Source organism: Dipodomys merriami, unplaced genomic scaffold, assembly GCF_024711535.1.
Source record: "Dipodomys merriami isolate MVZ:Mamm:240054 unplaced genomic scaffold, mDipMer1.0.p SCAF_138, whole genome shotgun sequence".
Taxonomy (NCBI): domain Eukaryota; kingdom Metazoa; phylum Chordata; class Mammalia; order Rodentia; family Heteromyidae; genus Dipodomys; species Dipodomys merriami.
The window spans coordinates 529,210-601,020 of NW_027202693.1; the positions used below are offsets into that span (position 1 = coordinate 529,210).

General features: G+C 46.0%; 1 protein-coding gene across 1 annotated transcript; it reads left to right on the forward strand.

Moving 5' to 3' along the window:
• The first annotated feature begins 281 nt into the window (after nucleotides 1-281).
• On the forward strand, nucleotides 282-17,918 carry LOC138825581 (pancreatic secretory granule membrane major glycoprotein GP2-like). Its single transcript, XM_070020234.1, has 12 exons — nucleotides 282-398; nucleotides 688-762; nucleotides 1,437-1,569; nucleotides 4,111-4,551; nucleotides 4,913-5,023; nucleotides 5,698-5,909; nucleotides 6,548-6,696; nucleotides 8,140-8,385; nucleotides 9,764-9,926; nucleotides 12,282-12,366; nucleotides 14,253-14,297; nucleotides 17,465-17,918. The coding sequence occupies exons 3-12, from the start codon at nucleotides 1,497-1,499 to the stop codon at nucleotides 17,521-17,523; spliced, it is 1,584 nt and encodes a 527-aa protein (XP_069876335.1). The 5' UTR covers nucleotides 282-398; nucleotides 688-762; nucleotides 1,437-1,496; the 3' UTR covers nucleotides 17,524-17,918.
• Nucleotides 17,919-71,811: the final 53,893 nt, after the last annotated feature.

The window sequence follows — 71,811 nt, forward strand, 5'->3', positions numbered from 1 at the left end:
ATTTGCCCCAATCAAATATACATGGACTTACCACAAGGGTTTATTATAAGGATTAGATTTGTGAAAAGGAATGGCTGAAAATCGACACTGTCCCATGAATTCAACGGTCTGTATATATTGCGATTGTTTATGGAGAAGCATTTGCATGAAGGAGAATCTTCTGGAAGCATTTACATGGGGTGGGATGGATTTGGGCAGGGGAGGGGTGGGGGTAGGGCCCTTCTTTCGCCACCTTTTGTGGTAAATTGCTTATCTTTCCTGGGAATCTAACCTGAGTCCGACCATAGCACCAATCACGAGTGGCCACATGGGTGGAAAATTCCCATAAAAAGCCCACAGCAGGCTGTATTCTCACAGCTCACAGGACAGAGAGGAAAGTTCTGGGTTCTTACCCCAAGGTAAGTCCTATTCTGAGCTACTGTGAGCTTCTTCTTCCTCCTTGGGAGATGACTCTCCTTACCTCCCTGGATCCGGGAGGACTGTGTGTTTCTGGAAAACAGAACAGAACCCAGGGAGGAGTGTGGGGCTTGGCCACAGTCGAGCACTTCTGGAATCATTGTCTGACTGGACTCAGCCTGGTTTCACACACCTGCTCTCCTCTGGGGTGGGGAGACATCTCTAGGAAGTATGGTCCCTGTGGTCCCCCATCCCAGCTCTCTCCTGCCATGTCTGCCATGTCCCTTCCAGAAACAGATCGTCTGAAGTCCTGACACCCTTCTAGAACATTCTACAGCTTTGCTTGCTGTCAACGTCATCCCCTTGGTAAGTCCCCTATTCCTGTAATTGATCCACCTCATTGAAGGAAGTCATATCTGCTCTGAAGCAATGGATCCCTTCAGGAAGGAAGCCCTTGGCTCCATTTTTGAGAACAGGGGTATGTGGGCTTAAGCAAACAACTTTGTGTTTTGCTAGTCTTAGGACTTGAACTCAGGGCCTGGGCTCTGTCCCTGAGCTTCTTTGTGTTCAAGGCTAGCGTTCTACCACTTGAGCCACAGTGCCACTTGCGGGCTTTTTTTGAGTAGTTCATTGAAGATAAGAATCTCACAAACTTTCCTGCCCAGCTGGCTTTGAACCTTGATCCTCAGATGTCAGCCTCCTGAGTAGCTAGGATTACAGGTGTGAGCTATCAGCGCCCAGCCTGAGCAAACTATTTAACCTGCAACAGCTTGCTTACACATAGAAGCCAAGTAGCCTGATAAATCTTGCCTGGATTCATGAACTCTTCAACCTTGGCCTCATTAGAGTGAGGAGGTGAGAAGGTGTGTTCTGTAGGATGGCACTGAGCCTTGCTTGTCGCAAGGTAAGTTAGAAGCTTGGGTGCAAATGGTGCCACAGGGCCAGTGCTGAAGGCTGTGGGTTCTCATCCGACCCTTGCTCTGGAAGGTGAGCACGTGTGCCTCCTGCCCCTGTAGAGCATTTGTTTCCCTCTCGTGCAGCTGCATGGGGAGTGCGCACGCGCTGAAGTGACCTACGGCTCTCACCTTTTGAAAAGAACGATGATAGGCTCAGACCTCCTGTGGCTGGCCTTGGCCTCCTGTGTTCTGACCCTGGCATCTGAAGCGCTCCAAGGCGAGTACTAGTCTCACCTGGCATCTCGGATGCCCACAAAGATGTGGGGAGGGGTGGTGGTGGCGAGGAACAGACAAGGTGTCTCAGGGCAACAGGAGGAGGAGGCAGGTCCAAGGCAAAGATTCAGAGCTGGAGATCAAGGAGAACTTGGAAAGCAGAAAGGGAACCTGGCATCAGGCACTCTGAGTTCAGTTAGAAATTCCCCGGGAAAGCAGGGGAAGCCAGTTTCCATGGTTGCCTGTGCCTGTGTCTGGTAGGGTCCCAGGCTGGAGATGCTGAGGAGGTCAAGCATCCAGGCCACTTGGTTTGGGCGAGTATTCTCTCCAACTCTGCATCGCAGTGCTGATCGGCAGAGTGGAAAAGCTTTATCTGTCTCTCCAGTATCTCTCAGCACTCTATGAACTGGGCAGCTTAGAAACCTGACAAAGAAAGGATTTAGACCAAAGAGAGAGCACATGTGAGCCCTGTGTGTATGGGGGGAGGGAGGCTTTGGAAGAACTCGGCTCCCAGCCTCCCATGAGAAGATACAGAGGTGTTTTGGATGCGATCCAAGACTAACAAAGACAGCCATTGGTTACCTTAAACCAAACATATTTTCCTTTGGTTTCCTTAAACCAAACAGCTGGGAAAATCGCCTTCTGAGAGGCCTCTGTGACGTGTCATAAGAATGTGATCCCACGGACCTTCTTTGTCCATTCAAGGCATCAGAATCAAACCACATAATCAGAACTAGAGTCAACTGGCTTAACTTGGATATGCCCTACTGGGCATTTTATACTAGTCACCCTACTGCATGCATCCCCTAGCAATCTTTAAGGCTTTAGTTCTCAAATGCAGCGTACACATACCAACAGGACTCCAGTCATGACAAGCTCTTTCGATGTGTGTGTGTGTGTGTGTGTGTGTGTGTGTGTGTGTGTGTGTGTGTGCATGCACCCACATACATGCACCACACCTGGGATTTGAACTTAGGATCTGGATGCTGTCCCTGAATTTTTTCACTCAAGGCTGTCAGTCTACAACTTGAGCTATAGCCCTATGTTTGGGCTTTTGGGGGGCTAATTGGAGATAAAGAGTTTCACAGGCTATCCTGCTTGGGCTGGCTTTGTACCTTGATCCTCAGCTCTCAGCCTCCTGAATAGCTAGGGTTACAGGTGCAAGCTGCTGGCACCCAGCTACGTTCACTATTTTTTAATACTTGTTTATTTGTTTTCATACATATGAAATACTATCATTTAGTGCACCATACCTATGTTGTCACTGACATTACTTTAAGATAAAACCAATTTTTAAAGATAGTCTTTGAAAGAAACCTTGTAAGTCAATAAATAGGATAGGCAGACACCCAGGTTTAGAAATGGCACAATCATAGGCATGGGGGGGGGTGTGGGAAACTAGTTCTCAGGGCGCTTTTGCAGGTGAGTCTCAGGAGAGCTCATGACCTGCTAAGGTTCCTGGACAACAGATGAAGAGCTGGATGAAACCCTTGGACCAGCCTGGCCACCCCATTTCATCCCTTGTCTGCCTCTTTATACATCACAGCCCCTAAAGTGCTCAAGGAACCAATCACAGGAGATCAACTATCAGACATGGTCCTAGTCAGTGTTTCTCCACTGCAGATGACTTTGCCTCCCAATAGACATTTGGTAATGTCTGGAGCCAACTTGGGTGTGGGGGTAGGGGCCGCTTCTGGCATCTGGTGGGGTGCTGGATGGTGGCCAGGAAGTCTGGTACATGTTCTATGTTCTGTTGTAAAGATGACTCCACCAGAAAGAAGGTCCCACCAGCACTCCAGCTGCGCAGGGTTGAGACATCTGGAGTTAGAACCGTATTGGTGAATTTGGGGACGTGTCTCAGGTTTCTGGGAATGGGAGGGGTTTAGGATTTCTTCATTTCAGTTTCGGTGCTTCCAAGGCAAGCTCTGGGACAACTTCTCATTTCTACTTTATTTATTCAAATAAAGCTTGAGGGCTTCCCCAGGGGGCTAGCAGGACCCTTTCAGGAATCACATATTGGTCAAACAGAGCAGGAAGGCACCAATGGCTCACGCTTATAATCCTAGCTACTCAGGAGGCCGAGACCTGAATATCCTAATTTGAAGGCAGCCTAGAGCCAAAAAAATCCCATGAGGCTTCTAGAAGCTCTGGTTGACCAGCAAAAGGCCAGAAGTGGAGACTGGTTCAAGTAGCAGAGCACCAGCCTTGAGTGAAAAAGCAAAGCGAGAGTGTGAACACACACACACACACACACACACACACACACACACACACACAGAGAAGTGGGACCGCCTTGCATGGTATCAGGGGCAATGGAGCATTGGACAGGGAAGTGGCCCTGATCTCAGTGCATTTAAATACCATACAAAGTCCTCACAAATGATCTGGTCTCCAGGTGCTGGTGTGTAATAGTGAATATTGTGTCTGTTAGCTTCATTTGGTCCTTGGCACATCTAAAGCAAGAGGAAGGGCAGGGTGTAAAAATCCCAGAGGCCACGAGTCACCTAATAACCTCTTCTCAAGCACACTTCTTTCCATTTCTCAGATTACAGAAAACCCAGAGAAGCCAGTTCCTATAAGGTGGACTTGGTATGTGGAGACCCTGGCACCCCAGACGCCAACCTCTGTTTTGACCCCTGCCAAAATTATACCCTGCTGGATGATCCGACTCGCAGCACGCAGAACACAGAAGAATCGCAGCTGTGTGATCAGGACATGCATGGCTGGTACCGCTTTGTGGGCGAAGGAGGAATCCGGATGCCGGAGACCTGCGTCCCAGTGTTTCGATGCCAGACAGCCGCTCCCATGTGGCTGGACGGGCCCCACCCTGTCCTGGGCGATGGCATTGTCAACCGCACTGCCTGTGCCCACTGGAGCGAAAACTGTTGTTTCTGGCAGTCGGAGGTGCTGGTGAAGGCCTGCCCAGAAGGGTACCATGTGTACCGGTTGGAGGGCACCCCTCAATGCTCTCTGAGATACTGCACAGGTGAGCAACAACAGTGACTGACACCCACTGTAGTAAAGTGAGGATCTGAACCCAGGCACTCTACTCGGGCCTCGATGGGCTTTTGCTATGGTGCTGCACCATCTCACACCATTACCATGGGAACCAGCCAAGCTAAGGTTTGGTGTGTGGTAAGCCTTCTAAAGCCTTCAAAGCTTCACCCCAGATTGGGAATCTGGAAGCCATAATCTGAGTTTAAGGCCTGGCCTTAAACTGAGTTTAAGGTCTTTCACCCCCTTAGAAAAACTCTTGCACTGCAGTGGAATGAGAAGTTTGGACCTGGGCATCTCACCTCCACCCTGCTCTCCATCCTGACCCTCTTCTTTCATCCTTCATCCTCTAGATCCCTCCACCGTGCCGAGCTCATGCGAGAAGGAGTGTCGTCCCGAGGAGGAGTGCCTGGCTCAAGATGGTGTCTGGAGCTGTGTCTGCAGAAAGGATCTCAGTGACTCTGGTGAGCAGCTCTCGGGGCTGCTGGCTCCTCTCTTGAGTGGGCAGAGTAGGGACAGGGGAGTCTTGGAGGGTAGGGGTCTGAGTCAGGGGTGAGGAATAAAGCTGAGGATGGGGGACATCCCACAGGTTCTCCAGTCTACAGTGCCACAAAGCCAGTGGGTTTGCAAAGATGAGAAAAGGTAGGAGCAGAGGAAAGGTAGAGGCCAGCCTCTGGACCACAGCCTCAGGAAATGGTTCAGGGAGGAGCAGGCTGGAACTGATGGGCAACACTGAAATAAAAGACAAGAACTCCACAAGTCTGAGAGTGGTGTTCAAGTATCCACAGAGTCTTCATCTATGACCACTGGAACAGGATGCCCATGAAGAACTCATTGGAGGGACATTGAGGGAATGTATGAATGTATGGATGAATACAACAGTCAAAAACCTGGCTAGGGATGCTGGCTCTGCAGAAGAGCCACCTAGCTTTGATTTTAATACCTCAATGTTCAAGAAGAACATTAGCCAAGCCTGCACACAGGGTGCTTGGGAAATCTTGGAGCAGAACTATGTATAAATTCCTCCTGGGTCTCAGGCTCCTTTTAGTCTCCTGGTGGGTGTGGTGCTTTTTGCCAAAGGGCAAGGAAAATAAGCTGTGTCCTATGTCTCCACTTGATCCAACTCTTGGCTTTGCAGATGTTCACAATTTGCAGCCTCAGCTGGACTGTGGGGCCCAAGAGATCAAGGTGAAGCTGGATAAGTGTTTGCTGGGACCCCTGGGCTTTGGGGAGGAGATCATTGCCTACCTGAAAGATTGGAACTGCAGCAGCGTGATGCAGACAGAGGATGGAAACTGGGTGTCTACCACCAGCCCCGTCCGGGCTAGTGCCTGTGGGAATATTCTGGAGGTAAGGGTTGTTCATGCCACCGTTGCCAGAAGAGCCAGAGGCAGGCTAATGGAACCTATCTTAGTAGCTGTGAGATCATGGGCCAGTTACTTAACCTCTCTGGGTGTACTGGATATGAAGAGTCCAAGACGGATTGACATGGCAGCTCTATCAATGTAAGTTAGGATTATGATGAACTTTACTTAGGGAAGATGTGGGGAGGAACACACAGAGAAGTGATCATGGAGGTCCTTGATTCCTCTCCAGGGTCAGTCATCTATTGTTCTCATTTTTATTCTGGGTTCCTCCTGGTTTTATTCTGGAGAAGTCTCCTTCATCTCTTCCTCCAGAAAGCAGGGTGGGTGCTTTTTTTTCCCCCCTCTGGAAGCATCTTGCATTGGTCAGTCTGGACCATGATCCTCCTATTTATACTTCCTAAGTAGTTGAGATGACAGGTGCACATTGCATGAGAACCAGCTTTGTCTGTTAAGATGGGGCCTTGTGAACTTTTGTTGCCCAGACTCTCTTCAAACTGAGCTCCTTCTGATTTCCACCTCCAGAATAGCTAAGATTATCAGCATTTGACTCTGGAATCAGAGAGATCTGAGTTCAAGATCTACCCACCCATCATTCTTTTTTTTTTTTTTTTAATACCAAAGAGAAATGGAACCCATGCCATTTACAAGAACACCCTCTCCTTGGCCAATGATTTTATCATCAGGGACTTTTTCATCAACATCAACTTCCAGTGTGCCTACCCCTTGGATATGAGGGTCAGCCTCCAAACTGCGCTTCAGCCCATTGTGAGGTATGGCGTTGACCTTGCCCTTTGACCTATACCCCCAACTCCCAGTCACACTCCCAGTACAGTTCCTCCTGTATCTCATTTGAGAATGTCTACTTGTTCCATTATTTATTCCACAAACATTCGTGGATGGTTCATGAAGGACAGTCCATATAAACCAAAGCACGTGTAGAATGCTTTGGGATTAAGATTCTGGAAGTCGTCCTGCAGAAGGAAACATTACTCATAAGAAAACACAGATTGAGTTTGTTCATCTTGAGAGAGAAAGGCATTCAACTGCTAATTATAGTAGTAATGATTTATGAACAAGGTGCATGCTATGTAGGAGAAACACGGTGTGCACTGAGTGAGGGTACCGATGTCCCAGCCTTCATCTGATGGGGTGGGATGATGAAGGTGGGAGGCTGGGGAGATGTTGCAGCAGACTTGAGGTCTAAGTTGAGACCACCTCTGACTGAGTACACAGCACTAGAAGTAGAACTAAGCAACACCTTGGGTAAGATTTGATCTAGGTGGGGCCTTTGTCTATTTCACTCACCAGTGAGCCCCTGTGCCAGGAAGGAGGCCCATGGAAGTCAGGTCTCTAGCATTCCTAGGCTTACCTGGGGAGTTTTCTGAGCTGTCAGAAACCCACAATGCCTGTCCCATTCCCTTACCACCTCCTGGGTATACAGAAAGTCAGGATCAAAAGGGTTAGATCAGTTAGACTGAGTTTAGAGGTTTTCAAATTGTATCCTGTTGGGATCCATAGTTCATAAAGACCAAATGAAAGTCACTCGTCCTGTTCAAATGGACGTGTGTGTGTGTGTATGTGTGTGTGTGTGTGTGTGTGTGTGTGTGTGTGTGTGTGTGTGTATGTGTATGTTGGCTTTTGAACTGAGGGACTGTGTGCTCTTCCTTAGCTTTTTTGCTCAAGGCTAACACTCTACCACTTGAGCCACACCTCCACTTCCAGCTTTTTGGTGGTTGATTGGAGATAAGAATCTCACCAACTTTCCTGCCTGGCCTAGCTTTGAACCACCATCCTTAGATCTCAACCTCCTGAGTAGCTTGGATTAGAGAGACCTGAGCCATTGGTGCCCAGCTTCAAATTTGACTTTTAATTGAAGATGATGTGGTGAAGAGAAGGGATTTGAGGTTGAAAATTGTAAATTCCTAGAATTGGTCCCAATAATAAGATGGTAATGACATGCTCCAACCCCTGGGCTTTGAGTGAGGGATAGATGTGACCTGCCCTGTGGGGGAAAATCAGTGGAAGTCCTAACGACAGACTCATCTGTTTGTCAGGTTTAGCCCCTAGAAACTGGTAAATGCTCTGTGTGCATGGATGGTTGAATTGCTTTAAGGGCAGAGGTGTGCCTTGCTATAAGCATAGGACTTGATTTCTGTTGCTCTTCTTTTGCTCAAAACCTGACGTGTCCCCCTCTTGTACTTTCCCTCTCTCAGTTCCCTGAATGTCAGTGTGGATGGGTCGGGAGAGTTCACAGTCAGGATGGCTCTCTTCCAAGACCAGAACTACATGGTTCCTTACGAAGGGATCAAAGTGGTGCTGCCGGTGGAATCCATGCTATACGTGGGCGCCATCTTGGAGCAAGGTGACACCTCCAGGTTTAACCTGTTGTTGAGGAACTGCTATGCCACTCCTACAGAAGACAAGGATGACCCTGTGAAGTATTTCATCATCCGAAACAGGTGACTCTCTGGCCTTAGCTTTTGACCTTAATAAAATTGGGGGGAGGGAGGGAAATGTTCACATCATCCATGTCTGACAGTTGGTTAAGCTGACTTACCTCATTAAGAAATAAACTGGAATGACATATTATAACCATACCTTTTGATCCAAGAATGTCACAGGAATGGCGCATTAAGGTCAATGTATTCATTCAAGTAAGGTGAACAGGGTTAAGAAATGTCAGTTATTTTCATTTTGATATTCTATTTGGTGGGAGGTGCTACTGGGACTTGAACTCCAGACCTATGCTTGCTACTAGCCGGCACTCAAGCCATTCCACCAGTCTTTTTGTTTGTTTGTTTGCATTTCTCCCTGGTCAGTCTAGATCATGATCTTCGTATTTACACTTCCTGAGTAGTTGAGATGACAGGTGCACATTGCATAAGAACCAGCTTTGTCTGTTAAGATGGGGCCTTGTGAACTTTTGTTGCCCAGACTCTCTTCACACTGAGCTCCTTCTGATTTCTACCTCCAGAGTAGCTAAAATTAGAGGCGTGTACCTGAAAATGCATTGGCATTTTCAGTGTCCTCCACAACTTTGGCAATACAATCAGGTTTCAAATATAGCTCAATTAAGTAATGATGGGCTATTCTACAGGGCATTAGCATTGACCAACATGAAAATGATATGACAAATATTTATGGGACAGATATCACTTTAACACCTTTACTAACAAAAACAAAGGAAAATGCATATTTATAGATCATGCTTAAAATCATAGTAACAGCACTGGATAATATTTATCATGGAGCTTTGCTGTGTGCTGAGCTCTGTGGTAGGTAAGCAATATACACAGAGTCTTATTAAATGCTCACATCAATGCTGCAAGGTGAGTATTCACTTTACAGATAAGAATATTGAGGCTTGAGCTGGGCACCAGTGGCTCATGCCTGTAATCCTAGCTACTCAGGATATTGAGATCTGAGGAGTGCATTTCTGAAGCCAGCCCAGGCAGGAAAGTCTATAAGACTCTTATTGCCAATGAACCACCAGAAAACTGGAAGTAGAGCTGTGGCTCAAGTGGTAAAGCACTTGCCTTGAACACAAAAGCGCAGGGACAATTGCCCAGGCCCTGAGTTCGAGCCCTCAAACTGACACAAAATTAAAAAAGAAACATGGGGGCTCAGTCAGGTTAATCAACCTGCCAGAAACCCCCCTTAGCTAGGTTAGGTTAGCCTGGAACTTCACAGTATTACAGCACGTGGGCTGACAAAATAGACACAGAGGAGTAAAGTCTACTCTACCATGATGACAGGCTACCCAGCAGTGTGGCTCATGAGGGCTCACCAAAGTGATGTTGTTGTGGAAGTTACACCTTCACCTTTCCACCTTCCCAGCTGCCCAAATCAACATGATTCCACTATCAGCGTGGTGGAAAATGGCATTTCCGCGCAAAGCCGGTTCTCCGTCCAGATGTTCATGTTTGCTGGAAATCATGACCTTGTTTACCTGCATTGTGAGGTCCACCTCTGCGATTCCCTCCAAGAACAGTGCCAGCCCGTGAGTATCTCTTTGGACTGGGTTATTCTGAGCCTGGCACGAGGCTTGGTACCCAAGAAGCTCTCCCTCTTCCCACTCCCTCCCCCCGCCTCTCTCTATATATATGGGATTTTAGATGGAGAGAAAGAAGGATGGGTGATGGATGAATGGATGGATAGATAGAAGGAGGTATGTTGGTTGGTTGGGTGGATTCTGGAAGAGATGAGAAGACAGATGGGTGGATGGAACTATGTGAGGGTAGAGGGAGAGGAGGAGGAAGGGTGGATAGATAAATTTTAAACCCTCTTTCCCCCACAACCCATTTATTGAGCGCTTCTTGTGTCTCCAGGAGGTAGATCAGTTTTCTTTGGCACAAGACATTTGTGTATGTGTTGTGTGTGTATTTGTTGTGTGTGTGTGTGTGTGCACGCGCGCGCGCACAAGCCAGTACTGGAACTCAGGGCCTAGGTGCTGACCCTTAGCTTTTTCATTCAAAGTCGGGACTTTACTGCTTGAGCCACAGCTCTGCTTCCAGTTTTTTTTTGGTCATAAATTGGAAATAAGAGTCTCATGGATTTTTCTGCCCAAGCTGACTTTGAACCATGATCCTTAGATCTCAGATCCTCAGAAGCTAGCATTTCAGGCGTGAGCCACTGGCACCGGGCATTTTGCTGAATGATTATAATAACATAAGGTGACCATTCCTGACCCCAGAAAAATCTGAAAATCCCAAAGGGCCTGAAGTTGGAAACTTTTTGAGCCCCAAATGTCTAGCTTTTGATCCCAGCACTCAGGAGGCTGAGCCCGGAGAACCAACAAGTTAGGTTGTCGAGTGAGTTTGAGGTCAGCCTGAGCATAGTGAAAGCCTGTCTCAAAAAATAAAAAGAAGTTTAGGATTTGGGAGCATCGCTGAGGTTTCTGATCTTCAGATTATGCATGATTGATTGAGAATGTCTATGGAGATGTTTCAAAAGCTGAACAATTCTGAAGCCTGAAATACATCTGGCCCCAGATATTTCAGATAAAAGGATGCTTATCCTGGCATTGACTGTTTCAGCATTTATTGTGTGTCAAACATCATGCCCCATCTAATTTAACTCTCTTAGCAGCCCTTTAAGTAGATTTTTTTAATTGACCTTATTGTACAGATAAGGAAACTGAGGCTCGGTGGAAAAAAATTAGACATGAGCTGTGATTGCAGTGCCCAGGCATGTCTCCTTTTAATCCTTAAATCCAGATATGTCTTATTGAATCGTCATAGAGAAGTAAAATCACTTGTCCTCAAATTATACAGTTTATAGAGAATGGAGATGAGATTTAAGCCTGGCTTGACAAGGCAGCAAGAATTCTCACACCTATAATCCTAGCTACTCAGGAAACAGAGACCTGAGGATCATGGTTCAAAGCCAGCTGGGACAGAAAAATCCCTGAAAGGCTCTGATCTCCCAATTGACCAGCAAAAAGCTGGAAATGAAGGCATGGCTCAAGTGGTAGATAGACTATCAGTCTTCAGGGAAAAAAAATTCAAGCAAGAGTGACAGACCTTGAGTTCAAGCTCCAGTACTGGCACAAACAAACAAACAAAAAGAGAGAAGAGGAGAGAAAAGAAAAGGAAATCACAGCATGACTGTGTGCCGCTGTGGTGGATGGGCCCAAATCATAGGCCCAGGGGGCCATGACCTGACAGTTTGCATAGGAACCGTGCATTTCAATCTTTTGAGTCATGCTTTTATTTTAATTTTCCTCTCATTATGTTCCACATTTGTGAAGTTAGCAAAACCTCAGAACACTATAGAGTTTTAAAGAGTCTCATGAAAAGAAGCTCCAAGGGGGTAGGTCACTCTAACTTAACTCTTCACTAGGGAGAAAAATAACATTTGAATAAGGATATTTACATTATGTTTATAAAGATTGCAAAGTGACAATTCTTCAGTGTGTAAAATCTAATTTCTTTTGGGGATCTTGTGCTGGCCAAGCTAATAAGATATTCTTCCTAATAGCATCATTTTTTGGTTCTAATTTAGTCCTAAAACATCTTGTCTTCTATTGCAATAACATTATTTCATATATGAACTCTCTAATATAATTTCTTATTATGTAAGCCAACCCTCTTAGATATAACTGTATTGTACTAAGTAACATGAATATTTAGAGGTTTAGTTCTTCTCTTTTTCATAATTTTTGAAAGGGCTATTCTGGATCTCATCTTCCCTCCAAATATTAGTAATGTCCATTTAGGAATCTACGTCTTTGTGTGTGCATGTTCGTGTGTGTGTGTGTGTGTGTGTGTGTGTGTGTGTGTGTGTGTACTTGAATTGGGTGTATTTCAATCTTGATATGAGAATCTTTGTTTGTTTGTTTTTTTAAATCTCCCAGTTCTGCTCAAGAAGTCAACTCCGGAGTGAAGTGGCGGCCATCGACCTAGCCCGGGTTCTAGACTTGGGACCCATCACTAGGACAGGTATGTGTCTGCATCCTGGTGACTAGCCCAGCTGTCCAAGTGCTAACAGCCACAGATGCCCGAGGCCACCAATGCCAACCACACATGTGTGTGTATGTGTGCGTGTGCACGCATGCACATGCAAGTGCATGTATGCATGTGGGTGTTCAGGTCCTGGCTCTTGAATTCAGGACCTGGGCACTTCCCTTTAGCTTTTTTGCTCAAGGCTGGTGCTCTACCACTTACTTGAGCCTCACTTCCCACTTCTGGCTTTTTGGTGATTAGTTGTTGATCAGAATCTCTCAGGGTTCTCTGCATGGGCTGGCTTTGAACTGTCACCCCTCAGATCTCAGCCTCCTGAGTAGCCAGGATTACAGGCCTGAGCTGCCAGCACCTGGCTACTCAGGGCTTTCTACCCCTAGTCTAGCCACATGTGGTGAATCTATCCCATTATGAAGGAGAATTACATTTCCATTTGTCAGGGACCTCCCTTATGCCAGAGACTAGGCTGAGCTCCACCATTTACCGGCTTAGTTAATCTTCCTACAACTGTGCCCATTTTACAGAAGAGAAATCAAGATTCACTGAGGCAAAAAAGACTCAGCTAAGATTCCCTCCACCTCCACCCTGGGCATGCATGATGAGAGTTTGGATTGAACCTCACTCAGTCTGATTCCAAGCATGGGGCCTTCTAACTGCACCTCCTCCCCGTCCCTATAACTCAGGGCCTGTGGGTGAAGTCTATACTCCAACCCCTGCATAAATACAGCATGATTTTCTGACAAGTGATGGCATTTTTCCAAAATGCAACTACAATCTTTCAGAGATACAACCTAGAGGCCTCTCTCCAGTTGCTTCAGACCATCATCCATCCTTCACATGGGGTCTCGGGATTGTCACGGCTTTGATTTCCATTAGAATGGAGAAGTCCAGACACCCAAAAAGAATGCAATGTTTAATCGTCACAGAACCACGTTATCTTTATGTTTGACATTAGACCAAACCCCTTTCCATGAGCCATAGTCTGGCTCACACAAGAGGTACTGCCACAAGTTGTTCTGCACCTTTATTGACCCCTCAACTGTGGGGTCACAGGATTACTAGGAGAGGATGGGAGTCAGCAAGTTCCTCTTTGAAACTGGACATACTAGGGTAAGCCTAGGTCTTCTCATCAGTCAGATGCTCAAGCAGATACTTGCTTCACAAGGAAGGCTAAATTTAAAAAGCAGGAAAAACTAAGCACTGATGGCTCATGCCTGTAATCCTAACTACTCAGGAGTCTGAGATCTGAGGATCGTGGTTCAAAGCTAACCAGGGCAGGAACGTCCCTGAGACTCTTATCTCCAATGAATTTCAGAAAAAGCCAGAAGTGGAGCTGTGGCTCAAGGGGTAGAATGTTAGCCTTGAACAAAAGGAGTTCAGGGACAGCGACAGGCCTAGAGTTCAAGCTTAGAGTTCAAGCCTAGAGTTTAGGACCAGCAACATAAAAACAAGCAAACAAACAAATAAATAAATCAAATGCATGGAATGCATTTAGGAAGACATCTGTCAAGCTGGACACCAGTGGCTCATGCCTGTAGTCTAAGCTACTCAGGAGGCTGAGATCTGGAGTTAGCCTGGAAGAAAAGTCCACCAAAATAATCAGCAAAAAGCCAGACTGAAGGTGTGAGTAAAATAGTAGAGAGTCAGTCAAGCCAGCAGCCAAGTGATTGTACTGGTACTGGCAAAAAAAAAAAAAGAGTAATACTAACTATCAAATATACAACTATCAAATAACAGAGGTGGCCACCATATGGGTTGCCAGGGGTTGTGATGACCAAGTGCAGGAAATTTTGGAGCAGCCACAACCCCAGTGCTACAGCTGCCCCGCACCATTAGGGGATTCTCACGGTCAATCTCTTTCACAGGTGCCCAGACCCTTGGCGTCATGAGCGGAGCCCCTAGCATGGCAGGTACGTGCCTTTCCTGGAATCCTCCTGGCTCTCTCCTCTTCCTCTTTTCAACCTTCCCAGTTCACACTTAGGTGCCAAGCCCTGTACTAGGGACTGTGGATGCTGAACACAGACTCAAGACTAGCTCTGCAGTTGATCAGAGGGCACAGTCCCCGAACACCAAGAATATATTGCTTGTGCTGTATCAGGCATTGTTCAAGTATTGAATGTACAATGGTAAGATCAGGTGCCTGCCCTCACATAGCTTATGGTTTGCAGTGGGAAACAGAAAATCCAAGTGAACAAGCTAATTTAGAAATAAGACAGCATGATTGAAAATTACCAGTATTAGTAATACTATCTTAAATATTTGTTGAATGCTTATTTCTCTTGTACATAAAATGAAATCTAGAGACAAACAATCCAGGGCTAATGGAATGGCACCATTAAGACTGTGATCCAGGCTTTTTCCAGCACACCCCTTCATCATCTGCAGGATGTGGCCACGATTTTTATGGTCCAAGATGGCAGCCAGAAAGCCAGCCTTCCCATCTAGGCAACAAGACAAAGGAACTTGGAGATTGATGAGCGTTAAGGAACATTCTGGAAACAGCACCTCATACCTCCACTTCCTCCTCCATGACCAGTGCATAGACAGTCACATGGCCAAACCTGGCAACTATGGATGCTGAAAAGTGTTATCATTAGCCTGGATGGCCACGTGCCAGTCAACATTGGATGGTTTTATTATCAGAGTAGGAAGGAGGAGTGAGTATCAGCATGGGTTTAGAAGAAATTCATAAGAAATGATAGTACCCAAATGAAAGAAAAAGTGAACCAGATATTGGCAAACACTAGGGCAATGGAGAGAGCAACAGTTCATTGCCAAAATGAGATATGACTTGATCAAACAAGTGGGAAGCTGATAGTACAGAAAAAGTATCTGCAACACTAACAAACTACATTGGAAAAGGTCCAGAGAAAATTTGATCAGGTCAGTAACATCTGAATAGAGGTGTGTGTGTGTGTATGTGAGTGTGTGTGTGTGTGTGTGTGTGTGTGTGTGTGTGTGTGTGTGTGTGTGTGTGTGTGCCAGGACTGGGGTTTGAACTCAGGACCTGGGCACTGTTCTTTAGCTTGCTTGGTCAAGGTTGTCACTCTTTGATCCTCAGATCTCACCCTCATCAGTAGCCAGGATTGTAGGCATGAGGTTCTGGTACCTAGCTTTGAAGAGTTTTGATAAATGATGTGGTTGAACAGGCAGATAAACAGAAGATAACTATTTGGGACAGAATAGAAAACATGCTTTAAGATTCTATTACCCAACCCAAAAGTTCACTATTAATGAACTCAGACATGAAGAACTTCTTTCCATCTAGCTAGACAGCCATCTAAACATCTCCCAGAGGAATCCAAGACATCCTCTGTATGCAGAATAGCATTCAGACCATGCTCACAAAAAGATAGAGGACAGAGTAAAAACACCTTGAAGTCAGAGACCTTAAATCCCATTTGTGTTACCAGTCCCTCAGGGGACTCTTCCACCAGTGGAGTTTAACCAACTAATTTTTTGGGTGGGTTTTGCTTGGATCCTTCTGGCCACAAGAAGGAAAATCACCCCAAGAGGGAGTCGTGGTCTCTATCATTTGCTATCTCCCTCAATCTCTTCTGAGGTTTCAGAAAAACATCATTGAATATCACCTGGGAGCCTGTAGCTTCTGCAAGTAATCCTAGCTACTCAGGAAGCTAAGATCTAAGGATTGTAGTTCAAAGCCAGTCTGGGCAGGAAAGTCCATGAGACTCTTTTCTCCAATTAACCAGGAATAATGATGATGATGTTGTTATTGTTGTTGTTGTTGTTGATGATGATGATGGTGGTGGTGGTGGTGGTGGTGATAGTGATGTTGGCAGTGGAGCTGTGGCTCAAGTGGTAGCTCCCCAGCGTTGAGTGGAAAAGCTAAGGGACAGAGCCCAGGCCCTGAGTTCAAATTTGGGAGTATGGGAGAGGGTCCACGTGTTTCTCCAAAATCCCTAGTACAACACAATCATCACCCAATGCTGCATTTCTGTATACTGAGTACACTGTGAGATACAAATAAGGCATGACCCCAGCATGATCTTAGAGCCTATTTTTCAAAACCAACACATAGATAGTGCCTACTATAAGCTAGGCACTGTTCTAAACATTTCACATAGCTTTACTCCTTTAAGTTTTACAAACTCTGGCAAAGTAACAGTTTCTGTTAATATTTCTGCTTTGCATATAGGGAAACCAAGGCATGTAAAAGTTTTTCTTGTTGTTGTTACTGCTTGCTTGGTTTAAAAAAAATCTTGTTTGGCACTGACCAGCTTAGTTATAGATCTAAGATTCTAAGGCACTTAGGCCTCAATAGCAGTACATTTTTTTTTTTTTTTTTTTTTTTTTGTCGGTCGTGGGGCTTGAACTCTGGGCCTGGGCGTTGTCCCTCAGCTCTTCAGCTCAAGGCGAGCGCTCTACCACTTGAGCTACAGCGCCACTTCCGGTTTTCTGGTGGTTTATTGGAGATAGGAGTCTCACGGTCTTTCTTGCCCGGGCTGGCTTTGAACCGCGATCCTCAGATCTCAGCCTCCTGAGTAGCTAGGATTACAGGCGTGAGCCACCAGCGCCCGGCTTAGTAGCAGTACTTTTTAACCCAATGTCTTCTGGCTTCTTTAAAGTTGGTCAGTAGAAGTAATACTAGCTGCTGTAACAAAAACCAACAACCACCAAGTCCTCTCTGCTTTTACACATATGATATGATTTACTGGGAGGAGGAGGGGCTGCATTTCCGATGTAGTTGTTGAGAACTCAGGCTCCTGCTCCCTTCTGGTAACTTCTGGAAACGCCTTTATCCCTGGCGTTCTTATTCTGGATGGTGGCTGAGGGAGTAGGCAGGATCAGGCCTCCAAATGTCATCTGTGACTTCTACTCACATTGAATTGGCTAGATGTGGCCTGGAAAGGAGACTGGGGGAAACAAAATTGCCTTCCTGTATGCCTGGTACAACATGGAAAAAAGTGGCTAGTGATTCTACCATATCACTTGCCTTGTAACCCAGAGGGATGTCCTGTCTTTGTCATCTGTGCAGCAGAATGACAACGAACCAAACTCATGTTTGTTGCCAAGTCCCAAAGCCCCACTCCTGACTGTCCTGTCTTTTGTATTTCAGGATTCCTGGCAGCCTGGCCTGGCCTCCTCCTGCCTGTCCTCCTGGTTTGGCTGTTCTGAGAACCCGGCAGGGCATCTGGCCTTGAAGTCTTTGCTTTTCCCTTCCTAGCAATGTCTACCATTCACTTTCAGCAGAGCTGGGTTGCTCACCCATTACAGGGGCAGACTCAAGGCTGGCTTAGGTTTGGGGGAAAAGGAGAGCGTGTTCACTTCCTTTAATGTAGGAGAACGTCTTGTTTTCCTCATTGTGGAAGCTGGTTCTGGACTGGCCGTATCCTCTTCTCATTCATCTGTGGGACTTGGAAAGCAAATCCTGTGGCTCCTGACTTTCCTAGAAATATTGAGTAGGTTGAAAACTCCTAGAAAGATGTGTCCTGTTGTGGTGGGGGTGATCCTTTACACGTGTCTTCCCTCCTGGCTGCTGATGAACCGCATACATTGACCCTTGCATGGCCTCTGTGTCCTCTGATGCGTTTCCATCCTGGTCTCACCAGTCGCCATGGGAACAGCTAAGAGGAGACACTTTGGGAACTCTCAAAGGGAAGACTGGTCCCTTAGCTCCCTGCCTCTGATCCAACACCAGTGATTGGCTTAGAAGTATGCACACTACTACCCTGGGGACCCGGAAGCCAGAGGAATGGCTTGATTTTGATGTAGAGATGTCATGACTCCAGGGAGCAGCTCTTCCTGTAAGAGTGGTGCACTTGCTAATTATATCAAGAGTCTGCTATTATATCAGGAGTCCTGGCCGTCAATGATGCAGAAAAGGATCCTGGTGTGCAGAGCTAGCACAAAGCATGGGGGATGGGTGGTCATCTCCCTGGATGACCTGTGGAGTTGTTTGGGCAGCAATCTCAAAGATGCCACCAACAGTAGACCCCCTCAAGATGGCTTCAGGAAGCATCCAGAAGCAAGGTCAGGATCCCTGGCTGTGGAGCCTTTTTGGTATGCGATCGCTTGGCTATGAGAAATAGAAACTCTTAACAACTGAAGCAAAGGGGAATCAATGATAGGGAGACAGAGCATGAAGATCAAGGATGGGAGAAAACACCCCCAGGCTACAAGACGCACACGTTTGTTTACCTTTCCATCTGTCACTCTTCCGGAACCATTACCTCTACCTCTGCTCATCTCTCGGGAGCTATTTTTCTTTCTTGTTCATCCCTTGATTGAATAGGAACATTCCAGTTGCCCTTCTCTTCTCATTTAAGAACTAGGCACCGTTCGCTCATGCCTGTCATCCTAGCTACTCAGGAAGCTGAGATTTGAGAATTAGCTAGCCTGGACAGGCAAGTCCGTGAGACTCTTAGCTGCCATTAACCACCACCAAAACTAACTAACTAAATAAAGCCAAAAATAAAGCTGTGACTTAAGTGGTAGAGCACTGGCCTTGAGCACAAAAGCTCAGGGACAGTGCCCAGGTCCTGAGTTCAAGCCCCAGAAGAGGCACACACACACACACACACACACACACACACACACACACACACACACACACACACACACACACACACACACACACACACACAGAACCAGCACAGGTTGACATTCAGATTTCCCAGGGGAGAGGGAGGGTGCTCTGGTCCTCTGCTTAGGTCAGGGTGCTTCTCAAGTCTATTTGTTTGAAGCCAGGTGACTGGGGTCAGCTAGTCCAAACACAGATGACAGGGCAGACCCCACAGTCAGGTCTCAAACAAACAGGTCTCCTAAACTGTATTGTCATGTTCTAAAGGAATGAATGAATAGCTGAATGTCAGGAGCAAAGGAGTGTTTCTCACTTGGACAAGTACAGGCCAAGTTCGAATATGAAGCCGGAATGCTGAGCTGGATCTCAGAATGCATTCCCATGCCAGTCTTACAGAAGGCTGAATTCTTGCCCCTTTAGTCTCCAGCTTCTGTGGCTTCAAGATTGGTTGATCCGGGCACTGGTGGCTCATGCCTGTAATCCTAGCTACTCAGGAGGCTGAGATCTGAAGATCGAGGTTCAAAGTCAGCCCAGGCAGGAAAGTCCGTGAGACTCTTCTCTCCAATAAACCACTAGAAAACCAGATGTGGAGCTGTGGCTCAAGTGGTAGAGCGCTTGCCTTGAGCTGAAGAGCTGAGGGACAGCGCCCAAGCCCAGAGTTCAAGCCCCACAATGGACAAAAAGAAAGAAAGAAAGAAAGAAAGAAAGAAAGAAAGAAAGAAAGAAAGAAAGAAAGAAAGAAAGAAAGAAAGAAAAAGGTTGGTTGGGAATCTGAACATGTGTGTGTGTGTGTGTGTGTGTGTGTGTGTGTGTGTGTGTGTGTGTGTGTGTGTTCACTGAAGAAGCTTGTAATAAAACCAGTACATAGGAGGAAAGCAAATGGGAAGATCCTCAAGCAGTTACTGTTTAATGGCAAGAAGGGAGATTTCCTTTTTAAAAATCCAAGCCTAGCAGGCAAAAGGCCCAGAACCACAAAAATAGGACATTTATTTGAAGACCAAGCCAAAGGCCAGATTCTAGGAGCCTCTAATTTTAAGACCCTTACAGGTTGACTGGGTTGGTAGGGGAGGTAGAAGGAGGGTGTCTTGTTTGCATGGATTTTGTGCTGGTGTCTAAACCCGGCTCTAGTTCACTGAGAGGAGCTTCAGTTCTAAAGAGTACAATCTCTGGATCCTGGACCCCAGGTGCCATTGTACAACTTCCCCGCTTCCTTTTGTGCTAAAGAGAATTGCTGCCCAAACAACTCCACAGGCTTGCTAGAGAAATAAAGGAGATGGGGGAGGGTGGAGAGGTGCTGGTGCAGATGATAATTCCAACATTATTACCATCATCCTTACTCATTTCTTCTCCACTAAATGACGAAAGCGTTTCCTCCTACATATGCCTTCCAGGCATATGGGTTCCTTAAAAGAATTACAAGGCAGGAAGGTGTTTAAAGCAGACACAACAGGTTTATTTCAAAGTGACAGGAAAGTACTGAGGCTCTCCTAAGAGAAGGCACCCCAAAGAGGAATCCAATGGTGGCTTTTGCCCTGATTGCTCAATGGCTTGTCTGTGTACCACCTCGGCTCTTTCCATTGGTTGAGTGGGGACCCAAGGCATTATGGGAAGAAGAAGCTCCATGATGAGCTGTATGTGCCCACTATGTGTTATGTCCACGATTTGAAAAATCTCTATCTACCTGAGGCCAAACTCTAAGAGAAAGCCAATCTTAAAAACTGTCATATTGTCAAGGGCTTGTGGATGGGAATTCCTTCTCCCTTCAACACATGGAATTATTCTTTATGAACACTCAGTACGGACCAATCAACCTGTCAAACATTTTAGACTTCCTGATGGATTCTTTAATTCAGTCTTCCTGGAAGCCTTTGGCACAGAAACTGCTATTCTAATTTACAGAGGAGGAAACTGAGGCACGGAGAGGTTTAAAGAACTTCCCCAGCATACAGATGATGCATGCCCATTGTTTATTTAGTCCACGGAAGCCAAGCACTTCTGATTTCTCCCTTTACAGCTGAGGAACTTGATATTCAGAAGGGTGAGGAAATTCACTCAAGGCTGCACCATTAGGAGGTGACAGAATCTACGGATGGAAGTCAGGATCACTTAAAGATGAGAGGCATTCACACGCCTCTCACATGAGCAGTCTAAAAATGTGCCTTAGACTTGTGCCAAGCGTGTGTGTGTGTGTGTGTGTGTGTGTGTGTGTGTGTGAGCATGTGTGTGAGTACATTGTTGTATGTTGTGAGAAACAGAAGCCACATTTTGAGAGGTTGAATAGGGAGTCTTTATTGGAAAGCTGGCAACCACAGGTGCTATCTTGTCATAAAGACCTGCAGCCCCTCCAATACACTTGACACTGTTTTAGAAAACTGAGCCATGAGGGCAGGAGAGGAAAGGAAGAACAGAAACCCAATACCGACAAACCAGATCAACTCCAATGGAGAGCTGAGGCGGGACCCCATGGGGACTGGAGGAGAGCCAGGAGCCAGGAGACACAGGGACGAGGCATGGTGTCTGAGCTGGTCCAGGCTTAAATAGGGTCAACGCCAGGGGGCAGGCTCACAGGCAACTCAAGAGTCTCCCAAGTTCAAGGCACAGGACTGACAAGTCCAGTAACCTATCATCCAAGTTCCTGCCCCTGTCTCTAGGAATTCAGGTATGCCCATCACCTGGGGGTGGAATTTCCCTGCCCCTACCATGAAGACAAGATGATGCCAGTTAAACCCAATACTCTATCACCCACTGTGTGGCCAAGATGGCACCAATTAAACCTAGTCTCCTTATTTCAACACACACCTATATAGGTGTATATTACCTTCCCCTACACATACCTCCTAGTGGTATGGGTTCATTAAAGAATTACAAGGCAGGAAGTTGTTTAAAGCAGACAGAGCAGTTTTTTTTCAAGCTTATGTGTGCTTGTGTGAATATGTGTTCCTGTGCATATACATGTTTGTAAGGTTGGAGGAGGGAGGTGGCAGTCTCTAGTTAACTTCAGTCAAGATGAAAGATACTAAAAGCACACTTACAGGTTGGGGATATACTCAAGCAGTAGAGTATCTTCCTGGCAAGATCAAGGCCTTGAGTTCAAATCCCAGTACTGCCCCAAAAGAAAATCCTATCAAAAAGCATTCTTCAAGCTCAGCGCTTGCGGCTGACACCTGTCACCCTAGCCACTCAGGAGGCTGAGATATGAGGATTGTGGTTCAAAGTTAGCCCAGACAGGAAAGTTCATGAGACTCTCATCTCCAGTTAACCACCACAAACCAGAAGTGGAGCTGTGGCTCAAAATGATAGAGCATTAGCCTTGAGCTAAAAAAAAGCTCAGGAACAGCACCCAGGCCCTGAGTTCAAGCCCTATAGCCCAAAACAAAACAAAACAAAGCATTCTTCACTGGGTGTTCATAGCACACACCTGTAATCCCAGCACTCAGGAGGCTAAAGGCAGCCCGCACTATAGAACAAGTCTTGTCTCAAAAAATAAATAAAAGACAGTAAAAAGAAAATGAAATAAAGGGAAAGAAAGCATAATAAAATGACTCTTCTTGAGCATCCTTGAGATCCTTCCACCCTGAGCGGGAGCTCAGAGAAGTCACTGGACCTGGGAGACGAAGAGAATGTCACAGATGAAATCATTTAGCCCTCTCCTCTGTCCCCAGGGAAACAACACCCAGAGTGCAATGGGCCAGGAGCGAAGAAATTCATATTTCAGTCTGATGCGATGTGAGAGCTCAAACACACCATTTCCCTTCCCCTCGAGTCTTCTGTAAATTAACATAATGATGCCCCAGCTGCTAGACTAGCAGCTCTATGACTCTGTCATCGACAAACTGTGGATGTCAAACTTCCAGCCCTAGTCCAGGCCTCGTTTACCCAGCCTGAGGCAACTTCTAGACAAATTCCCACTAGTCATATTAGCCTCAAACCCCTCCCCCACCCCTGGTTGGTTTAGAAGCCAGGAGAATTACCCCTCTGGTGCTGAAATGCCAGGCAGGGAGGTGGTTTGAAAACTGAGAGCACAGAAAGATGACTCTTTGATGGATTGCTTTGGGCTGGGGTCACCAGCTCCTTGGCTGATCTCTCTTCATCCTTCAGGAACTCAGGGCAACTGAGAGAGACTCCTGGCCTTGGCCAGTGTGACATAACTGTATTGTAGCCATAATGTTCTTGCTAGGGATTTTTTAAAAATTGCTGGTACTTGGAATTGAATGCAAGTCCTTGCACTTGCTAAACAGGTGCTTTATCTCTTGAACAATACTCCCAGTCCTTTTGCTTTTAGGTTTTTCTTTGATAAGATGTCCTTCTTTTGTTTGGGCTGACCTCAGACCAAAATCCTCCTATCGGTATCTCATGAATAACTGAGATTACAGGTGTGTGCGGCCATGCCCAGCACGATACATTGGCATAGAAGACATGGATCATGTACCTAGCTCATGCAGACAGCTAGATGACTTGCACTCCTAATGGTTCTGCCTCCACTTTCTATGTTGGTTTCTTGTACATCCATCTGAGTGAGCACGCACCCCTGTTTCTGATGGTAGAGGCATATATAGTATTAGAAATACTGGCACAGAGTTTTCCATGATGATGGCACGTTGGCCAGATATAATGAGTTGGGCATTCCCAGATACTTTAGTGTCCCAGTAGTCGTGGCTGATTCCAAGGCCTTTGGCTCCTTGAATGCCTCTTCCTCTTGCTGGGCCTTTGCCCTCGTAATCTTTCCAGTGCATCCTCACAAGACAAGCCTTCATGCTGGAGGTCTCCATAGACACGATCCCTCTCTGGCAGGCAGCCCTGTGTCTCTTCTACTCAGCTCTTTACGCACAGTGTCTAACCCATGTTTGGAAAACCTTGTAGCCTTGAACAACTGCTATTGAATATTACTGTTGTGGTGATAGTCTTGAAGTCTTGCAAGCCTCTGTGATTCTGAGAAGTCTTGTTTGCTGACTCTGATCCTGCATGCTTATCTTGATGGGACTCCTAGCCCACTGGCTTCCTTAGTCCTGGCCAGCAGCCAGCCGCTGAGGTCCGGGCTATGCTTGTTCTCTATGGATCGGCCAGTAGAGGGCACTGTGGGAACGCACCCATGGAAGAAAGAAAGAAGGCAGTGGTGTGAATTCTTATGAGAGCCCGGAAGGGATCTTAAAAACCCATCTCGACCCAAAACTTTCATTTTACAGATGAGCAGACAGATACCCAGGCAGAAGATGTGACTTGCCCAAGGTCGTAGAGTTCCTGTGTGCATGGGGAGTGGGGATGACTCTCAATCCCTTGGCGTTCTCCACTCTGTGGAGGAGCGGCCAAGCACTGAAGGAGATGCCTGGCCCTGACTGCAGGGGCCTTGAGCCCCACAGAGAACCCTGCTTGCCCAGACCTAGGCTGCCTGGGTCTTCTCCTTTCCCAGCCCGCCTCCTCCCCCCCCCCCCCCATCCCTGACAGAAAGGCTCTCTACACATGGGAGGTGGGACAAAGAACTTGCTGACTCTTTTTGAGTCCATGATTTTTGAGCCAGTGTTTACTTTCCTTCATCATAGCTCTCAGTTACTGGGAACTTTCTAATTGCCAGGATCGTGTTGGAGGAATTATAGTCATTACCAAGTAGGATTTGGGAATTCACCCATCACTTTTCATTAGGCACGATGTTTCACATCTGTAATCCCAGGTATTTGGAGGTGGAGACCAAGAGGATCACAGTTTGAGGCCAGCTTGGATAAAACGTTATTGAGAGCCCATCTCAATGAACAAATCAGGTATGGTGGTACAAGACTTTGATCGCATAGTGACTCCAATGGCTGGAACTAGGAAAATTGTCGTCCAAAGATGGCCCAGGGCAAAACTCTTGAGACACTATTTGAAAAAATAACCCAAAGCAAACAAGGCTCCAACTGCCTTTTCTAGGATTTCTCAAGCTCAGCGTGACTTTAGAATTGAAGCATCTGGAGCTAGGGGCACACAGCTGGGCAGAGTTGGAAATAAGTCTGTCTCCCAAACCCCAGCTTGCTCCATTGTGGTTAGTTTTCTGCCCGGACAGAAAACTCTGCTCTGACAGGCACGGGAATCCAGCCCATAAATCACCAGTGCACTGCCAACAAGTCTTCAAACTCATGCTGAAGGACCCCAGAGGAGAGACTGATGGGAAAGCTTCTTCCCTTCTGAATGGGTCTGTGCATCTACTTCCCATAGTCTCCTGGGAACTCCCCCTCCCCCCATCTTCAAGTTAAATTCCAAGGCTGTCACTTCCCACTTGTCTTCAAACAAGCTCAGATCCCTGTGGCCCAGAAGAGCCCTCGCTCTTGGCAGCCAGGGTGATAAATGGCATCTTTTTGCTTTCCATCAACACTAAGCAAACAGTTCACACTGTCTCTTCCCCTACTTCTTGGAACTTCCTGCTGCTGTGGCCTGCGCTGGACTGTGATGATTTATAGCCGTCTGTCTGTCTGTCTTCTGACTTGTCCACTTCTAGAAAATGAACCATTATTCCCTTAACACGGGCAATGCAGGAGCTGGAACTTAAAGAAACCATAGAAATGTTGAATGGGCAGATCAATACATGGATGGAGAGGGATGAGTGAATAAATGGGGAGGTGGCTAGGTCCCTATGGGGTAGATGGATAGATGGGTGGGTGGATGACTAAATGGGTAGATGGCTGTATGGTTGGACAAATGGCTGGACAAAGGTAGAAAAAGGGTGAGTGATTGGTATGTGGATGCAAGAATTGAGCTATGAGTAGATTTATAGGTAAAGAATGGATGGATAGATGGATGAGTGGGTGAGTGATTAAATGGATAGAGGGGTAGATGTAGGTAGGCAAAAGGTATATGGATAGGCCAATAGTTGTATAGATGGGTGAATGGGTAGATGGCTAGTTAGATAAAGAATGGATGGATAGATGGGTAGGTGGGTGGTTAAGCGAAGGCTGGGTGGCCAGACAAGGATGGGTAGTGGTATCCTCACCAATGCTATCTGGGCACACTGGCCGTCTTTCATGTCCAAGAATGAGCCTAGCTCTTTGGTGCCTGGGGGGTCTAAGTCTGAACTTGCTGTTCCCGACATGCAATTCAGTTCCTTTAACTCTTTGCATAGCAAACTCCTCCCTCCTTCAACTCTCAGCTTCAATGTAAATCCATAGGGCTTGAACTCAGGACCTGAACTGTGTCCCTTAGATTTTTTTTTTCCCTCAAGGCTGATGTCTGCTCCTTGAGTCATACCTGCCCTTCTGGTTTTATTGCTGGTTAATTAGAGATAAGAGTCCCACCAACTTTCCTGCTTGGTTTTAAACTATGATCCTCATATCTCAGTCCCTCTGAGTAGCTAAGATTAGAGGTGTGTGCTACCAATGCCTTGCCCCTACCTTTCTTAAAGCACTTACAGAACAGTTTAAATAATACTTACCCATATATGTTATGGCATTTTGGTGAACAATCACAGCCTTATCTGTTAATGGCTGTCTACCCAGTGAATCTGAAAACTCAAAAATGGCAGGGAGAGGAGGGACCATTTCTGAGTTACTTACCACTGTATCATTAGTGCTTAGCAGGTAGTTAATGCTGTATATTTTCATAGGTGACCCAATAAATGGATAAATGATCATAGGAAACATTCATCGGGCAGAGCACCCTTGGGGTACCGATGAGGACAATAGCCAGGCCGCTTTCCTTTCGAATCATCGAAACTCATCATGAAGCTCAACTTCATTTTACATTTGGAGCCCAAGACTAGAAAACAGGTAGCAGGGCATCATAATTGCAGAAGCCCTTCTCTTCTTTATCCTTAGAAGGAGAACCCAGATTTTGATGCTGGTGGCCATATGCCCAGGTTGGAAAATGAAATGAATGTAGCTCAGAGGTAGAATGCCTATTTAGCAATACACAAAGCCCTGGGTTTGATCCTCAGCAACACACACACACACACACACACACACACACACACACACACACACACACACACACACACACACACACACACACACACACACACACACACACACACACCCCAAGGAATACATGGACAAATAAAAGTACACTTCCTAGCCTCACTTTCAGAGAGGAATGGTCACGTGACCCAACTATGGCCAATGAGATGTGGGCAGGAGTTGTTGGGTGTAGCTTCTTGAAAATCTTTTTCAGAGAGGGTCTAACTCTGCAGGCTTGCCCTTTGCTTTTTGCCCCTCTCTTTTCCTGGAATATAAGCATGAAGGGGAGTGATGTGTGTGTGTGTTGGGGGGGCTCATTGTGGGCCTATGAGGCCATCTTAATGATGGAAGGCAATCATGGATGTTTAAGAGAGAAGAGCATCCATCTACGAGTCTGGAATATTAACTGCCATCTAGGGCCTCCCACACTAGATCTAGTTCAATTAAGACAAAAAATCCTCCCTATTTTCAACAAATCCAAATAGGATTTTCCCTTCTATCCATCACAGACAGGGTCACTAACAAGCTAGCAGTGGCATGGCTAAGATTTGAAGCTAGAGATGCCATACTGAGCAACATTTTCATGGGGATGGTAGCTAAGCCAGAGAATCTGCCACAATGGCATGGTTAACGAAGTTAAGGGGTTGTGACAGAAATGTAGATACCATCCTCTGAGTGATGGTGACAGGGCACCTGGGAGCGTGTTAGGGGGACACATTCTCAAGTCCCGCACACACCTCCTGAGTGAGGAACTCAGAGATAGAGGCTGAATCTCTGCATTTTCCCCAAGCTTTCCAGAGGAGTCTGTTGAAAGTTGAGTCAATGAAACCTGGGAGCAGGAACAAGATGGTTTGGGTCCTGGTTTTTAGAAGCACACTCATGAAATGCTTGTAGGGAAATATGCATCCAAGCTTGGCACTGGATGAAGAAGACAGGGACACAAAACCAGCAATCTGAGTGGCCCTCATGTGACATCTACCTTGTCTGTCTTGGTGTGTCTGATTTTCTTCTAATAATGCCTTCGTCTCCATCTTAGTGGCCCCGAGAGAGGGAAAGAGAGGGTCATGGAGTTAGAACTCCCTTCTTATTATGTGAGCTTTGAGCCTGGGTCTTGAGTTGTCATGGAGATTAAATGAGTTCATCCTTTAAAACACCTAGGCCCAGCGCTTCATTGTCCTGCATCCACGCCAGCATCATCTGAGGAGTTTATATAGAGAAAAAAAATATTTACCCAGCACTCAGTTACCCCAGACCAATTAAATAAGGATCCCCAGAGATGCAGTTCAACCTTCAGATAAAAACAGCTTGAACCCAGATCTCTACAGGTCTTTCTCACATACTGCCAAGTCAGCCGGCCCCTGGCCTAAAGCTGTGAAAAGCCCATGGAAAGTGGATGTTGACTATTTCTATACACACACACACACACACACACACACACACACACACACACACACACACACACACACACACACACACACACACACACACACACACACACACACCAGCCTGGCTCAGGCCTCTACTTCAGCTCCATCTTTGCCTCAAATGACCTGCCCTCTTCCAGACAGCCTGGCAAACAGACACTCATCCAAGATTCTGCAAGAGGCTCACCACCTTCCTAAAACCCTTCACCAAACAGAAACGACCATTTCTCCCTCTGGACCCAAGCATAAGGGAGCAGACAACAAAAATCCATGCTTAGTCTGTCTGCCCTGCACATCATGCTGGCTTGTGTGACGTTTTCTTATTTTATTTCTCATTGTAAACACTCTGTAAGGTAGAGACCATGGAAAGCCCCCTGGGATAGGTGAGGAGGGAGGGATCATTTGCATTCAAATCTCCAGAGTCCTGAATCTGCTCCCTGAACCCCTCTGCCCTAGCCGCATGCCTGTCTCCCATCTCCTCCTCCTCCCAGTTTTCAAGAATACAGATCATATGATTGATTCACCATTCTACGTCTAACACCTGGTGTAGATTAGAGATGTAATGATGATTTGATGAATTGACTGCCTTACTACCTACTGTGTGCCTGCCTACTGTGTGTCAGGGCAGCTGTTTCCTGCTGTCCCATTACTGTAGGTCCAGAGCTCAAACCTGAGGCCAAAATCTGGGATCCAAGATTCCTAGTGGCCTTGGCCAAAACTAGATGAAATCTCAAAGTATTCTCATTTTCTTTCTTTTTGAGCAGAAAATGAGAGTCAGAAGTTCCTTGCCACAGGAGACGTCGTTACTCAGTAGCAGAACAGAGACAAGAACCCTAGGCCTGAACAGCTCTGTCTCTCCAGTTTCTCTCAGGAAAACAAGACGACTTAATGAGCTACACACACACACACACACACACACACACACACACACACACACACACACACACACACACACACACACACACATCAGGCACATGCTTGCCTAGAAGCAACTGTGGCCGGAGGAGCAGGGAACGGAGGGCTTCCTTGCAAGGAGAAAGCTACCTTGAGCATCCAGACTCAGGTAGATTCCTTCTGCTCTGCTCTGTGATAACTGGCTGGAGGTAGGGGGGCAAGGGGAGGGTGATGCAGGCTGGATGCTGGCACAGAGTATTCTGTGAGTAGGAGATGGGACATGGTCAAGTATTGAGAACTGAGTGAAGTGCTGTGGGGAGGGGGAAGCTGATGGAGAGGAGGGGGCATATTAGGATGGGGTGAGAACCACTGTCAAGAACAGAAGGCACAGTGTCTTTGACTATGGGGTGGGGGCATGGACAGGGAACCAGGGGCCTGGGGAAGGCCTCGTGGTACCCAGTTGATCTCTCTCCATGGGGAGCCGTTGCCATGACAACACAAGAGCGCTAGATCGATGCTTGATGTTGGATGGAGCTCTCAGTCACTGCCAGCTCACCCCTCCCTTCTCTCCTCAAAGTGGAGTGAAAAAGTTGTGGTTCCTGTGTGTGTGGGGGTGTCACTTCTCACTCCTCAGAGTCCCTCCCCATGCAGAAGTCTCCATGTCCCAGTGCTGAAGGATGCTATGTCCTGCCCAAGAGTTGTAGGAGGATAATATATGATCCTTCACTCCACATTCCAGAAGCACTGGGAAGAGGAAGAGCAGTTCTTCCAAGGAAACTTGTGGCTGTTGCTGCTAAGGCTCAAGGTGTAGGAGCCAAGTGTCACCTCCCTTCTGATTGCAAAACGGTCCAGAGTTTGGTCAGTCATGAGACTTGAACTCAGGGCCTGGGGCATTGTCCTTGAGCTTTATTCACTCAAAGCTAGTGCTCTACCACTTTGAGCCACAGCTCCACTCCTGGGTTTTCTGGTTATTAATTGGAGAAAAGAGTCTCATGGACTTTCCTGCCCCAGCTGGCTTCAAACCACAATCCTCAGATCTCAACCTCTGGAGTAGCTAGGATTACACGTAGGAGCCACCAGCACTGCCAGCCAGAGTCCTTTTCAAGTTTGGTCTTCAACCACAGCAGGGAAGAAATTTCCCTCCCAGGCTCCTTCCAGCTGGTAAATGAACAATTCCCGCCTCACCCCATCCTTGGTCACTCTGGACTGCTGCCTGCCATGTGATGCTGTAGAGTCTCTTTCTTCTTTAGCAGGTCACACTAGCCAGTCATTATGGTCCAAAATCCCTCTCAAAGGGCATTTCTTTGAGCTTCTTTCAGGGCGGAGATAAAGAAGCAAATACCTCAAGGTAAGATAATGTGTTGACAACTCAACTTAGTGGCAGGCTAGGGGCTCTTGAGCATGCTGGTCCGGGGAGGGACTGGTCTCCGCCATCAGCTGGCTCTGTAATGCAGCCAAGTGCTGACTTCCCAGTCTTATTCCCTCCTCTGAAAGCAGGCCTGGGGGACCTGTTAGTGTGAGGGTGCTGTGAGCATTTGACAAGGAAATAAAAACTAAAGTACATCTGAAAGCAGGACTCACTCGGCACCAGTGCCTCATGCCTGTCATTCTCGCCACTCTGGAGGCTGAGATCTGAGGATCACAGGTTGAAGCCAGCCCAGGAAGCAAAATCCCTAAGACTCTTATCTCCAATGAATCACCAAAAGCCCTGGAAGTGGAGCTGTGGCTCAAGTGGTAGTGTGCCAGCTTTGAGTGCAAAAGCTAAGGGACAGAGCCTGGATCCTGAGTTCAAAGTCCCAGGACTGGCATACACACACACACATACACACACACACACACACACACACACACACACAGAGGCATGCACACACAAAAAGCAGAGGTCACAGTGTAAATACTTTAAGCTCTCATTAGTCATATCTGCATGTATCAGCACTAGCAGGGAGGAATGCTTTATGGAGATGCGGAGACCCCCCTGAACCCCAACTAGGAGCCAGGCTTTCTACCAGCATCCACTGTGGGCTCCTCACCAGCCCTGAGTGTCATAGCACCCCTTATTTTGTGCCAGTTCTGGCACACTCTCTGAGCCTCTCTCTCTCTCTCTCTCTCTCTCTCTCTCTCTCTCTCTCTCTCTCTCTCTCTCTCTCTCAAGATTAGTGCTCTACCACATGAGTCACAGCTCCGTTTCTATCACCTCATTTTCAAGATGAAGAAACTGAGTCTCATAGATGCTCATTTACAGACTACCAAGGTTTCTCTGAAGGCCAGGAATGGAGTTGGAATTTGAACTCAGGATCTCTCTGATTCTCAGATCCCTCATTGATTATAACTGCAGAACACAGTTTTCCGTCTGAGTAGAACCAGGCTTGGGGAGCTAGGGGTGTGTATGTGGGGACAGGCTCTGCTGACATAGAGATAGATGTAAGAGGTTTTTGTTTTTGGTTTTTTTGTCAAGGCAGGCGGTGGGGAGTAGGTTGGTGAGGGACTGACAATTGATTTTATCCATGTTGGCTGTGTGGGTCCCAGCAGGAGACTTTCTCAATGAGCCTAAGTTCAAAGGGATGCATGATTAGCTAGGAACTGTTTGTTATTGATTTCAGCAAAAGGAAGAAGGGAAGGGAGGAAGGACGAGTGTAATGAACAGGAGTGGCAGGATTTCTCCAAGCGGCCCACCCAGACAATTAGAGACACTGCCTGTCTTACTCGGCCCCTTCCAACTTTCCTCTGGGTCTGATCTCCTTGGGCTGCAGAGTTCAGCAGGGAGGGAACCATCTCAGAGCAAAGCAGGACACTGTCACGGAGACTGGGGCTTTTCAGAGACGAGAAGGGAGCGATCTTCAAGCAGAATATCCTCCATAGGTACCCAGGAGAGGAAACTCAGGAGTTACCATCAAACTTCCAGGATGGATCTATTGCCACGTGTGGGAGGTGATGGGTGGACACTGATTCCGGTTGAGGTGGGGTGGGGTGGGGGAGGAGGAAGGCAACTTGGGGAACAGGGCTTGCATTGAGAGGAAGACCAAGAAGAAGGTAGTAGGGCTGCCCAGTAGTGGCATTGTTGCTGCCAGTCTGCTGCTGTCTGTTTGGGTTTGAGAATGAATGTAGTTTTGTTTTGTTTTTAATAAGCAGCTGCTTTGATCTTACTCTGGGGAAACGTGTCAAGAAAATATCCATCCTGGTTCAGCTCCTGGTCTAACCTCCTGTTAGCTGTTCATCTGTCCAGGGAGTGTCTCCCTCTGAAACATAGGTGCAGGAGAGGGGGCTTTGTTTTTGAGAACTGTAGGGATTAAATGAGATGATGTGTGAGCAGAAGCTTAAAATCACCACAGGCCAGCGATCAGCGTTGCCTGGGGATGATTGGAAATGTAACATCTTGCCAGCTATGATAGTGCTAGATAATCTTAGCATTTGGGAGGCTAAGGTAGGATCTGGAGTTTGAGACCAGCCTGGACTACATGGTGAGATTCTGTTTCAAATAATAATAATAATAACCAAAGAAAGAAAAGGAAAAGAAGAAAGAGAAAGGAAGGGAGGGAAGAAGGGAAAGAGGGAGGGAGAGAAGGAAGGAAAGATGAAAGAAGGAAGGAAGGAAGGAAGGAAGGAGGGAAGGAAGGAGGGAGGGAGGGAAAGAAGGCAGGCAGGCAACATCTTTGGCCCCCTGTGAACCTACAGAATCAGAATCAGAATTGTAGGACTGGGCCAAGCAACCTGTTTTACACTTTTACACACACACACACACACACACACACACACACACACACACACACACACACACACACACACACACACACACACACACACACACACACCCTGCCATGCACTGGCAGGCAGATCTAGAAACCTGCTAAGAAACGAAGCAGGTCTCTAAGGATGTGTTTGTCAAGATAGGGCAAGCAGAGGGGAGGGGTTGAGGCTGCATCTTCCTGGAAAGTCAATTTGCCAGAAGATGTTTTAAAAAGGCGGGGCGGGGGGGGGAGAGTTAAATTATCTCACCAGTGAGTAATAGAAAGCCATGACAAATGAAAACACACACATATATTATGGTACAGAAAACCACCTGCTATTATCCTGAGGAGATAAGAGAGAAGCCACAATGACATTTCATCCTTGCGGTGGGGAGATTTGCACTCAGGCCCTTGGACCCCAGGTCTCTCTCCTCTCCTCCTCCCCCCACCCCCCACCCCCCGCCAGACAACCTAGTGTGAAATACCAACATGGATTGGTGGATGACTCCTCAGTGGATTGACTGAGCAGGAAGATAGTGTGAGTCGAGCATAAGTCCAGCCTCTTACAATATTCCAGGAACAAAAATAGGCACAGTTTCTGCTCTTGTGAATCCATGGCGGGTTGGAAGGGGGCAGGTGGTATGGGTGGAATGGAACATGAACCCAACTACCCCACAAACAGATTCAGAATCATAAGCTATGATAAGTGTTCTGAAGGGAAAAGTCAAAGCAAGGTCTAAGAGGAGATGACAGGAGACTAAATCCTCAGGGAGGGCACAAGTGATTTCTCAAGAGCGGGCTATCTAAATGCATGGGCATAGCACAGTGCCAAGATGACCACAAGCAGCCTGCTTGGTTTGCACTCACCTTTGGAAGTACATTTCTCCTGGCTCTGTTCACCTTTGGCCTTTTCTGAGGTTCTAGGTCCAGCTTAGCCCCTCCCTCCAGGAAGCATTGACCCCCCCCCAACCTCTGACCTTTTCAGTCTCTGAATTCCCATGATGCATTTTCCCAGAATCTACTAGAATGGCCAGCTCTTGCTTTCTGTCATCTGGATCTCATCCACATGATTCTATCATATCCATGCAAACCCAACACTAGAGCTGACTTAATCTTGTTTCCTCCATTCTTATTTGTAGGAGTTTACTGGAAGGGAAATTTTTTTAATTCAGCATCACTGTAGGAAATATAGAAACAGACAAAGCCGTAAGTCAAAGGTAACTATTAAAATGAGCCATTCTCCCATGGTCCTCCAGGAAGACTGGCAAATGGTAGAGGGATGGAAAGCCATATGAAGGCCAAGACATTCTCCCAACCCCACGGAGAGACTCAAGCAAACATCCAAGGGGAAGATGGCCCACTTTCTGCTTCGTTATTTGTCTGAGTTGCTTCTGAAATATGTGTGAGCAGAACTGAGCAATTGTCACCGTCAGGGTGAAGCATCCAGAAAAGAGATTTCCCCTATAGGGAGAAATGTTTTGCTCAATTTTCCAGGCCCCCCTCTGAGACTTCCGGGACTTTGACAAATGATGACAAGTATGCGACCCACTGTGGCACACAGCTTTCCACTACGTGGTGCTAGCTTGTATACTACATTTGATTTTTGCTTTCAAAAAACAATCGGATTTAACAGCAGAGTCACTCAGAACAAAGCCCTCTCCCATACCCGTTAGCGCAGACAGCAGGTGTTCATATAGTTCTTGTATAAGAAGAAACTTGCTCTGACTTGCATCTGTGAACTGTGCTAATGCTCTGCCTGTGTTTCTTTGTCATAGTGTCAACACAAAAGCTACGCCCCCCTGCACCCTTCTCCCCCTCTCCCCCCCCCCCCCGCCCCAGGGGGCAGAGGTAGCTCTGTTTGGCTTTTACAATGATGTCAAGGTCTTCCCAATGAACTCCCCCCAAGTCTGGAAATCTGTAGCCCAGCATGCTTGGATGGTCCTGGAAGCAAAGTTGTAGCTCTCGCTAGGCCACCCGGTGGTGCTTGGCAGTGCACCACACTGCTGGGCTGCGATATGCAGGAGCTTAAGGGGACAGAATGCATCTCCACTTGGCAACATCATTGCTCTACAATGGACTTAGCCAAGCATCATCCCAGAGCAAGTGGAAGGGCACCTGTTCAGCAAAACCACCCCCAGCCACCATGTCAACCTGCCCCTTTCCCAGAGAGAAGCACCATTACTGATATCTTGTATGTCCTTCTAGAGAAAGCCTATTTCATAGACAAGTAAACACACACACACACACACACACACACACACCACTGTTAAAAAAGCATACCAGGCAAAATGCTCTGTCAATCACTCTGTGTGTGTGTGTGTGTGTGTGTGTGTGTGTGTGTACACGCCAGTTCCTGGGTCTTGAACTCAGAGCCTGGGTGATATCCCTGTGTCTTTTTGCTCAAGGTTATTGCTCTATCACTGGAGCCACAGCCCCACTTCTGACTTTTTCTGAGTAGTTTATTGGAGATAAGAGTCACAGACTACCTCACCTGGTCTGGCTTCAAACTGTGATCCTCAGATCTCAGCCTCCTGAGTAGCTAGGATGACAGGAGTAAGACACTAGCATCCGGCTTGGCTTCAGTTTTATTTTCCTCTTTCCATTGGTCAAAAATGTGTCTCTTCTCCCATGATCAAGTTCATCAAAGCCAGAAGTAGAGGTGTGGCTCAAGTGCCGGCTTTCAGTGAAAAAGTAAAGGGAAAATCTGAGGCCTGAGTTCAAGCCCCAATACTGGCACCAAGAAGCAAACTAACAAGCTAAGGGCCAGTGGATGAGCTACTCTGGAGGCTGTGATTTGAGGATCATGGTTCAAAGCCAGGCTAGGCAGGAGAGTCCATGAGACTATTACCTCCAATTAACCACACACACACAAAAATCTAGAAGAGTAGTTGTGGTTCAAGTGGTAGAATACTAGCTTTGAAGAAAAAAAGCTCAGAGATAGCACCTAGGCCCTGAGTTCCAGTCCTGGGACAGGCGCACACACACACACACACACAGACTAAACAACAACAGAAAGAAAAAAAAAGCCCACAGCTAACAAAACAACTTAAAGCTGCTAATTCTGGCTCCCCCATCGGTGGTCCTCTACCTATTAGATGTCTGGAACCAACATTAGTTGTCTGGAAACCCCGGCCTCAGAGCCCTCGATCTCAGCTCCTGCTAAGCTGGGCCTGGATTCAGGTTTCCAATCTTTATTACCATGAGGAGCGACATGACTCAGAGGCTGTTTGAGCTCCTGCCGCATCTGTGAGAAGCTTGAAGACTTTTATCTCCTGCGTTGCCCCAGGAACTGCTTGGCTCTCGTTTGAATGCCTTCACCCTGGGAGGAGGTGACCTCCAGGTGAGAATCTCCAGGGATGGCCTGCCTCCGCCCTGCCCCTCTGCCTCCCCCAGGAGGAAAATGAGCGGCTGTTCTCAGAAGTCTTTTGTAGCATGAAATTGATATTGGTCCTGGGAGATAATTTTGGCTTCTCAAGTCAATCCCTGATGCCCTCAATTGAACAATGTCCTTTGGGGAGAAAAAAAATAAATAAAAATAAAATACAGCAAAACCAAGTGGACAAAATTGAGAGCATCTTAGATTTGGGCGTAAATATTCCTTTCTGCAAAGAAGAAGGACATAGAGAAGGTGACCAGCCAAGTGGGCAGGTTTTTCCTCTAGGAGTTTTTAATTTGGATATAATGGGGAATCTGAACTGAGAAAAGGGAAACTGAGGCTGCTTTACAGGTGTGATGGAGAGGGAGGAGACAGACCCAGTATCCAGGCAAATGAGTTGATTGACATAAACTGAGGGTGGAAAAAGGAATATCACCTCAGCTCTGGGGGCTCAAGGACTGACTCTGTCCATCTTGTGTGTCGCCATAACAGCATACCTGATGCTGGGTGAGGTATAAAGAAAAGAGGTTTATTTAGCTCATGGGCTTGAGGTCTCACCCCTGCAGAGATGGTGGGGGGAGAGCACGTGCAGGGATAGAGAAGCCTCTGTCTGGTTTGGGCACAGCACACAATGTGGCTTTGCTCAGGACGGGTGGTGGGCATGCAGCACTGCCTTTACCCCATGGTTGAGATGACTTAGGGTTCATATACCAGCCTTCTCTCTTTCCTTAAGCACATGACCTCAACTGTCTGCACCTTGGTTTTCTCATCTGCCTAATGGATATATTCACTGAGGCTGCTTGCCATGTTTTCGAATGAATGTTCATACCTAGAGAGTAATTACATGGGTAGAGAGACTGCATTTGTTACTGGTTACATGCCATTTGTGGTCGTTGACGTTTTGCTTGTTGTTTTGGATTACAGCTTGGGAAACCCCAGTCTTGATTTCTAATTACTATGGTCCAAGGGGCCCCAACAAAAGCTGATGAGAAATGGCCACTGGGGAGAAATGTGGAGCAAATCTATCATGGAGGGACCATTTTGTGAGCTCCTGGGTGAAGGATCTTGGGTGAGCAAGGGTGAGTGGATGGCGTCTATTAGACAGAACTTCTTTATGCTCTCAGCTTTGAGGAGTTAGAAAATATGAGCTCCTCTAATCAGTTTGGTATTAGCATAGGCAAAGGGGGATGGAATGGTCCCAGTAAGTTTATAGTGGCAAACACAGTTACCCATGCTCCATGGATTCAAATCTCAGGCCAGCCACTTGGTGTTTTGAGCAAGTTAAGTTTCTCTTGGTCTATTTCCTCACTGACAAAATAGGAGTCAAAACAGCAGTGAACTCGTGGTTCCCACCTATAATCCTAGCCAGTCAAGAGCTGAGATCTGTGGATTGCAGGTCAAAGCCAGTCCTGGCAGGAAAGCCTGAAACTCTTGTCTCCAACTGACCACCAAAAAGTTGGAAATGGAGCTGTAGCTCGAGTGGTAGGGTGCTAACCTTGAGCAAAAATTAAGGGACAGTGCCCAGACCCTGAGTTTAAAGCCTCAGGACACACACACACACACACACACACACACACACACACACACACACAGCAGTGTGTATTTTATAAAAAAATCTTTGCTGAGCTTTAGAGAACGATCGAATAGAGCAGTAGGATAATACAATGTTCGATAAACATTAACAAGCGTCATTTTCTCATGTAATGCAAAGGAGAACAGACCAGCTGTAGACACAATGTCTTCTTATGGAAGGAAACAGCAGAATCTTTCCAACCTGGTGGACAGGAATCCAGCAGAAACCTCTCCACAAACCCCCTCCACCCACAAAAATCTCCTTTCAGCTCCTAGAATCTGCCAGTATTCCTGAACTTTCATGAACTTGCATATTTGATTCCATTTTCTAAGAAGTGTCCCCCCCCCACTCATCTTCCTTGTTCATGAATGTCTAAATAAAACAATCCCATTCTTACTCATCTCCCCAAAAATACCTGTTCTTACCTTCCCTGCTATTTCCCTTCCTGGAATTTGTCACTCCTAATTTGTTGCATCTTTGTTTATTGGAAGCCTTGCCAGCTAGAATTTGCTCTTTTTGTGGACAGGGATCTTATCTTCATTGATCACAGATGGAGAACCAGCAGTCTTCACAGTCCTGGACTAAGAGAAGGCACTTGCCAAAAAACTTCTCAACATGAATGGGCCAGAAGACCCCACAACTCCCATGCATTTGAAGGTGTTGGGGAAGAAACCTCCAATTCTCAGATGAGCCCAGAATTCTGATGTTTAAAGATCAGATGTGAGTACTGGTGGTGGTTCATGCCTATAATCTTAGCTACAGAGGGGACTGAGATCTGAGGATGGAAGTTCAAAGCCAGCCTGGGCGGAAAAGTCTATGAGACTCTTATCTCTAATGAACCTCTCAAAAGCCAAAAGTGAAATCATGGCTCAAGTGGTAGAGCACTACCCTTGAGCACAAAAGCTTAGGGAGAATGCCCAAGCTCTGAGTTCAACCCTCAGGACCAGCATACGTACAGATGCAAACGTACACACACACAAAGCTTGAAGAAACTGCTGATTAAGATCCCCCTTCCCCTCTGGCCTGTGCTGATTCACTCCGGGCCCCTGGCCAAGTCCTGCTTTGATGGCCACTGTTGCTGACCAGCAGAGAAAGTGAAGGATACCTTGAATATAGACATTGCATTAACAACATAGTCAATCCAGAGCTCCTTTCCTGCCTGATTTCTCACAGTGCAGATCAATGAAGAATAGGCAGCGTGGCAAGACCTTGCATCCGTTCTCCCTTAGCAAGCTTGCACATTCATTTCCAATGAGCACGTCGATCCATCTTGAGCCATCCTCCTTCCAAACCAGGGCTGGGTGGGCAAGGAGGCTGATAATAAGCCCAGAATGACCATGATATGAAGAGGATAAGAATCCTCTGTGATCCATGATGAAACTGAGTCCTGAACAACTAAACCAACTTAACTACATTCCCTGACCTGGAAGGAATGTTGTAGAGAGCAGATCAGAGCTCAAATCTTCCTGAAATCAAACCCCGTGCAGTTAGGAGTTCAGAGGGGACACTGAGTCAAGAAACTTTAAGGTGCCAGGTTCAATTGGATGACAGGGATTTTATCCCTCACAATGGGTCCCAGGACAGAAGCCTTGGGTCTGGAGGTAATAAGGGACTGGCTGATTTGAAAGCTACACAGCATCATAGGTACTTGCAGGATTTCAAGCCCATTCTTTGTTCTTTCCCTTGGGGGAAAGGGAACAGAACCTATCAGGCAAACCTAAGCTCTGTCATTGCAATGAGTTGAAAAATCCCCAAGATACAGACCACCAACTTAAAAACTGAATTTTGGTTATATGGAAATTTATTAGTAAAAGGAAACTTGTCAATAGCCAATTATAACCAGCCGAGACTACTCCTAGGTATCGAGAACCCAGAAGAAGCCCTAAATAGCAACAAGCGGAGGTTTTATATCCCCAAGTGGGAGGGGGGTGTCATGTTAATGGACTCTTTCCAACTCTCCTATGTTTTGCAAGCCAAGCAAAATACAGAAGCAGAATACAGAAGCTAAGTATCTGGTTGTCAGAAAAAAAAATGTAGGCTCCAGGCCCACCACTCAGAATAGAAATCGGCTGCCCACAAACTACCTGCTGTCCTAAGTTCTTCTTTTTAGGGGCTTTTGTCAGTTGGTCTAACAGTTTCTTTGCCATGGCTTCCTAGCATCATCCCAGCCCCTGCCCTGGCTTTTTAGCATTATCATGGCTCCTCTTATGCTGCTGAGTGCCTCATTTGATTTACCTTATTTCACCAGAACCGTCAGCTACCATGATAAAATGAAGTCAATGTCACCAAAATGGCATCTCCTAGCTTCTAATCAGGAGCAAACAGGGCATAGTGTGGGCTAAAGTATCAGATACAGCAGAGAGAGGAGGCTGACGCTTTTAAGCTCAAAAATCCTAGAGAGTTCCCCCCCCCCACCCCAGTTGGCTGGGGCTAAAATTCACATTGAAATCCCCAATGTGTCATACAATCTGCCTCATGTAGCGGTACACATTTACCAAATGTATTACTGATTTTTTTTCATTAAAAAAATTAAATTGTCTCATAATGATCTATCTTAATCCGATACTGTTCCCACCCCCAAGAAGAAGCTTCCCTGAAAGCTTATCTCTGCAAATCACCATTCAGGTGCTTGTACTGTAAAAATTAAGCAGTATAGTGATGAATTAGGAGCACCTACTATGTGCTGTGTGTCTTGCAATGCCTATGCAAATCATATGCTTCAGGATACAAATTGGCTGGTGAAACAAAGAACTCCTGAATCACGGCGATTGATCGAATTTTATTCCTCTTATTTCAAGAGTCTAGGTAGGAATAAGCTGCCCAAGTTTGGAATAAGGGCTTTATGGTGTAATAAATCTCAGGTTCCTCCCATCTTACTGGTGTAATTCTATATCCCAGCCCTCTGTGAAAGGAATGGAAACATACGAAGTTCTGGATGACAGCCCTATACATTCCCATTAGCTGGATCTTAGTCACATGATTATATCCAGCTGGAAGGGAGCCTGGGAAATGTAGTTTTATTCTACTTAGCATGAACCTAGTCAGAAAGCAGAGGTTCTGTTTGCTATAGAAAAAGTTGCTCATGGACATAGAACCACCACCAGTAGTACAAGACATATAAATTGATTCTAAATGAAACTAAGAGGATTTTTGTTGTCATTATTGTTTTAATCTATAGTAAGAATGGATTGAAAATAACACCCTCCTGTTTTACCTGAGAGTTCTTTGGAGTTATGAAATAAGCATTCATTTAAATAGGCCCAGACCTCCACTGGATCCTTTCTCCCATCCTCTCTTCTGCCACAGTGCTGAGTAATTATCCTTCAGAATCTACAATGGCTCCAAACTCTGATTAACTGCTTTTCTGTTTTTAAAACTCCAGGCTGGCTATGGCATCAACCAGGACAGTGATTGACTGAAATGGACATTATCCGGCTCTTACTTGGTGGCTATTACCTAAGTATTTTGATCTGGGTGAGAAGGATAACAGGATTGATTTTTCTCTGTTCCACTCACCAACAGCCTCACTTGCAAGATCTGGGATCTTTATGGCTTTCCATAACTTCCCAGGGTTCAGGGTATTTTTTTTTGGCTTGGCACTTTGCAATTCAGTCAGTGTTTTATCCACTCTGAGGTTAAGTTTTGTCCCTTGCTCCAGGTTCAATGGGACGTTTTGCCTGAGCTTGATAAACCCCATCTTGTATCTAATCATGTCCCTCCTTACCCTGATACGTTTTAGAGGGAGGGTAAGAGAGGAAGAGAGAAATAGAATGTTAGAGATCTCCGTGTTCCATACTCCTGGCTAGCCCTGGCCAGTCTGAGACACCTGTGCCATTGGAAGCCTTCGCAGCCTCGGCCTGACCTTTGCATGGCAAATTCCTATGTAAGGCTTCATGCATATGCATTGCATTTCACACATGTGCTTACAACCGTGGGACAGCAGTCTTGTGTGCACAGATCCTGTTCAAAAATCTGCCAAAGTCACTATCTCTAATTTCCCTACTATCATGACCATGAACTCCTCCCACACTCCCAAACCTTAGAAAACTGAATTTTTAGCCATGTTGAATTTTTAGTATATTGTTTCCTTTGGTAGTGTAGTTTCTCTCTTAAATGCCTTGCTTTGCCATTTTGCTGTGTGTGTGTGTGTGTGTGTGTGTGTGTGTGTGTGTGTGTTCATTCAATTTTTTGCTGGAGATGCCAAGAATCTGGGATCTTCACCTCCATGACCATCCATCAGTAATACTAAGAGCTGACACTGATACTACTGCAGCACACCTTAGCTCACCCTAACTGATACTACATCCAGTTCCAGAACCTCTCAGGTTAAGATTATTTGGAAATCTTGAGGAGATGATTTTGGCTGGATGATCTGGAAGACTGGGCAAGGATAAAACCTGAACATTGCAGTTGCTTGTGTGTGTGTGTGTGTGTGTGTGTGTGTGTGTGTGTGTGTGTGTGTGTGTGTGTGTGTGTGTGTGTGTGTGCCAATCCTGGGGCTTGAACTCAGGGTTCTGTCTCTGAGATCTTTTGTTCAATGCTACCACTTGAGCTATACATAGTTCCACTTCTGGCCTTTTGCTGGTTAACTGGAGATAGGAGTCTTTCTGGGCTGGCTTTGAATTGTGATCCTCAGATCTCTCAGCCTCCTGAGTCGCTAGGGTCACAGGTATGAGCCACCATGCTTGCTCAGCTTGCAGTTGCTTTTAATATCCCAGATTTCCCACTGGTCATCCATTTAGAATACGTGGTGGCAAAGCTATGGAATAAGAGTAAGAATAACCCAGTAGGAAAAGATCCAGATCCCTTTGAACTTGACCCTAAGCTTCCCTTCCATCCACAGATCTCCAATTGCTCCCCCAGCCACTCTGAGTTCAATATTTTGATGAACGAATGCACAGATGGTGTGATTCAAGAGCTCTCTTAGCTCTCCATGGGGAAGTGGCCACACCAGGAGTCTCTGAAAACACGCCCCCTTCTCCCCCCCTATCATATTTAAGAAGTCATGATATCTTTGAGAAGGTATGTGATCTCTGCACTCACCTGGATGGAATGATGTGTGGGTAGAGAATTTAATATCTCTGCCTAACTCTGAGTAAGCAGAGAGCCTATAATATGTCTCCTAAGACTGGCTCTAAGATGTAATCATGGTTACCTTTCAAACATAAGTCCATAGGTATTCTTGGCAGCTCAGAGTACGGATCCTGAAGGTGGAACCTACCAGGTATAGCCTGTTTAGCAACCCTGCGCCATTTCTCTAACAAGATGAGCACCAACCATCCATTAAAGGAACCCAAGTCAGCTGGTGGCCACCACCTCCCTCCCCCGCAGCCCCCTCCCTCCCACACTTATGTCTGCACAAAAAGCAAAGCTTTCCATGTCGTCTCCTCAAACACATTTGACATAATCCATATTTTCCACTTTAAATATTTATAGCAAACTTGGAGAGAAAACATTCCCTTTTACCAGCGGCCTTCTAATTTCATTTAACAGTGAAGGTCAGAACAACGAACACTCTGCAGAGAAATTTGCCTCCTGATGTTCAGCCCAACCAAAAGACAGAAAACTAAGCATCCTATTGCTCGTTAGGAAACAGAGTCACAAGGGTATTAGAATAAAGAAAGAGCAGAAAAACGACCTCAACAAACCAGATCAACTTGAATGGAAAGTTGAGGAGGGACGCCATGGGGACTTGGAGAGAGTCAGGAGACAGGGTAGGGGGGGAGCGTGATGGGGGAAGGGGTGGAGAGGGACTGAAGTAGGGCCCAAGGTGAGGGCGGAGTTGAAGGTAGCTGGAGACCTGCAAGGAGTTTGGGGATGTGGCGGTTGTGGTTATGGCCTGAAATGGAGGAGGAACTCTGGTGCCTGACACTTGAGGGGAAGGGTTGGAGAAGGGAAGAGAGAGGCTTCCAGTGGTCTTACAACTGAGTTTACCAGTCAGTATAGGCCTAGGTCAAGACCTAGCCCCTCCCCCCCCCCCCCGCCCCCAACCATGCCAGTGAGGCAGCCAGAGCTGAGGCTCCGTATTGTGTTCTGGTCCTAGTAAGCAGGAGGGACCTACTGCACTGGCATCCCTCTTCAACTTCCCACTAAAGTTGAGCTGGTCTGCCGAGGTTGTTCCCTGCTCTTTCTTTATACTATATCCTCGTGACTCAGTTTCCTAACATTACTCAAGTGTATCCTTTATGCCTCTCTCCACCTCCAAGCATCTGAATGCCTCCTTGTGAGCAGAGCGGGGAGAAAAATTACTTCCTCACAGATTTGGCCTTCTGATTATTAAAAAAAATCCATAAATCCCATCCGGGCACTGGTGGTTCACGCCTGTCATCCCAGCTACTCAGGAGGCTGAGATCTGAGGATCTTGGCTCAAAGCCAGCTGGGATAGGAAAGCCCATGAGACTCTTATCTCCAGTTAACTACCAAAAATCCAGAAGTGGCATTGTGGCTCAAGTGGTAGAGCACTAGCCTTGAGGGAAAAAAAAGCTCAGAGACAGTGGCCAGGTCCTGAGTTCAAAACCTAGGACTGGCACACACACACAAAAAAAACCCTAAACTATACTAAACTAAATAAACAGCCAAGTCCTCTGCAACAACCTCAGAATATATATCCAAACTGTTTAGGAGACAATAGAGGTATGGAAGAGAAGGAGGGAACAAATGAGGAAGGAAGGAAGGAAGGAAGGAAGGAAGGAGAGAGGGAGGGAAGGAAGGAAGGAAGGCAGACTTAAGGACAAGTGCTCATCCGTTACTGTTTCTTTCTTATAAACTTCTTGATGTAGAATTGCTAGTTCAAAGGATGTAAGTCCTTTAAATTTATTTTCTTGGTGTGTGTGTAGAGGGGAGTGCTGGTTCTGCCACTTGAACTCAGGGCCCTGTGCTTTTACTAAGGCAGCTGACACACTACCACTTGACTCATACCATCAGTCTACCATTTTGCTGGTTAACTGGAGATAAGATTCAGAAAGGATGACAATGTCCCATTTGTTAGGAAATGGAAAGGCTTGAAAAAAAATTATATTAAGTGAAGTAAGCCAGACCCAAAGAAACATAGGTCCCATAGTTTCCCTTATTTGCAATAACTAGTACATGTCTAGGGCAAGCAGAAAAGATAAAAAAAAACTATGTACATATGACCATATAAGATGCTGTTAAGCAAACTGAACCCCAAGATAAGGATACAAGTGGTTTTATCTTTCTTGCTGTTGTTTTTAATGTATTTATAACATACTATGTGATTTTTTTTTTGGTTTCTTTTGTATGTTCTTCTCCCATGGTATAACCTGTTTTCACTGTATTTGATTCCCATGCCCTGCAGCTTGTATATACATTTTTCTAATTTGGGGAGGGGAAGGGAAATAACAAAATGCTGAAATAAGGGTACCGGTTGACCCATTGTAACAATGAGATGTACAAGACACTAGATTGAAAACGATCTTTATAACTTTGGGGGGAGATGAGGGCAGAGGTGGGGAGGTGATGGGTGGTAGGGGAAAAACAAAGGAGGAGGTAACGATGCTTGATGGGAAATGTACTCATTATCTTACTCATGAAACTGTAACCCCTCTGTACAGTATTCATATATATATATATATATATATATATATATATATATATATATATATATATTCTTGGATATTTATGCCCAGGCTGGATTTCAACCTCTATCTTCATATCTCAGTTTCCTGAGTAGGATTTACAGGTGTAAGCCAATTCCTTAAAAGTTTTTTGATTCATATTACCCAAAACAAAGACAGGCTCCATTTGTTTTTGCAAGCAATGCATGACCGTGTCTATTTCCGTACAACCTTACCAAGTATGAGCACTGGCAACCTTTAAAATTTGACAATCTGATACCAGGGGAGAAAAGAACCAACAGTTATCACATTGCTGTTTCAGTTGAATACATCTCACTAATATTAAGTTTAAATGTTTATTAAACATATTTTTCTTTTGTAAATGTGCACATTTAGATATCTTGCTCATTTTTCCCCCGTTGGGGTTATTTGATATGCTGACATTTTAGAATGCAAATACCCTTCTTGATGCACCTGTGTCCTTTAAATTTTGCTTTCTTTAGCTGTGCAGATTTTAATTTTACATGATAAAATCCATCAATGTTTTCCTCTGGTGATTTCAAGTTTCCAAAGGCCTTCTTCTCGCATCAAAGAATAGAACCTGCACCCACATGTTTTGATGACATTTTGTATTTGATTTTTGTGGGGTTTTGTTGTTGTTGTTGTTGTTTTTATCGTATTGGTTCTGATCCTGGGGCTTGAGTTCAGGACCTGGACACTGTCCCTGAGCATTTCTTGCTCAAGACTAGCACTCTACCACTTGAGCCACAACTCTACTTCCAGCTTTTTGCTGATTAATTGGAGATAAGAGTCTCCAGGCTGGCTTCAGACTGTGATCCTTAGATCTCAGCCTCCTAAGTAGCCAGGGTTACGGGTGTGAACCACCAGCACCTGGATGATATGTTCTAACCTATTGGGTTTTGTTTATGTTGTACTTGAAATTGTGTTTGAAGACAATTATTTGGCAACTGACGCCATCTCATTGCACATTACAGCTCTTTTGATTGTATTACAAATAGGCACAAATTATACAAACTCACCAGGAAATTCCATGGCTACAGGAACAGCTATACAGCTCAGAAACATGACCAAGGATAATTCTATAAGTCATATTTTTTTCACGTATTCCGTAACACTTCGATATTTTGGGGTCTTTGCAGACCAGAAAAGAGATCAACTCTTCCAGAGCTAGCTAATTCCCAGAGTTCCTAAACAGCTGCCAGCAGTTTTTTCCCACAGGAATCAGCCAACCAGAGTCAGGATCTGCAAACACCTTCTCTTAACAGGCTCACACTTCGGGCCTGCATTTCCTTGTCCTAATCACCGTAGCATGGATAATTCAGGTAGCCAATCTAAGCCTGCCTCACCCACTCCTTCCTGTGATAAAGCTCTTGCCCAGGCTCCCCTTGCTTTTCCCATTTCCTGATTGCTTCTAGAGCTTTCTCAGGTAGCTCAAAACAGCAGGGAGCTTCCCTCTTCCTCTTGGGGACTGTGGATAACAAAATCTTTTCCACAGCTGTCCTGTCCTGGCGTACTGGTCTCTTAGAAGAGATCTAACTAAGCATACTACTTGCATCTTGAATACAGCTGTTTTAAGGGAACATCTGGAATAGGTGGGAATCCGACAGTCCTGGGCTGTGGAAGTCAGGCCACCATGAAGGTTGAACTGCTTGGCTCCTTTGCTGTGTGACTCTGGACAAGTGTCTTAACTTCTCGGATGCTCCCTCTCTCCCTGTGAGTCAGAGATGGTGAAAATAGAATGGCTTGTTGAAGTTCACCAGGTGGTGGGTGGTTGAGATCTGAATCCATGACAGCCTGCACTCCAGGCTAGGGCCCCTGACACTAGCCCATACTATCTTACATGTGGGAAGGTCTCATAGGAGCCCAGCTCCCATGTGGAACCTGCTACTATTATTCAAGTCCAAGTCTAAGATGGAGAAAGAAAAGAACAAAGGCTGAGGGTTCCTTCCACCTACCAGTCCCATTAATTCAGGGTCCTGGAGAGTTGGAGTCGTATTAACTGAGTCAGGGCTACTCTGAAGCCGCACCATGCTTCATTTACATACCCAGGGCATCATGGGACATGCCAGCAGCCATCCTGAACAGGCAAATGAGCCACAGGAGACTCTCACCTGGGTTAAAATCCTGCTGGGAGCTAAGGGCACAGCTTACAGGTCTACAGTCTAGCACAAGCTTAGCATGCGTGAGACCTTGGCTTCCGGCCCAGCACCATGGGTGGTGAGGACACCTGCTCTGCCATTCCTGAGCTCTTCCAGGCATCGTGAGCAGGAATAAGCCATGCAGTTTCTTCTTTCCATCCACCTGCCACTCACTAATAGTTGGCTTTCTGCCATGCCTTAAACATACCTGGTACGATTCGTTTGCTACACATTAGAAAAACACATCATCACGAATTCATGTAAACCTCACCAGGGGCCTGTGGGAAGTGACAGTCATTCTCAGAGATCAGGAACCTGATTCTTCCTCAAGGTCAGGCATCTAAGAAGTGGTAGACTTAGGATCTGAACCCAAGTCTCTGTCTTGATTTTAATCACCTGCCTCACTTTGTTTGACATGGTTGGTGCTCATTTGCATCTTGGCTTTGGCTGGTTCTAACTGGGTAGTTCTTGGTGGTCTTTCTTGTGGTCTTCTTCGTTCAACAAGAGATCATTAATGAATATTTATAGCAGTGCAGGTGGCATGTTGATATGTAATCTTTATTTTAATCAGGTTGCTCTCCTGCTTGGTGGGATGGCCGTTGGTGTATCCCAGGATGCACTGGGTATGAAAAGTGCACTTTGACCTTGGAGAAGCCTCATTCTAATGCATAAGAACTTAGGTTCCACTTGAGGTATTATTATCCAATAAGGTCCCAACAATGAATTCCGCAGATGAAATGCCCCTATCCATCTTTCTTCTGTAAAATAACTCAGCAGAAACACACATGTGTACTCAGGAGTGGCAGAAAGCACAGCTGGGCAGATGCAGGTTGTCTTACAATCTATAATGAAGTATTCCATTTCCTTTCATATAGAATTTATTTTTAAAATATTTTAAGTAATTGTGCAAAAGGGTTTCAATTCAATTTGTCAGTTTATTCATTACATTTTATGTGCATGTATGTGTGCATGCATGCATGCATGCATGCGTGTGTGTGTGTTTGTGTGTGTGTGTGTGTGTGTGTGTGTGTGTACTAGTCCTTGGGCTTGACCTCAAGGTTTAGGCACTGTCCCTGCACTTTTGTGCTCAAGGTTAGTGCTCTACCACTTGAGCCACAGCTCCATTCCTGGCTTTTTTTGGGGTGGTTAATTGGAGATAAGAGTCTTGTGAATTTTCCTGCCCTGGCTGGTTTTGAACCACAGTCCTCAGATCTCAGCTTCCTGAGTAGCTAGGCTTACAGGCGTGAGCCACCCGCACTGGGCTTGCAATGTATCTTGAGCAGTGTCAGCCCTTCTGTCCTTCTCCCCATCTCTCCCAACCCCCTTCCCCACCTCTCAAGCCACCCGGTTCCATTTTCACCTATGTACACAAAATACGATGACTATGTCCACTCATCCTTACTCTCTCCATTTACCTAACCCCTCCCCCATGTGACCTCACCCCTCCCAACACACGTTCCAGCTTCTTGGTATTCATTCTGTTAACCTGTGAGTTTGTTGTTCAAAGAACTTGCACCATTGCCTGCCTCCCTCCATCCCCACCTCCTCCCCCATAACCCTCCCCTCCCCAGTCATGCACAGACCAAATTTTAGCTAATATGTTTGTTCCATACTCTCATTTAGGCCAGCATGGGTTTCACCAGGCGGGTATGCGGGTGGGGGGGGGGGTTGGCGCTGGTTCAGCCCTTTTACTACAACAGTTATTCTCATAGCGAGGTAATGCCACCCCTGGCGGTCTACTCATCCTCTCGAGAAGGCCCTGAGGTCCAGAGAGTCCTTCTAGGTCCAGCTATATGCTGGAATGACATGGTGCACACCCCAGGTCCTCAGCCTGCTGCCCCTGTGGAGGCTGGAGGGACAGTACTGGCGGGGGTGGGTGCGGGGTGCCGTCAGGAATTGAAAATCCCTCTGCTGAAATGTTATGCATTAGTGTGAAGAAAACATCTGTCCAGGAAGCCAAGGACCCCAAAGCCTCTAGTTTATATGTGACCTCAGGGAGTCCTTAGTCACCGCTGTCACTGCCAGAAAATCACATCAAAAAAAATAAAAAGGACAGAGCTTTCTGTTAAGGACGCCAGGTCCAGAGCCTGCAGAGCATATGGTGGAACCGATTAAGAGGGCAAGAGGGACTTCCTGTGCCAAGGCGCCAGTCTCATTTGCATGGATTAACACCTAAGGCTGAAGTCATTTCCTCTTAGTCAAAGCTGAGGAGCTTGGAGACCAGAGCAGGGCATCACCAGGGCAAGGAGTCCAGACGAGGGGTGAGTTTTGGATGGTGACTTTGCTGCTCTGGGGATTTCTGATGAGCAAAACTCAAATCGTTATGACAATCCCAGGGAGAAAGTGGCTTGGAACTGATTGTGGTGGTTTTCTGGAACAGACTCCCAAAGACTGGTTTCTTAATGGTGAGATAATTTGTGTACAGCAGGCATCTCAGCGCCTCACCCCCACCCCTCCTGTCATCAGGACAAGTGCTTTCCCATCATCAGATTCCTCACACCCAGCTGGGTGGGTGCCGGTGGCTCACACTTGTAATCCTAGCTACTCAGGAGGCTGAGATCTGAGGACCACGGTTCGAAGCCAGCCTGGGCAGGAAAGTCCATGAGACTCTTATGTCCAATAAAGTACTCAGAATAAGACCAAAGTGGTGCTATGTCTCAAGTGGTAGAGTGCTAGCCTTGAGCCAAAGAGGCTGAGGGGCAGTGTCTAGACCCAGAGTTCAATCCCCAGGACTGGAAAGAAAGAAAGAAAGAAAGAAAGAAAGAAAGAAAGAAAGAAAGAAAGAAAGAAAGAAAGAAAGAAAGAAAGAAAGAAAGAAAGAAAGAAAGAAAGAAAGAAAGAAAGAAAGAAAGAAAGAAGAAAGAAAGAAAGAAAGAAAGAGAAAGAGAGAAAAGAAAGAAAGAGAAAGAGAGAAAGAAAAAATAGAAAGGAAGAGAGGAGGAGAAAGAAAGGAAGGAAGAAAGAAAGAGAAAAAATGAAGGCAGAGAGGGAGAAGGAAGGAATGAAGGGAGAAAGAAATAAAGAAAAAGAAAGGAAGGAAGAAAGGAAGAAAGGGGAAAAGAAAAAGAAAAAGAGAAGAGAAGAGAAAGAAGAAAAGAGTGGATCCTAGCCTGAGATCTGAGGATCTCAAAGTTCAAAGCCAGCATGGAAAAACCCATAGGACTCTTAAGTCCCATTAGCCACCAAAAAAGCTAGAAGTGAAAATAAGAGTAGCTCAAGTGGTAACACATCAGCCTTGGGCAAAAAAGCTAAGGAACAGTACCCAGGCCCTGAGTTCAAGCCGTAGTACTCCCCCCTCCCCGAACTGCGGAAGTTATCTGCCAGGTTGTTGCACATTTGCTGGACATCCAATTTCTTCCTCCATTCTCACAGCAACCCCATGACATATGTGTGAACCGTTCGTTCATGTTGTAGCTCCTACTTCTTTGGTTGATCTTGCAGAGGCTGATTAAGAAGTTACTAACAGAGGGTTGGAAATGTGGTTTAATGGTAGAGCGCTTACCTAGCATGCATGAGGCCCTGGGTTTGATTCCACAGTGCCATATAAACAAATTATAATAACAAAATCATCATCGTTTTTAAAAAGTTAACTGTATAAAAAGAAAAAAGAAGAATTGGCACGGATAGCTCAACTCAACCTCTGGCAGACAACTGGTTGCCAACTCACCGACCTTCACAACCACTTGGGGAGATCATACTGAGGATGAAGAGGGTGGAAATGGTAACATTCCTATTCACAGATGAAGAAACTGAGGCCAGGGTGGGGTTATATGAGGTCTCACACTGACAATCGGAAAAGTCAGACTCAAAAGATTTAGTTCAGATAAGGATCCAGTCCTTATTTCATGCCATCCTGCTGGCCCGTTTGTATAAATAAAGTTTGACTAGAACTCTGCTAGGCACATTTGTTATGGTCTGTGGTGGTTGTTGTTTTGTTTTGTTTTTGTTGGTCCTGAGTCTTGAGCTCAAGGCCTGGGTGCTGTCCCTGAGCCTCTTTTTGCTCAAGGCTAGAGTGCTACCACTTGGGCCACAGCGCCACTGAAGTGTTTTATTTTTATTTTGAGTAGTTTATTGGAGATAAGAGTCTCATGGACTTTCCTGCTTGGGCTGGCTTTGAACTGCAATCCTCAGATCTCAGCCTCCTGAGTAGCTAGGATGACAGGCAGAAGCCACTAGTACCAAGCTGTGCTTTTTGTTTGTTTGTTTCTTTGTTTATGCCTGCTATAACAGGCTAGTTGTTGGAACCGATTCCATATGACTCTCAAAATCCAAACTATTCACTGAGAAAATGTCTACTGACCCAAGGTCCAGCTCCAGAGCCCAAGCTCTGAAAAAGACAAAATCACCTCCTCCAGGTACCTTGAAAAGCTCAGGTTGAAAACACTGCAATCCTGACACGTGGCCTCCGTGGCACATGGAGCCCTCCATCTATATGTGCCCTGTAGTCCTCATGAGGCCCCTTGAGTTCTTACAAGAGGTTTCTTCTACCAGGAGCAAGCCTGGCCCCTCCCATCCCCTTGGCTCCTGGTTGGAGATGTACCCATATGCCTCCTCTGGTGCACACCTTCCCCATTGCTATCTGCCATGGCCATTCCCCGTGAGCTCTTCACAAGTGAATGCAGGAGTCCTGAACTTCCCAAACTCAACCTCCTTTTCTTTCTTTCTTTTTTTATTCTTTCATAAGTTGTCTGCATCAGGTATTTCATTATGGCCATGAAAAGCTGGCTAATATATTTAAGGATAACCAAATCTTTCCCGAGAGGTTGTATGGTGAGAGATGATAAAAGATACCCTAAATAAGATACCAGGCAAATGGCAAGTACCCAGAAATCATCAATGGCACAGGCTAGATGAAGACTGTCTCCATCTCTTTTGTATCTCTACATCAGCGCCATCCTCCACCAGCCATGGAGAAATAACACCTGTTATCTTACTGGAGTGCAAAATGGTCCCCATCTCTTTCCCATTTGCAGGTGGTCATCAAAAAATATTCTGTATCAGCTTGGCAGATGCAGGGAGGGTCTACCAAACTCCAGTACAGCCAGCAGCCTCCTGAGTGGGAAAAGAAGAGGAGGAAAAGTAAGAGAGTGAGAATGGGGCGAAAGCCCAGTGCTGGAGGCCTCGCAGCCCCTCCAGCTCTCTTTGGTGCCCCAGTAGCCTCCACCTCCAGGCTGAGCAAAGGCCACTTAGGATCTGTGGGCAGAGCTATCTCAGAATCCCATCAGCCAATTGGTTTCCTGGAATCCTTCCATCGTGGAAAATCTGCATAGGATGAGAAGATCTGGAATCGACCTACACGAGTCATATCCCCAGTACCTCTCACAACTGCTAAGGTGAAAGATGGCCAAACACCTTCCCAGAGGCACCATCAGAGCTAAAGCTTACATGTACTGAATGCAAACCACACAGTGCTCACCAGAACCCAGTGAGGAAGGTCTCTGCTTCCCCTCCCCCAAGACCAGTGCTCTACTGCTTGCACTACACTTCTACTTTCAGCTTCTTGGTGGTTATTTGGAAATAAGAGTCTCCTGGATTTTCCTGCCCAGGCTGGCTTTGAACTGAGATTCTCAGATCTCAGCCCCCTGAGTAGTTAGATTAGAGGTGTGAGTCACCAATGCCCTGTCTCTTACACTCGATTCATATTCTTTGAGGTTGTGAAGACTCCACCTTGGCCTTCATTCAGTCCACATGAGGTAATGAGGGAGCCAAGATCAAGTTCATTATCCTTGAATGAAGGCAGGCATCCGCCAACCTCCCTGCATAGAACGATGCTCACGTAGCCTCAAGGAGACAAAGGATGTACATTGGCCTGATGCCAGTGACTCACGCCTGTACTCCTAGCTACTCAGGAGGCTGAGATCTTAAGATTGAGATTCAAAACCTGCCTGGGCAGGAAAGTCCATGAGACTCTTCATCTCCAACTAACCACCAAAATGTCAGAAGTGGAGCTGTGAGTCAAGTGGCAAAGCACCAGCCTTGAACAAAAAAAGCTCAGAGCTCAGAGGCAGTGGCTCGGCCCTGAGTTCATGTTCTAGAGCCAGTGCGCAGGTGCACATGCCCACACCCACACACCATGTGATTAATGGTGCTGAAAGGGCATTGTTTGAATAATCTGAACAGGTTGTAAAATCAGCCATGTGTATCCTTACAAAGTGGTTGTGCAGAGGAGAGAGACCCCAGCTGAAGAGAAGGCAATGTGAAGTAGTCACAAATCCAGGAACGGCAGCAAATACCAGAAGCTGAAAGAAGCAAAGAAGTTCTTCTTAGTGTCTCTAGAGGGAGAGAGAGGAGCCCCACTGACACCTTGATTTCATACTTCTAGCCTCCAGCACAATGAATAAATGAGTTCCCATTGCTGTAGGTCAGTTTGTTTGTTAGAGCTGCCACAGCAAACTAAAGCAAGTGCTTTGCACAGGTTTAACAAGTGGGAGTCCAAAAACCCATATAGATTTTTCACCCTACTCTGCCGACTCTGACCAATTAGTCATACCTAGAGGGTGGGGTTGAAAGAACTAAGTCTGATCTCCTCAGGAAGGAAGATGGTAATTAGTGGTGCCTGGCACAGGTTAGGAAACAAGACAGGTAAGTTTGGATACTACGCAGTTATACTTCTGGTAAGAACACCTAATAGAAAATGATGAAATTAAGTAGGTAAATAAGACTTCCACAAAGAGAGATCAGCAGCTTGAGGTCTAGAGTATTAAGATGGCCCTGCCATCTGAATACAGTTCAGCTTCAAGTATTCCAAAAGAGATTAAGAGCACACAATGCCTCCCCAAGGCCTCTGCAGGAGGAAGGGGGGGGATAAGAAAGAGAGCTGCATAGTTATTAAATCATGCTTCCCGTAGCATTTTTATGGATTTGATCTCCACTTGGGACAGGCAAATCCGGCCAAATGTATGCATGCCCTAGGTGCAAAAAAAATCCAAGTCTTACCAGGAAAATTCTCAATAGTTTCTCTCTGTGTCTCTGTGTCTCTGTCTCTCTATCTCTTCCTCTGTGTGTACGCGTTTGGGAAGATGTCATGAGGTTTTTAGCTGTGAGTGACAAAATTCAGGGCTTGAACCGGCTTCAGAAGTTGAGTGATATGTCTCTTACCTTCAGGCTGTCCCCATGAAAGTAGATTCAGGGTGTGGTCAAATTCAGCCATTCAACAACATCATAGTGAGCCAAATTCCTGTCACTTCTTCCCTTAGCAGACTCAGGGACGGAGACATTAAGGGTGTTGTATTTTCAGATGACAGACATCTGAGGGACTAAGAGATTTGTACTCTTGTCCCTCTCATTTAAGAGCTGTAAGATTTTTCCTAGAAGCCCCCTCCCAATTTTTTTCCTTTATATTCTATTGGCTAGTTTGAGGTCACATACTCATTCTAAACCATTCCCTGATTGGAGAGTGGGAAAACTCATAGGCCAATCAGATTCTTTTCTGTGCTGGGGCTGACCTGGAGCATCCTGAGACTCTTGCCTGTGTTTTAGGAAGGGAACTCAGGAGCAGGAGGAGAGTCACCCCTTCTGATCAAGGATAGGGCTCAGAAACTCCCTATAGCTTTCTGCTTACATCTTCTTGACCCGAAGTGAGATCATCACCCAACTGCAAGGGTGGGTAGATAGGAGATATATTCTTCATTTAGGGTGAGAAGACAGATGAATATCCCAGGTAGAGAAGAGAATAATGTATATTAAGAAAAAGTTATTACTATCTCCAGCGAAGTTAGGCGATTTTATTTCTTCACCCTTAAAACAGGGCTAACTCAGCTTCACGAGGGAAAGAGGCTCTCTTGCCTCAGAAACAAGGAAAACCAAAACAGATGCCTCCTCCATCTTTGTCTGCACTTCTCTGTATTTTCCCAATGTAGCAGCTGTGAATTATACATCCTAACAAAGTTCCATACTTGGAAAGAGTCTGGCTGTTCTCTCTCTCTCTCTCTCTCTCTCTCTCTCTCTCTCTCTCTCTCTCTCTCTCTCTCTCTCTCTCTCTCTCTCTCTCTCTCTCTCTCTCTCTCTCTCTCTTTTCCTGGAAGAAGTCCAAAGCCTACATTAGAATCAGCAACTGTGGTCAGGGAGACAGAGATGTATAAGAACATTCTCCTAAAACTGAGCAGACAGGAAGACAGATGAAATGGATGAACAAATGAATTCAAACATCAGTACCTGCCATCATGCATTTTTAGCTAATATTTCATATGTCAGCTCCTTGAAGGCCAAGGTCCACGTCGGATGCTTCTACATAACTCTATTCCTGTCTTCTTAGCCATTGGGGTCATTCAATGAGAGAGCCAAAGAACACACTGGACCTTAATCTCTGTTGCATAAAGATGAACAGTGCTCCTGATAGGAGGAACACTTAGCAAATGGGTCATTGGAAAGGGTAATCGAGGACTTTAATAGGAAAAGCCCCATGGCCGTGGCTTGCTGAACTGCTGCTTTGTGTCCAGTGGACAGGAGATCCTCAGGGTGTCACTAGGGCAACGCCGTGCTAATTGAGGCTGGAGATGTCTTCATTACCACCATTTCTGTTATCCTTTATATCTAAATGAGACCCAGTGGGGTAAGTTTGGGACATGATTATCTGGGATTTTACAAGGTGTCTCATTAACATAATTCCCCTAATTAGAAACCAAAGAAGCTCTTGTTGAAAAATTTTCCACTAAATAGTACAGGGCCGTAATTCCTGCATCATTAGGTGCCCAGATCTGAATTCTAGTTTCAAACCTCCTCCCCCCACCACTTCCCTCCCCATGATCTGCGAAGGGCTCTTCTCCCCAAGTCCTTTCATTTAGCAAACATTGGCTGAGCTCTTGGGTGTTGAGTATCAGGAGATCTAAGACTTAGAGATCTTAGAGATCTAAGATGGCCCTTGATCTTAAGAAGTTCATCATCTAATAGAAGGGTGTGTGTACACATGTGAGCGAAAGAGGAAAACGAACAGGAGACAAGGTACTTTGGGGACATGTAACAGCTACTCAGCTTGGTGGGGAGAGTTGAGGTGAGGCAGGAGGGTCAGGGAAGTTGTTCTAATCAAAGGCAGTGTGTTAGGTATTTTGAGGATGGGTAGGTAGTGATGGGAAGAAAGGAATTTCTGGTTGGAGAACACTACAGATGACTAGAGATGTGAGAGACAGTGGCAAGACCAAGAACCATATATGTCTGGACCTTGAGGATGAAATTGAGCGATGGGGTGAGCATATCTATATTGGCAGATGGGAGTCAGACCACCTTGTTGATCAGATGGTGAGCCATATCTCAGCTGGTAATGGGGCATTTTTAAAGTTGAGAGAGGAAAAGGGAGGCATGTTTTTTAACTCTGGTCAATTCTTTTTTCTTTTGGCTTTTTTTGACAGTCATGAGGCTTGAACTCAGGGCCTGGGTGCTGTCCCTGAGCTCTCTTGCTTAAAGTTAGTGCTCTACCACTTTGAGCCACAGTGTTCAAAGTGGTTTTCTAGCAGTTAGATGGAGACAAGGACTTTCCCGCCCAGGCTGGTTTTGAATCACAGTCCTCAGATCTCAGCCTCCTGAGTAGCTAGGATTACAGGTGTGAGCCACCAGCACACAGCTCAGAAACATTTTATATTGGATACTGAGTGGACCACCACTCAGCAAAACCTACTTCCTCCTGTTACACAAACTTTTCTACCCTTTGACCAATTCTCACCATCTGAATGTGGCTTTCAGCAAGGTTACGGCTTGGCACTTTCTGTTGGCTACAGATGATTGGTTTAGAGGAAGATGATCTGACTCAAGCTGGACCATTCAGACTTCGGGAATTCGTGGCATTCCCCTCAGATATGGAGTCCTTCCTCAGATGATCAGAAGGTGAGTCTTCCTCAGAGGTCTCAAGTGCTAGAGTGCTTGTCTAGTGAGAGCAAGGTCCTGGGTTCAATCCTCAGTGTGCCCCAACATATCTCTACAGATACACAAGAAAGGATTTATCACAGGAATTGGTTAATGACACTGTGGAGCCCAAGAAATGCCACAATAGGCCGCCTCCTGTCCTGGAGAAGCAGGAAAGCAGATGGTCTCATTCACTCAGAGCCTGAAAGCCTTGGAATTTAGAGTACTCATGTCCAAGTCTAACTCCAGAGAGGGGGGGGGGGAGACAGAGACAGAGAGAGACAGAGAGACAGAGAGAGACAGAGAGAGACAGAGAGACAGAGAGAGAGGAAGACAGAGAGAGAGAAGAAGAGAGAGAGAGATTTGCTTTCATGGCCCTAAGGGGACCTGAGGGTATCTGCCCACAAAATGAGGGTGGGTCTTCTTTTCTCAGTCAGGCATGATTCTACTCCACTTCTTTTTATGTTCTTTCTTTCTTTCTTTCTTTCTTTCTTTCTTTCTTTCTTTCTTTCTTTCTTTCTTTCTTTCTTTCTTTCTCTCTTTCTTTTTCTTTCTTTCTTTCTTTTCTTCCTTCCTTCCTTCCTTCCTTCCTTCCTTCCTTCCTTCCTTCCTTCCTTCCTCTCTCTCTGACTCTCCCTCTCCCCCCTCTCTCTCTTTTTCTGGTGGTACTAGCGTTTGAACTTGGTCTTGCACTTGCTACACAGGCACTCTTAACCACTGAGCCATGCCTCCAGCCTTGATTTTTGCTCATTTTGTAAGAGATAAGGTCTCACTTTCTTTACCTGGGCCCATGCCTGGGTGTGTGATCCACCAAGGTTAGGCTTTCTGGTAGCCAGGATAAATGGCATGCAGCCAGGTCCAGGATGACGGGGTGGGGGAGGGCCCTCATGAACTTTTCCATCCTCAGAATGTAATCCCCACAATCTCAGCCCTCCAAGGAGCCAGGACATCAGGCATGAGCTACTGGTGTCAGGCACTTCATTCTGTGTAACATGATGAAGTATCTATCTTGTGAGCAATGGTGAAGTGGGCTGTAATAAATATATTGATTAAGCAAAGAAAGTTGACAGGAATATAAATATGGCATGTGATATATGAAGCCCCACGCATCCCAATTGGCCTCATTTATTAAAATCTTGCCACACTAGATTTACAAAGCCTATTTGTCTCTATATGTATTCTCATGGAATACAGCTTATGCCATTCATTGCTCATATCTAAACCTGCCCCAACCATTCACTGACCTTTCTCTACATAGGCCTTCAAGAATCAGCTAGTAATGCCCACCAGGGACCCAGCATTTAGGTGTGTCTAGAGATTACAGATTTAGATTAAAATGAATCTCTGATACTCTGGTCAAGGTTAAATTAAAGTTGAGGCTGGAATTTCTCAAGGAAGGAGGCCCTGCGGATCATACTCACCATGAATCACCCAAAGAATGAATTCGGAGCCAGAACTCAAATGAATAATAAACAGTCAGTTACCTCATTGGTGTTTGCTGAGTGTCTACTACATTCTAAGTGTGAGCAAGACAGAAACTACTTATCCACAGTGCTTGGCTTTAGGATAGTCACAACAGAGGGTGAGACATACATGCACCCTGCTTAGTATCAGTGATGTAATGGCTGGCATGGGTTGAGAGTCTATGCTGGGTCAGACACAAAAATTTCTGTCTTATTCTACTGCGTTATGGCATAAAGGAACTTCTACTTCTCAGTGGAGGCAAGCAAAACTTACAGAGGTTAAGGGACATGCTTAGATCCCAGCTAGAAAGTAGCAGTACTGGGACTTGAACCCAGATCTGTTTGGTTCTCTGCTTTCCTGTAGCCTGGACTTTAATTTGCAGTCAGGCTCAGCACTGGATAGCAGTTGAAATACACAGACCACCCCACCCCATGACCATAACTGGGAAGCTGTGGTCATTTCCGCCTCTTTGGAGAAAAACTCACTGAAAGAAGGAGGTCAGTCTAGAAAAAGTAGAGCTGGAAAGAGATCAATGTCACATTTCCTTTCCCCTTGGCAGTAGACACAGATACTCCTGCTGTCTGCCCTACAATGAGCTACCCAGATACACTAGCCAGGAAATGCATCTTCAGCATAAGCTAATTTGAGTTGGGTTTCTCCCATCTCAACCAAGAGTCCTAATTTCACACACCCACCAATCCTATCTCTGAATTCCCAGAAGCTGGAGTGAAGGCATGAGTGAAGTTCACCATGTGATCTAGCTCTTAAGGACTCCATACTCTTCTTGGTTTTCTATCTGGGCAGGAGATCCAAGAAGAATGCAATGGGTCTTAGACTCATAAATTCTTCTCCACCATTCAGTCCTCTTTCTTGGTAAAGCTCGAAGATGTTGAGCATTATCATCACTCTTCTTGGTTTTCTATCTGGGCAGGAGATCCAAGAAGAATGCAATGGGTCTTAGACTCATAAATTCTTCTCCACCATTCAGTCCTCTTTCTTGGTAAAGCTTGAAGATGTTGAGCATTATTATCACTCTTCTTGGTTTTCTATCTGGGCAGGAGATCCAAGAAGAATGCAATGGGTCTTAGACTCATAAATTCTTCTCCACCATTCAGTCCTCTTTCTTGGTAAAGCTCGAAGATGTTGAGCATTATCATCACATGCCTTTTTTGTTGTTATTGTTGGTTTGTTGGATTGAATCAAGTGCTGAATGGTAGATAAGCCTTCTACCACTGAGTTACATCTCCAAGTAGGTTCTTGGGGGTTTTATTAGTATTTATTTTTTGCTGGTCTTGGGGTTTGAACTCTGGGCCTAGGCACTGTCCTTGAATTTCTTCTGCTTAGGGCTAGAGCTCTATCACTTGAGCCACAGCACCACTTCTGGCTTTTTCTGAGTAGTTTATTGGAGATTAGAGTCACACAGACTTTCCTGCCTGGGCTGGCTTTGAACCACAATCCTCAGATCTCAGCCTCTTGAATAGCTAAGATTACAGGCCTGTGCCACTGGTGCCCAGCTTAACACTGAATATTTTAAGAAAAAATGATCTCCTAACCCTAGCTCTTAGAAGAAATATACATCATGGGAAGCTATGAGGTCTTGCTTTAAAGTAAGGGAATCATAATAAAAGAGAGAAATCAGGGTAGAGATTTAAAACACAGAGCTAACTAAAAAAAAAAGAAGGAAGAAGGCTGCATGAGATTAACTGCACATGGCTACTTAAGTATATTAAAATCATATACACATAAAAATCCACCCTTCATGTTTTATAAAGGAGCATGTATTAGAGACATACATCAAAACTATCAGCGTGGGTGCCTATGGAGAGGAGGCTGAGAATGAAGACTGGTGATGAATGGGATTGTGGGGATAAATCAAAAGAGAGAGGCTTTGCATAAGTCAGCAATGAAGACCCCATTATCGTGAAATGGTGAGGAGTGTGAAGACCCTGCTTTCTGCAGCTGAGATGACAGAAGAGCCTAGAATGAGGGCAGTACTCCACAACTGCTTTTTAGTCAGGGATCAGTTGATTTCCAGGGAGACAGACTGGCTCAAGAAAGCTTTGGTTAAAAGATGGTTGTGCCTGGCACAGGGTCTCATGCTTATAATCTGAGCCACCCCAGAGGTAGAGGTTAGGAGATTCGTGCTTCAAAGTCAGCCTCAGCAATAAAAGTTCTTGAGCTCTCCTCTCAACCAGTAAAAGCTGGGCATGGCAGTACTTTCCTGACACCCCAGCTACACTGGGAAATATAAATAGGAGGATAGAAGCCCTGGATACCTTGGGCATAAATACAAGACTTGGTTTGGAAAAGAAGTAAAGCAAAGAAAGGGCTAGAGGTATGGCTCAAGCTGTGGAGTGCCTGTCTCACATGCAAACACACAGGCCTTGAATTCAACTCTGGCTGCAGAGAGAGAGAGAGAGAGAGAGAGAGAGAGAGAGAGAGAGAGAGAGAGAGAGAGAGAGAGAGAGAGAGAGAGAGAGAGAGAGAGAGAGAGAGAGAGAGAGAGAGAAAGAGAAAGAGAGAGAGAGAAAGAGAAAGAGGAGGGGAGACAGAAGGGAGTTAGAGGGGGGGGAGAGGGAGGGAGCTGCAGTCTGGTCTCAAGGGGAGCTGCAGATTTAGGGGCATCTCTCCCCTTCTGGTAAAGGGGCGCCTTCAGGTCTGCCTCTTCCTGTGTGACCTGAGTATATTTACTGACTCTCTGTTTTTCCTTTTCCTCAGCTGAAATATAGCCTAGGGTATTCGCATGAGCCATCGGGAGCATTAAGTAAGGTAATGTGCATGAGAGGCTGGTACGATTTTATTCATCAGCTCTCAAGAACTGCTCTTACTTCATTATTGCACATCATTTTTATTCCTACATTTAGTTGTTGTTGTTTTAAATACCTCCTCGTAGCCACATGGTATTGAGTTTATCAAGCTGGCCAGACCAGATGCTAGCTAGGGTTGTTTTCCTACCTCATTTTCTCCTTGGAATACAGACTTTATCTGAAAAGGAAATGGCTGTGGGAAATTACCACTGGGTACCAAGTTCTCCTCCCCTCCCTTACCCCGGCAAGCACATGCATAATCAATCATCCTCTGGCCCTAATTGGCCATCGCTGGGCATGCTCAGAGAGTCCCAGGGCTCACCTATTAATGGACGGTATACCCACTTAATGGGGAGCTCCCTGGTTCCCCCAGCTAAGCAGGTTATTCTGCTGGCTTCATCCTCACCCCAGTCCAATGAATTCTAGGAGCCTGTGGTAGAGAGGTCTTCAGGTGTTTGTGGAGAGGAGGATCTGATCAATTAATTAGAGGAGGTTTGACTCCAAGCCTAGCTAATCACATAATTAAAATACTCTTATCCCCCACCCCGATTCCTCATCAAAAAGGCTCTCCCTCTGTCAGGGAAAGAAAAGCCTGGCTCAGATCTACCATGTAGGGGAGCTTCCTGCTCCTCGGGTTGATTTGTGGGTTGGTAGATTTAAGTTTATTGTCTTTTTCTTTGGGGGGGGTGGTGGTGGAGAGAGCCCACTCTTCGCTTCCAGGGGATGGGGACATGTGGCTTGGCAGGGATGAAAGGGAATAATAAAGTGAATGCTTTTCTTTTTGTCTCCAGGAGAAAAGCCTCTCCTATCTCTAGGGCAGCCAAGTCTGTTGATGTTACTCTCTACGGCTGCTGGGACAAAGACCCTAAAGCTTCCTGCCCCCTCCATCCATACCCATTGCACAGGAAGTGGCCACAGCGCACTTCCTGTTCAACGAGATGTTGGTATCAGACCTCGGGGAGGGTGACTTGTGTACAAATAATAGTTGTATATTGATGTGAGCACACAGTGGAGCAGGGTTCTGCCTCCTACCCTCTACCCTTCATTTCTTTCTCTTGATGACAAATGCAATGCCTGGAGGTAGAGCAACTATTTGGTGACCATGAAGAAGAAGAAGAAAAAAGGCATCCCCTAACTATAACCAAAAACGGATGTCGCCTGGATTTCTCATGGCATCATGAAGAGTCATAAAAGCCCAGGACCCTGTAATCCTAGCTACTCAGGAGGAAATCCAGAGGATTACAACATTTTGAAACCAGCTCTCACAGAAGACTCTGGGAGATGCTGTCTTCAATTAACCAGCAAAAAGCCAGACTGGAAGCATGGCTCAAGTGGTAGAGTACCAGCTGTGAACAAGAAAGCTGAGTGAATACTGAGTTCAAGCCCCACTGGACCTGGCAGAGGGCCCCCAGGAAAAGCAAGAAGATGCAGCATGTATGTTCCTTTGTTAAAAAAAAAAATCTCTGAGCTGTAAACCACCAAACCCTTATTTCAGCTAAATCAAACACACTGCAGATCCCACTGGCTTTTAATACTGGTCCTGTGGCCCCCAGGCATAACAAAAGAATGTAATTAAGTTTAATGCCTCCAACCAACCCATACACTTAAGGCTGCCTGTGTGTCCAATGAGCTTCCTTTTTCTGTGGTGTGTGCATGGGATAGATAAAGCCTATTTCAAGGGAGGGAAAGGCCCTGGTTTTAAGATATGTTAGGGAAAGTTGTAGGGCTTGCTTACCTGCGTATTTGAACTCCTGAGTCGGGGAGAAGGCTGCTTGGCTTGTCAGTGTGGAGCAAAGAGGAACATGGCATTCCTGCACCTCCAAGCTGCAGGCAGAGCAGTCTCTAACAAGCAGCAGAGAAACAAGGAGGCCACAGCTCCACACCCTCCACCTCCTCTCCCTGTGCAGAAGAGGGGAGAGGGGTAGGGAAAGAGGCCAGGGAAAAAGTAGAAGAGGATCTAGGGCTGGGAGAAGGAGGCCCTGACCTCTGTGCTCAGCAAGCTCTGTGCTGCTCACCTGAACAGACACCTGGACAGACAGGCTGCCTCCAAGTGCTTCTCTTGCTCTCTGTCCTGGGACTTTTAGTTCCTTCCACTGGTTCAAAGCCAGGGCAGGAAAGTCTGTGAGACTCTTAGCTCCAATTAACCACCACAAAGCCAGAAGTGGAGCTGTGGCTCAAGTGGTAAAGCACCAGCCTTGAATGAAAAAGCCAATTCAAAAGCATTAGGCCCTGAGTCTAAACCTCAGTACTGGCACAAACAGACAAACACAAAACACCACCTGGGAAGAAAGGCCACATTTCGTGTGTGTGTGTGTGTGTGTGTGTGTGTGTGTGTGTGTGTGTGTGTGTGTGTGTGTGTAGAAAGTGAAAAGTTTTCAGCCATTTCCTCCTCCTCTCTTTCCCTCCCTCCAAAGTCCTTTTCCTGGAGGGCATTTAGGGGTTCATCCTCTGGGCTGCTGAGCCTTCCCTTTGTTAACTGACTGGGTTCAGTGCAATGCCATTTCATTGGGAAAGAACCAAGGTCATTCCATGGCTGAAGGGCCCCAGAAGGGCTGCCTGACCCTCCACCCTGTCCGCCGTCGATCCCACTTTCCAATGAAAAGTCTGTGCAGTGGCTCCAACATTCTGTGAGACCGCTTTTCCAAAGAGGAAAAGAACTCTTGTATGAGAATTTAACTAGGTTAAGTACAACTAATTCTTCCTTTGTTCCTAATTCCACTTCCTTTTTCTTTCCGTAATCACTGCCAAAGAATAATGTTCTTTACACACACACACATGCACATGTACACACACGTGCACACACAGACATGCACAATTATGCACATATGCATATGCGCATGCACACATGCACACACACTAATGGAACAGAAGAGATCCTGGGGTCATCCATCCTTTCTCCTTCATGCAAGAAAGGAGGGGTGACTGATTGCATTCAACCTTTGCAAGTGGGGGGGGTAGGGAGGCTATGGTTCTGTAGGTGTTGGTTCCAGTGTGTGTGTGGGTTTCCCATGCCATTCTAAGTCTACCACTACTCTCTCTCTCTCTGTCTCTCTCTCTCTCTGTGTCCGTCTGTCTGTCTGTCTGTCTGTCTGTCTGTCTGTCTGTCTGTCTGTCTCTCTCTCTCTCTCTCTCTCTCTCTCTCTCTCTCTCTCTCTCTCTCTCTCTCTCACACACACACACACACACACACACACACACACACACATCTATAGTTGGACCACAAATACCAGGACAAGAAAACAGGCACGTGTTGTGAATCAATGAACCCACAAGTAAGCGCCTACTGAAAAACTCAGTGGGAAGTTAGAGGCAAAAGAGACCGCGGGAGCTCAGTTAGACTTGGCCGAACATATAATTAGCAGACAAAGCAAATGCACACGACTCAGCAACTAGCTTCTAGAAAAGCAAAGGCACTGTGTGTGCGGTGCTGGGGAATGGGAGAAAGAGAAGGAGACTGCCTCACAGGGAGAGGAGAGGCCTGAGCTGACCTTGGAAAAGATAGCCAAGAAAACTCAGTGTCCCAGATCTGTCCTTGGGATGACCCGGGGGCCTGGCCACTCTGGGTTCCCAAGCCTCCTCTGTCCTCTCTGCCCGTTGCCCTGGCTCCGCCCCAGACAGACACATGCTCAAGACCTTACACCTCTCACGACTGGCTTGGAATCTCCTTTCATGATTTCTTGTTTTCCTAAGGAGTATTCATCCAGATGATCTTGTTCAGGCAATTATTGAAATCACATCTAATTAGGTGGTAAGGGTAAATAATAATAATAATCACCAAGCTACAACCGATCCTGTTTCTAGTACTGAGGAGGATTTTGTACAACTTGCTAAGAACTCTTCCACGCTGCAATGCTGACTGGGAAAAAGGGAGAGTTCTTTTTTTCCCTTGAATATTTCCCTTGAATTATTTCTACCCAACTGCTATGCAGGAAAATTCCTGCATCTTTTTCTATCCAGCCTTGGAATTGCACCCTTTGAATATCATGATCATTATTGCTAGTAAGAGCTACCCTTAATTTAGTTCTTGCAATGTGTCTGATCCTCTTTAAATACAAATCAAAATGTCACAAGAGCTCCAGCACCTTTAGAGACCTAGTAAGGATGATCAATGGCGGAAGCAGGCTGTGTTGGGCATACAGTAGGGGAGGTCTGGGGTCCTAGGTAAATTGTAGCTGCAGGAGATGGCTACCACACAGGGAAACCCAAACAGTACCATGTGAAGACGTCACGGTTATACTGCCAGGGTTGGGTTATCTTCTGCATTCAGGCATAGATTTTAATGTGACATTCCTCAATTTTTAATCGTGTCTGCCAGCAATCTATAGGCTATCTCAAATGTCCCTCCCTCCTTCTCACCAAAATCCTCTGGGGTGACCAGTGTGTGTGTGTGTGTGTGTGTGTGTGTGTGTGTGTGTGTGTGTGTGTGTGTGTGTGTGTGTGTGTGTGTGTGTGTGTGTGTGTGTGTGTGTGTGTGCATGTGTGTGCATGTGTGTGCCCAGGTTTGAACTCAGGACTTCATATTCTTGCTGGACTTTCTTATACCTGGCACTCTACCATTTGAGTCATGGTTCCAGTCTGACTTTTTGCTGGTTCATTGGAGATGGAGTCTTGTTAAATGTTTCTGCCCTGTCTGGCTGACTTCCTACTGTAGTCCTTCTCAATATCTTAAGCTTATAAGCGTGGGCCAGCAGCAGCCAGGCTCCAGTATAAAACTTTGAAGAGGCTGCCTCTCATCATTTTTATTTAGAATCTCAAGGAGTTAATTCCAGGCAACAATGAAGTGCCATCTGAAGTCTAGCTGGAAAGGAGAGGGGCAGGAAGTGGACTGATGTAATTACCAGCAACTTGGATAAGGAAAGCCAGAAATAGACAGGTGAGAATCACAAGAAAACAGCAGTTCATTCTATGAACAGTCCATTTCGTAAAAAAATAATAAAAAATTTCATACTGTCCCCTCCTCCCCTCCAAAAATTACATTATAATGCAATGGTTTTAGGGCCTTGAAGAATGTCAGATTGCAAAGACAAAGTTCTAGGGGATTTGCTGGGAAATTTTTTAATAAGAAAGATTTTCTCTTGCAAAGTAGTTATATTTGCTTTGTCATTGCAAGCTATAAAACGGACAAGAACAATCCTAGACATCACTGAGCAAATCCTTAATAGCTTTTTGGTTAGACTCAAATTAATAAGCACCAAACACACTAGCTTTTAACCCTGGCTGCACATTAAGTAGCCAGAAAAGCTTTTAAACATGCTCATGCCCAGGCCTTTCTTACAGCGATTCAGACTTCGCTTGTGGTCTGACCTGTGGGGGGTGGGGGGGTGGGGGGCGTGGCGCGGTCAGGGGGTATTGGTATTGTTTAAAAAAAAAACACAATGTTTCTTCAACTTTGTTTATATAAATACCTTGTGCATTTTTTTTTAAATCTTAAAGTCAAGACTACAATCCAGACCAGTTGCTTCACAGTTCAGGGAGTTAGGACCCAGACTTGAGCATATTTTGAAGCTTGCATGAACATCTTAGTTAACAGAAACTAAGGGAAAAAAGAACATCTCCCCAGCAAGCAGCCAACTGCTCCATAAAGCACCTGGTGTCCCTTTACAACCTGTAATGTCTTCTCTTATCCGTGTTTTCCTTCCTATGATAGGGGTTTGATGGATGCAAGCCGTGCCCATTACCTTCACTGACAGCACCAGAGCCATTTCCTGCTATGATATCTTTTGTGGTAAAAGTGGCCTGCTGAAATGCAAACCAAACCAACACTGAGATTGCATTCCACCCTCCACTCCCCACCCCCATAAGAATGGCCATCATCAAGTATACAAATAAATGCTGGCAGGGATTGTGGGGGAGGGGAGGAACCCTAATACACTGTTGGTGGACATGTAAACTGGTGCCAAGCTGGAAGGAAACTAAACATAGAACTATCTTATGACCCAGCCATTCCAATACTGGGCATTCTTCTAAAAGATTACAAGTCAGGATATAGTAAAGCCACTGTACAGCCAGGTTTATCACTGCACTGTTCACTATTGCCAAGGTATGAAAACAGCTCAGATGTCCCTCAGAGGATGAGCCAATCAAGAAAATGTGCTAGACATGATTATATATACATATATTTATATATACACACCTATATGCATGTATACATGTGTATATGTGAATATATGTTTAATACGCATGTCCTTATATACATATATTAGGACAAGATGCCTTGTCCTAATATATAGATGAGGCTCCTTTGGTCTTGTGTTTTGAGAAGTCACCAAATGGGAAGTCATGGGATCCAGACAACGCTGATAGCGAAACACAAGAGTCATTGTGAAGAGCTGGGGCATGGAGAAAATGGACAGGATTGTCTTCCACCTTCCAGGGGAAATGGCAGAGTCAGGCCTGACTGGTGGATCAGCCAAGGGCCACCTTGCCAGGTGGGTGAGAGCAGGTGGTGCCCCTTCATGTCACAGTCGCCCTGGCCACAGAGGTGACAGACTCTTGTATTCTCCTCCCGCTTTGTGGCTCCGTCGGGCCAGACTCAAAGGTTGAGTCTGAGTTGAGTGGGAAACGCAAGTCTGTGTTAAGTTGCTGATGGGGACCAGTTGGATCTGTGTACCAGGCTCAAAGCTTCCTTTTGGTAGGGGAAGTAGATGTGATTATTGATTAGAATTGATTAAAGCCACCAACAAAACATTCTTAATGGAGTAGGACAGAGAGGGAGGGGGAGGAAAGGGATCAGAGTGAACAGAAGGGAAGAGAAAGAGGTTGGAGGGCTAGAGGACAGAGAGAGAAGAGAGCAGGGAGAAGGGGAGAGATGGAAGTGCAGAAAGGAGGTGAGGACTAGTGAGTGATGAATGGAGCAAACAGGAAGATAGATTGGAGGACATAGAAGAGGCAGGGCGGAGGGTAGACGCATGTAGGCAGCAAAACAGGTAAAGAACAAGGCCACACAGGACAGAGAAAGGACGGAAGGGTGCAGAGATCATCAGATCAGACCCCTTACACACACACACACACACACACACACACACACACACACACACACACACACACACACACACACACAGATCCAAGAACACAGAAGCAAAAGAAAATACAGTCAAGGCCTGGGGAGAGACCCAGAGAACCGAAGAATTTGCCAGTCTCCCAGGAGAATGCACAATTCCTCTCAGTGTGGAGTTCTTTCCCCATTACTGAGCTAATTTCTTGACAGAGAAATGGAACAGGAAATAAAGGTCTTTCTGGAAGAAATATCTTCTGGGATTCCTGGAACCTGGAAGGCAGGACATGGCATTAGAGACTCGCTTTTGGATTTCAATACATTTTGATGCGGGGAAAGAGGAAGGAAGGCTGATCCACTTTGGGATCCAAGATTGTAGTGTGGGAACTTTGACCGGAAGCAAACCCTACCTTACCCTCACAGGATAATGGACAGTATAGATGGATTTAAAAAAAAAAAGATTGTTTTATAACCTTATTGATGTGAGTGCTTCTCTAATAACAGTGATGACAAAAATTTTGGTGAGCTCTTTCTCATTCTGCTCTCCCTCCTTTTTTGTGTCCTCCCTCCCTCCTTCTTTCCCTTCCCCTCCTCCCCATCCTCTTCCTTCTCCCTCTCTCATTTTCTCCTTCTCTCCCTCCTCTTTCTTTCCATCCTTCCTCCTGTTTTCTCTCTTCTTCTCCTCCCTCCTTCTCTTCTTCCCTCCTCCTCTTCCTTCCTCCTCCCTTCTTCCTTCCCTCCATCCCTTTGTCCCTTCCTCTCTTCCTCCTTCTTCTTTCCTCTACCTTTCTCCCCTCCCTCCCTCTTTTCCTCCTTCCCTCCTTCCTTCCTTTTCCAATCCATCCCCACTGCAGCTTCACATCTGATTTCTCTTCCAAAGAGACCTTGGCTTCACTCCTCTGCCAGGTCATGAAATATTCAGTCCACTTGGACAGTTTTTTTAAAAAAATTAATCTGGGGTTTGATTTGGGCCCTAGCACCTTCGTGTCTTTCTCTACAGCTCTGTCCTGGATCCAATTAGTCAACTTTGAGTGCTGCTCCCGAGTGGAGACAGGCGCACACCTGCTCTCTCCACCAGGACTAGGGATTCAGCTCACCGGTGCATCTGCACACATTCCCTTCACTATCCCTCTGGAAAAAGCAGCCATGGAATAAAGATGTGTGTGTGTGTGTGTGTGTGTGTGTGTGTGTGTGTGTGTGTGTGTGTGTGTGTGCTGTAAGAGCATCGGAGGTGAATTTTGAAGGAAGGGTGAGGAGAGAAGGAGGTAACGCTAAAGCCTCCAGCTGCTAGCTGGGTAAACATCTAGGTGATTACCAGGCTGGCATGACCACAAGCACAGATGTTTCATTAGCATCCTGACTGTCCTCGCCTGCCCACTGTGCCCATCTCCCCACCTCCTCAATGGACTCAGTTTGCACAGAATTCATTTGCACTTGTTGACATTTCACTTTATCAAAGAGAAGAAAAAATCACGGTGGGCTTTTCTTGGCCAGTCTTGTGGTGTGCTGGTGGATTTTCATCTCAAAGGCTGAGTCATAAATAGAAGTAATGAAATTAATGTACCCAAGGGTTTGAGTGAAGAATCAGGGCACGTGTTAAGTGCTGGGCAAACAATGAGTATTTGGATGAATTATATCATACTCAGTGTCACTGTAGTTCTGTTAAGGACAGACTGGATTTTCTGTTCTGCCTGGGATGGGCCCCAATATCTAGCATTCAGGAGCCCATGATTGCCCTCTTAAGCACAGGAAGAAAGGAGTCAGTATCCTGATCCTAAGCGCCAAGCCCAGCCCATTGGAGTTTGAAGGTTGGGATACCGATGAAGGGTGGACGTCAAGATCCAAGGGGCAGTCAGCAATAGCAAGAGCTGTGTCCATCTTCTCAGAGCAGTCCGGAGGACTGCAGGTGAGACTCAAAGCCCAAGATGGATTCCAGTTACTCCCTTAGTACCCATGAAACCACAGGCAAAACAACAGCATCTCTCTGCTTTGGTTTCTCATCTGTGGGAGTTGCTGTGGCAAATTTAGCCAGTTGACTTTGGTCATGCATTGAGTCCTATAGTTGACATTATATCAGACAGGACCCCCCCCAAAAAAAAACAAAACACCAAATAAATCAGTTATGGAACATAGTCACAATTTGATGTATCTCGAGGGAGGAAATTGGGGGAGCAATATTGAAATTGAGGATGCACCTGCTCACCAGTGACAGATGGTCTCAGTGACTGAATTCTGAGAACTACCTTTCTGCTCTTGGTTCTCCATCAGGAAAGGAGGGACTACAGGTCTCTATGCCTCAAGCTGCCGACATGTTGATATTTAATTAATCTTTTCATTTGATCCTCAGGTTTGCTCAGTGGCTCCTTTTTTTTTCCTTGATGCCCCCTGGGTTTTGAATACAGTCAAATTCAGCCCTAATTAAAATGGCTGCAAAACCAGCAGTCTCCATTAATAAAACATCAGAATGAGACTTCGTACTTACTCCCCCCGCTTCCAAGAACCTTTCCTCCAACACTCGAGGAGACTGGGCAGAGTGAGCCCAGGCCCAAAAGAAGGAAGTTAAAAGAGTTTTTTTCACTGCCAAGTGTGTGAGCAGAGCATTTCCAATTCTCCTTTCTGCTTTTGCTCTGCTGGTGAATCTTTCTGAATCAAGAAAGACCTGGAGAGTCAGTGCCCAGCCACCCCCAGCCCCACCCACTGCCACCACAAACTTCCTGTGTGAGACTGAAGCTCATTGAATCCACTCTTTATGTCCCAGTTTTTGCATCGAAAAGTGGGAGCCCAACAACTTTACTTTGGTCTAATAGCATTCAGCTGTCAACTTAAAAAAATTAGTTGGTCAAATTGAGGAATTTTTATTGCTTTGTGCACTCATCCTGGGGTTTGAATTCAGGGCTTGGGCCATAGGGCCACTTTCAGCTGTTTTGAGTGGTTTATTGGAGGTAAGAATGTCCCTGCCTAGGCTGGCTTCCAATCATGATCCTCAGATCTCAGCCTTCTGAGTAGCTATGATTATAGGTGTGACCCACCAGTGCCCAGCTACTTCTGGCTTTTCAATGATTAGTTGGAGCTAAGAGTTTCATAGACTTTCCTGCCTGAGGATGGCTTTGAACTGTGATCCTTGGACCTCAGCCTCCTGAGTA

Bases quoted from the DNA above. Each gene is read 5' to 3' on its own strand.
- LOC138825581 (XM_070020234.1), top strand. From the start codon at position 1,497: ATGATAGGCTCAGACCTCCTGTGGCTGGCCTTGGCCTCCTGTGTTCTG. The intron at 5,910-6,547 runs GTAAGGGTTGTT...TTAATACCAAAG, and splicing joins CCTGTGGGAATATTCTGGAG to AGAAATGGAACCCATGCCAT. The intron at 6,697-8,139 runs GTATGGCGTTGA...TCCCTCTCTCAG, and splicing joins GCGCTTCAGCCCATTGTGAG to TTCCCTGAATGTCAGTGTGG.